The following is a 72,089-nucleotide window of genomic DNA, read 5'->3' on the forward strand; positions in this document are numbered from 1 at the left end:
GATTTCGAGCGTAAACAAATACGCGACTGAAAAGATGTAGGCAAATACAAAATAGAGAGAGGCCGTTTGAGAGCAGTTTACATAACCTATAATTGCGAAAATAATGTAAAAAGTGCATCAAATTCAATTCTGCGGTCCATGCTCTTTTTGGTCTGTCCTTACTCATTCTCTGATTTACTTGGCTGGTGTGCAGTCCTCTTTCCTTTCCCTTAAGCCTCAATTTATCATTCTGTTTCTCTCTTCTCCGCTCCTCTGTTCTGTATCCCCGTTGCTCCCCCAGGCCCCATGCTAGTCACACCCTGACACAAGAATCAAAGAGTTCTTCTAACCTCTTCGCTCCCTTTTCATCATTTTATCATTACATCCCTCTGTCATCCAGCCATGCAGAGTACTTCTGATGGTATTGTTCCCAAAGAAAATGACACTTTTGGTGAAAATCACACATACACACACACTTTGGATCACTACAACATTCGGGGTCAACATGAGGCTCTGATGTTTTCAAAGAGCAGTGTCTGGACAGTGGAAAGGTCACAGAGTCGGTTTCAATTACTAGTATGCTCTCCTGTCCTATAGCTGAGACAGGAAACCTCACAACTCTGTGCCATACAGCAGCTTTTACAGGAGTAATTCCTGTTAAAGGAACCTCTTGTTGTTCCAAACCTGTGTTTTTTTTGTTTGTTTGTTTTTTCAATGGATTTTAAAGAATCTTCATGCTGCTCTTTTTTTTGGAACATGAGATTTTAAATTCCGTTTTAGATTTCCGTTTAAATCTCATTTTCCATTTTCCATTATGTTTTTCAGACAAAGCTATTGTATGGCTTGTGCAATACTTAAATGGTGCTCAGTTAGTTTTGTCTATTTGCATTTTCTCAGTGGCCAGGGAGGCAGTTCCTCTCAATCAATAAATCAATGAATCCATTAATCAATCACCTAAGAATTAAAAAAAAAAACTAAATAATCTATAAAGGTGGTCTCTATTACCTATTTGACTATAATAGGTGACCAACATTTCAGTAGTAAATTATACATCAAAAATGTCTGGTGCCGATTTATTGTAATAAACATTCAAAAACAAATATGATTTTTTTATTTTTAAAAATCAGTCATTTGAGCATGGGATCAGGAAAGTTTTACCTTATTTCGGAAAACCACGTCACTGATTTAGCCCTTTTGGAGGTTGACTCTTGTGAACAATCTCTACTATCAAATTACTAACTGTTATTGCTACATGAAAATTCATAATTTTCCATTTCCACAGAAAATAACATCATACATGTTTGTATCAACATGAGGGAGAGTAAATGTTTACAGATTTTTCATTTCTGGTTGAACCTTTTACAGCCATGCTTTTCATATCAGTCTGCCTCATCTCTGATGTTATTGTTACTGGAAAATACATATTTCTTTAAGAAATTTCCCAAAGCAAGGCCTTATCTGTTTCTTGAAAACAGACTTTAACTTTAACCCATTTTTCCTAGAGGACCCTTTGAATATTCCCTAACTTCTGGATTTTAGGCGTTAGAGTATAGCTAAAGCAATGCTTGTGCATAGCCGGTGTCTATGTGAACTTTGAAGTGCAAAGAGTCACTTCAGGCGTCATGAGAAAGGCAGTTTAATACATTGCTGTGCTGTCATGACCCAAGAATAGCGCAAAATAACAGTAATGAATGACACAGCTGAATATACCACACCGCATCCTCTCCCTCCAACACAAAAGCTCCACCTCCTGTCTTCTCCCTCATATTCTTTCATCTCTTTGCCCTACTCCATTTCCCAAGCCCCTCTCCTCTTATCGGGTTCGATAACGCGCTCTCTCTCCCGCGCACCCAACTCTTGCCCTGAGAAAAGTGAAGCAGCTGTTTTGCTCCAGCTATCCCAGGAATGCCTGTTTGAAACCAAGTGTGGGCTTAGAGACTATTTCCAAAGGGACACACAAATACATTGTCTAAACCGATGGAAGAGCTAGAAACAAGTAGCCTACATGTCAATCACACAAAACCTGTAATCTATAGCCAGCAACACGTTATATATGTTTACCCCCCACGTTTTGTGCAAGAGTAAGTTAGGCTACTACATAGGGCATCAAAACAGCCCTGTGACAAGATTAATCTTATTCTTAAACTTATCTCGCATCATTTTTTATTCAAAGTATTACCTTTTTTTATAATTAGCCGTTGGTATACCGTGTAAAAGTCTTTCTCGTCTCTTGGCTGTATGTGTTCACTCCAGTAGCACTTTACTCGTTTGGGAAGAGAGAGGATAGGGGAGGGGCGCACGGTCACCTTTTGTGCAAATATATCAGCCAAGTCACTGCCATCCGCATCAGATTTCTTGCGCCAAGAAGGACGGGGGAGCGCACTAGACTGCTGCGTGTGAGCGCGAAGGAGCTGTACCGAGACGAGACGCTGCAGAGAAATACAACGACGCGACGCGAAACAAAGCCGCCAAGTTAAGACGCAACTATGGAGAGAACGATGTTGGGACGGTTCGGGGTTTGCTGCACCTTGCTTGCTGTAGCGCTGCAAGGTAAGGAGGCTACAAATGAGAATAGGCTACTTAGAAAATTTGCGATTTTACTATAGGCTAATTAAAAGCATAAATTATTGTTTTGTTTACCCAGTCACAAGCTTTACTTAATAATTTTCAGTGAATAAACGTAAATGGTTTGTTTGAATGTGGAGTAAATTAAGAGCAGGTTACTTTTCTGTTGGTTCTTGGAACAACCTGTTACCGTGAGCGCAAGTTGAAGTGTCGAAAGGAACTTTAGGGGGGACGTATTATACAGGTTATTTTGTGGCTGTCGGCGTCTATGAGGGTATGTTGCTCATGTTTAAGTCAGGGAATGGTTCAAGGGTTAACCTGGACTGGTCTTGGTCTTTGAGGAGGGGAGGGTCGCTCCTGCTCCGCGCGCGCTGTCGCCGGATAGACGCGCTTGCTTTCATCCGAGTTCAAGTGTGCGGCTGCCAGACTCCAATATAACGTCAGTATGATTATTATTACGCGTTATTGATATTTGGATTTACAACCTCATTCTTAGATTTTTTTGAAATCAGATAATATATTCTTAAATAATGGCTTAAATGAAATCTTTGTTAACTCGTCACCTTGCGTTTACAATGCGGTTAACAATTTTCGACATTTAAAACTATAGTTATTTATTGAATTATTGAATTAAACTATTTATTGAATTTATTACATAAATCTTGTGTAGATGTAAAACTACCAGAATTGTGTGCTTCGGTGCCATTATTATGTAGCCTACAATACAAATACAAGAGTTAAAATATGGGTATATGCATGAAAAACAGCAAAATCAGTTTCTGATGAACGCAACTATCAATTTTCCTTTGTTAAATTATCTTTTTTTTTTCTTCAATTATATATGAACGTGCTTTGTGCTACCAAGGTCATTGGGCCGTAACTGTCTGCACCCTGCGGTTCAGTTAGTAGTTTTGTTCTGCTTTGAAGTGTTTGGCAGCCTATGACCAATAATGTTTCAGCACAGGGGCAACGTGGCCCCTCCTCTAGCTCTGCCTCAGACTGACCATCTTTACCACCTCTCTCGCATATGTGTTGATGTATTACCACTTTTAAAATGAAGCCTAAATGCAAAGTAGTACACTGTTTGACTTGTGGATAAGATTTCATTTTGATGCCAAATTTACATTTATGACAGACAATTTGACTTTAGTCAGTATTGAGAATCTATATGTTTTCCACTTTAACATGACTGTGAGTAAAAACACTCATATAAAGATGCTCCCTAAAAACTAAAAAACCCTCCCAGGCATACATTCTTCTTCATCCCAGAGGTACTTGTGTTTTATCTTTCTGTCTGCTCTTAAGGCTCTCTCTCGCTCCCCTCCCTTACTGTGTATCTGGTTCTTCCAGTGTTCTCACCTTCTTTCAGTTCTGCGGCTATCGGAAGTCCTTTTTTTTTTTTTTTTTTTTTACCTATCCTATCCCTCTGCACCATTCCATTGTTTGAGACTCCTCTCATGTCCAGAGTTTGAAAATACGCGTGGAGCAACAGACAGATGAAGTGTTTCTTCTGATGAGCTCAGTCAAGTCTCCAGGCTGCTGCGTTGGTGTTGAATGCACTGATCAGTGATGCTTCTGTTGCTCTGAAAGCAGGTCCTGTGAGATCTTCTCTTCTGTAGCTGTTTTCTCTCTCTCTCTCTTTAACTCAAACGGCATTAGGAATTCACTTTTTTTTTTTGCATGTCCTTTAATTGGGCTGATCATGGGATCCGCAGTTACTTTCTTTTGATGCCAATATCTGTCAGATCTGATGCTCATACCTGTCCCACATGATCCGTGACTTCTCATTGGGTCTGAAAATCGCTACACTTCCACAAACACTGCAGCATCTTCATTCATCCTTTGTGCGTGTCCTCAGAAAAACCTGTTTTGATGACTTTATCCTCTTTCCGGGCATAAATTTCAATTGATCTGTAGCGTTTAACTGCCAAATGACAGCTGCTGGAACTCTGCCCGTTCATTTCAATTTGTTGCCTACCTCTCCCAGAGGTGTGCCAGCCTCTGCTAGAGCTTTCATATAATTTGCCTCATAATGGAAGTCTCAGTGATTAGCATTTAAAATGGTTCCCGTCCAGCCTCATATCGGAGCCACATGACCTTGTTACTGTAACCACCAGCACTGATACCAAAGCAATAACCTCTCAGGTGATATTTCAACAATATAATTTGCGTTTTCAATCCCTAGTTGAGTATCCTGAGGCGGTATCGGTGCAGCACCTTGGTGGCTGCTCATTTGATCGTGGTGGGATGTCAGTAGGTGGCGTAAAAAATTGTTGAGACAGCTTGTCAGCTGAGTTTTAAGGAGCCGCGCAGAAACAACACGGTTCCCTTCTTTGTCTATTTCCCCCAGTCATTTCCTTGCTTACATTTTCTCCTCAGCAGAACCTCCCCAACCGCAGCGGCATCAAACGTGAGCACGCACACACATCACCCCCTGCAGCCGGCAGTAATTATTATGGAATTAGGAGGCTTCAAATTAAAACCTGCTCTTTGTGCTGGGCCAGCAGATAAAAGCCAATCTTATGTCTGAGGTTGCTTCTGCGAGCTCAAAGCTCCTATAGATATCCATCCACACACACCTGGCATAAAGCTAGTCACGCACACCTGTGTGTGCAGTGTCAACCCACACGTTGTGTAACCGTTCAAACCAAGGTGCTAATTTGGCCGGTGATGATGATAGCAGTGGAAAGAGGCGGTAGAGTGTGTGATTTGGCTCTCTGCTGTGGGCCCCAGTCTCTCGGATCAGCTTTGTGATTCATGCCCGTGAGGAGGGGGGAGTCACTGCTTGGAATGAGAAGCATTCAGCAGGGGACAGGTTACATCTCGCCCCCTGACTCTTCAACCCCCCCCAGATTCTCTCTCTTTCTATCCCGTCTCTATTTCTCTGCCTCTCTTTCTTTCGGCACAGATGGACGCGCAGGCTGCCAGTGAAAGCAAGTCACGCAACCACAACACACATGGTTTTGATCCAAGATCACAATATGGCACTTTGGTGTTAGACCATAGATACTTTTTTACACATAGGTCACATTTTAGTGGTTTAACAGCCTCATGACCCTGTAGAATGTGGAAATTAGACTTGATTATCAAAAAATGCCATTTACAGATTGACATAACTATAGCTGCATCTGAAATCACATACTATTTGATGAGGTACAGCATTTGAAGAACTCGCATGAAGAACTCACTTTGTGGTTAAAACAAAAAAAAAGAATATAGAAAATTAAAAGTTTTTTATTTAATGTTTTAAACTGAGGAAATTAAGACATCTCATCACGTGACCTACAGCATCAATTGCGTTGCTTCTCTGATTCACAACTTCTCTCCTGTGGCATCATGGGATAGTAAAGTGTCCACAGTTTGCACAGTTCACAATCTCGGCAGAAGTATAGGGTCATTTTTGCCTATTATTTTATATTGTGAATTCAGATATACTTCTCTTTTTATGTACTGTTTTTCACTTATGTAGTAGGGAAGTTTTTCACTTAGGGAAGTAGGCACATTCGGACACAGGGTGTTACTTCTTAGAAGAAAGTCTAAATGATTCATAACACCTTAAATTATAATCAAGAGTGTTTGGGCTTGTTTTAATTGTTCTAAGACCCATCATGAAAGCTTGTTTTTGGATTGGCAGCAGTTCTTTTGGCAGCTGGTTTGAGGAAAGCTCACTGCTTGCTGGCACAAAGCAGCAGCAACCACATGGTCACTCTGAATGAGAGATACTAAGCAGCCATCTTTCATCTTAATATCATCTAAACCAGTATTTCTTGATCTTTTTTGTCTTGGGTATCCCCACAACTATCTCAGGAAAGCGACACCAAACCATAAATGTGTTACTTTTTTCACTTTTATAATATGTACAGTACATCGGATATAATTTAGCATTATTTTTAATGTTATGAAGGTTGTCACTATTAAAGTATTTCACTTTTAAACTAAAACAATTGATTGTGTAGCTTTCTCTATCTTTAATGAAACATCTGAACTTGCTTGTGTTTGATTTTTAACAATTCTGATGGCAATCGTGGATAAGCTTTATAATCATTTATAATCATTTTGTATAGTATGTTTTATATGTTTAATAATACAAAATAATTTTTTTAGCGTAAGTACCTGGTTTTATGTGTTGGGAATTATTAAAGGGATAGTTGTGGCCCAAAAAATTTAAATTCTGTAATGTACTCCCTCATGTTGTTCCAAACCTGTATGACGTTCTTTCTTCTGTGGAACACAACATATTTTCAGAAATGGCTCCAGTTCTTTTTCCATGCCGTGATAGTCGATGTTGTTTTGGGCCTGATTGTCTTTCATTAAATTAACAAAATTCTCTCAAATATCTTATTTTCTGTTCAACAGAAGAAACAATCATACAGGTTTGGAACAAAAAAGATGAGTAAATGATGACAGAATTGTAATTTTTGGCTGAACTAAATTGTACTTTTGAAGTGAATGTAAACGTATTGACTGATCTGATGCTGCTGCAGATGTTGCACTACCAGACACACAACACACACTGAGAGTTTTAATGCTGTGGATTAGCTCTGTCTGGCTTACTTCTGTGTATGTTAGTCTCTCTCTTTGTTTTCAGTAATGGCGGTGGTGTTTGCGATCAGTGGGTGACCATTGATGTTTTCTGTGATTTACGGTTGGTATTGTGCGTGCTCCGGCATAGATAACTGCCTCGTACACAACACAGAGGTTGAACGAAAGGACAGACAGCATGTCTATATAGAATCTGTAATGCCAGGAAAGAATTTATTCACGCAGACCTGCTGAGCTCTTTCACTCAGAATTTATAACCATTTCTGATTGAGTCATTCTTTCATAAAAAAGCAGCATCTCTCTATCTCCCCTCCCCTCTTCTTCTCTGTCTGCACTCAAGCCCCCGACCGATCCTCCCATCTTTCATGAAATCTGGGTCCTGCCCAGTCCTTCAGCATTCAAACACTCTGCCCACACTACAAAGCATCCTGGCAGGGCAGAAACAGAGATAGAGGAAGTTCGGTAGCCTGATGCCCTTTGATTTCTCCAAGACTGCAGCTTCAAGGCTGTTATTAGTGGCATACAGGAAACAGTGGAAGATATGGTGTGTGTGTGAGTGCGATGGCTGTTTTCTGTGAAGGATGTTGAAGTGGTCTGATACTAAAGTGGGGAGCCGAAGGATATGAGGCACAGTGAAAAGCTGCATCTGTGTGCTGGGGCATAGTGCTTTGAAGAATTGGTGCTTCAGAGGCTCTTTGGGGAGACGAGGTTAAGAGCGGCTGATCCATTTAGCTGTGGAGATTGTAAGGGCGATTGGCCGACGCAAATCCTGAGGCCTCTCACAGGCATTCTTAATGGATTCAGGGCTGATGGGTTTCCTTTTGGGGAAAATATCGTTTTTTAGCGAGGAACTTAGGTCATGCTATACTATCGGCCATCTTGTAGTACATTGCCGCATCTCCCTAAGCTCTATTATACCAGTATCGATTTAGAGATGGACATTAGTTGTTCTGCATTGATTTGTTTCTCCTAGCAGTGTTTTGGGATTTGGTTTACAAGAAATGCTTCATCTTGGCGCACTTCTACAGCTTGTCTTCTGTCATCGGTGACCTGTGGCTTAATTACATATAGGGCTGGGCAATAATAGCTTAAAAAATTATATTTTACATAAACTATTTAATATTTAAATAAATATAAAAATATTTGAAAATACATATATCCATAAATAGAATGCAGTAATATTATATATAAAATATATAATATTTTAAATATGAGGATTAGAACAAAACACTTAACATGGTTAAGGTGTTTATCTGACAAAATAATTTGGCAAAAACAAAATCTCATAGGAAGACCCATACATTAACTGCAACATAATCAGTTATTAATTTTGGTTCTTGTTTCTTGTTTTTATTTATTTGTATGACAGCCTGGCCAAAAATTATGTCTGAAGAATTTGGCATGTTTCATTGCGTTATCACAAATAAAACAACTGACTATACACAATATACTTACAAAATCTTTAACACCTTTTTAATAAGATTTGAATAAAGAGGGAAGATGACAATTTTCCTAGGCCAGACATCATTTTTGTCCAGTACAGTATAATAATAATAAAAAAAATTATTTACACTTTTTTAAAACATATTTAACATATTAAAATTTTCACATGTATTTGGTTCTAGAATCTGATTGGAACAGGGTCATCCCAGCCAGTCCTTTGGGAATTTGCCGCTGGCTCTTATGTAGATAGTGGTTAAACATGAGATATAATTCATTTGGGGTATTTCAATGGGCAATCTTTGGTCTAATTAATCTATAACTTGTTCCAGAAAATTAAGTTTCATAACTTTATATTTAGGCTATATTTCACTTAAAATTCTGCTGCTTATTGTAAATTTGACTGAATTGTTTGCTTGTGTTTATTTCCTATTGTCTTTTATATGGCTATTGTTAATTTAGATATTGTTGTTCAATAAATATTATTTTATAAATAAAATGCCGTATTTGGCATTGAGAAAGGACAGTGACATGGACTTTATTATTACGCCATTAGGGTGGCAAAGACTGTCTTTACGAGTAGCCTAAGTCAGAACACGGAAGTTGTTTTAGCGCTGTTGCTGGAAAGACAAAGATGAACAAATCGCTTTCCTCAGCGGACATTCAAACTGATTTTTTGATATAATATTATGGACATCGACCTGAGGAATGAATGCCAAATCAGATGCAGGTAATACACTCGTTTAGTTGATCACCATAATACTGTAGGCTACTCTAATACAACAAGCTTCAATAAAGCAACTCAATGTTCCTTCGTTTACTCTAAAGTGACGTTTTAGAATTAGTAAAGGAGGCTTGGGCTCAACTGTTTCTGTGCAAAAGAGGGGTTTTAAAGACACTCCGTTGTTGTTTCTTATATATTTACTCATATTGCTCATATATATGTATGTATAATATTTTATATAAAAATTAAAATGTTTTAAAAGCCGTATATTATTAAATGTTAATATCTTTTCTTTAATTTATTTGCTTTTAAATAGTGATTTTGCAGCCATTGTTGCATTTCAAAATGTTAATGTTAAAAAAAGTTCAAAGTTAAATATAATCAAGTCATTATTTTATTAAATGATTCACAGAAATTATTCACACTTATTAACTCTGATGACATTTGAAGTTTGCGAGTCTTAACACTTTCATATTTGCAGGTTGTGAAACTAGGGAAAATGGAGACTATTGGTCCATTGGTCATTTGGTCACATCTCAGTTGGACCTCCATCGCACCTGGTTTAAACTGTACCAGCTTTACCTGATGTGACTGAAAACAAAGTCATGTTGAAACAGTGCTTGTTTAAGAGCTCTTTAAACATCCTTTTCCTCACACAGACTGTGACCATTGTCTTCATACTATCAGCTGGCAAACATTCCCTGGAGAACAGTCTTCTGACGCAAGGGAGAGAAAAGCCTTTATAGCCCTCAGCTTACGGCTGTTTGGTTAGTCGAGCGCACCCCCCAGGCTGAGCTATTCACTGCCCCGCACTCGACAGACCCTTCAAGATGTGGTCTTGCTGAAGATTACACACACACACACAAACACTATTTGTAATCCTAATCTTTTGTTTGCACTCACACCACCTGAAAAATATTCACACAGATCGTTTAGTTACGAGAAATGTAAAATGTTTGGTTCTTGTTTGATGTTCACTTACACGTTACAATTTTGCTTATCACTGTTTAAATATTGAATCATAGTTCAGTGGGTGAAACTAGACATCCATGTTTTGTGTTTCCGACTGTGATTTATCATCAGCAATCTACTTCACAATCATTCTTTCTCCATTTTGCACAGTGTGGGCCTTTAACATGAAGGACACTTTTTTTCCTTGAGACACTATTTTTATTTAAATCTGGTTAATGGTTAGCCGAGCATTGTTAACCTCTTCAACGAAAATGGACACTGTTTGACGAGCCGCATTGTTGATTTAATAGTGCTTGACCCGTGAAGCACCACAAGGCCCTCTGGTGAATTTAAAACAAATGAAGTGCATTTGGGAGTATGTTTATGTCTGAGGTACATTATATTACATGATTGAAAAATGCTGCAAAATAGCAAGGTGGTTTCTGGCCATTCAAATGTGTGAAAAAACATTTATAATATTTGCACATTACGTGGCCTGAGGGATTGTGTGCGAGTCAAACATTTGGGGAGGGTCTGAATGTCTGAGATTGGGGCTTCCCCGTTCACACGCTGAGATTGGGTGACCGATCACATTTCATTCAGGAGACAGATGTTCAGGTGATTACCTGCGGGAGAAGAGTGTATCTCGCTTTACTCAACCTCAACCCCCACAGCCTGCTCTGTCTCTGTAACACACACTTCGCTGTCGTGTATGCTGTAAAACCTGTGTGTACATGTGTTTAAATATGACCAGCACCAGAAGAAGTTATATAGCAAGGAGCTGAAGACTTATATTACCAACGCCTTGCTCTTGCTCTTTAAAAATTCACTTTCTTGATCAGTATTTTTGTCTCGTTTTCCACTGAGAATATGTAAACATCATTAAAACAACATGATAAATGTACTTCATTAGCAAAATTACAAACGACTTCATAAAACTTCAGAGTATATATATATATATATATATATATATATATATATATATATATATATATATATATATATATATATATACATATATACATATATATACTGTATATATCACACAACAGCTTAATATTTTTGTGGAAACCTTTCAGGATTCTTTGATTAACAGAAAGTTCAAAAGAACAGCATCTCTTTGAAATCTTTAACATTAAACTTTATAAATGTCTTAGCTATCACTTTTGATCAATTTAACACACCCTTGCTAATATATAGCCTTTTTTTTTGCAAATAAAGAAAAATAAAATACACTTTAAAATTGTTTATCTTACGCAATCGTATGCAATTTTGCTTCTTAAATATATTTATCTGATTTTAAAGATGTTTATACATTTTCACTGAAAAACATGACTTATGATTTATTTTGGGATTGCTCTTATTCTCTCTCCTTCGAAACCCTTCATCCCTGTAGATTAGCAAGCACTCTGCTTTAGTTTGTGGTTAATGAGTGTCCCTGGCTGATAGCTAATCAGGAAGGTGGTCTGATGGACCCCAAGGACCGCAGTGCCAACTCTAATTCTGTTGCCTTTCTGATTGACACACAGCTTGATAATCATATTCAGGCCTGCGGGGCTCCAGCATTGGTTCCCCCCCTTGCATAATCTCAACCAATCAGTGATTTCCCTGTACGGTATACCAGCATGACTGACAGCTAGCATGGCTACATTTCCAATTGAGTTTCAGGTTTCATACCTTGTCATTTCTTAAAGGTTGTAGCCATCCATTTGCTCTCAATTGAAATCTTATTAATGGACAGTAATTGGTTTTGGATTTAATTTTCATTTGCAGAGAACACAGATGAAATTTGTAAGATTCACATTATGCTTCAACTCTTTTGGGAAGGATATTTCTATACCAGCGCCAGGATCTCAGAAGATAATATACTGGTTTATTGAGTTTTGAGAAATAAAATGTAGCACAAATGAAAATCTTGTTATGTATTATCAAAGGATATGGACTTTGTGCGATCAAATTAAGCTTTCATGAGGGCCAGTAATTCTTTGTTTGCTGTCTATTCCTCACAGAGTCCAGAATCTCTTAAAATACAATTAAACAGACAATGGTGGCATTTGGCTTACGATGGATTAGTTCAGTTCGTTAAAAACACAGAAGCTCATGAAATGGTTCTGCACTAAGACACACAGGGCTTTGACTCTTTAAGACAGACTTAATTAGACTGTTATTTTGGGAAGACGTTGACACGCACTGGAAGATAGAATCTGTTGGGCATATGTTTGAGGGACTTTGTTGGTGTCTTTGGTCCTCCTTGTGTCTCATATGGGGTGTGGAACGCCCGCTGACAGTGGCGGCTGTGACTCCACACCTTGGCTGAACATTTTTGGGACAGCGGTCAGTCTAACCCCTCCGTTCCCTGCCAAGTAATCATGGTGATAGGCACGTGGAATTCCCTAGTCAATTAACAGTTGGAGTGGGAGTAGGAGTGGGCGTGTGGGCGCATATTGACTGGTGCAGTGGGGAGGGCTGATGGAGCGAGAACAGAGGACACATGTTCATTAAAATCATCCATCCTGGATCAGATGGTAGATCTGGAGATTTTTCCCTCCCTCCCCGTCTCTTTGAAATGCTTGTGTTGCCCGTTTGTGAGTGTGATACTGTACCTCATTGGGCTGAAGGCAACTTTCTCACACTGCTCTGCCCTTTCCTTTGTCCTTCATTCATTCTCACTCGCTTTGTTAACGTCTCTCTTTTTTCCTTTGGGGGAAGCCCCTTTCCTTTTCTCTCTTTTTGTTTTTTCTCTTTTTAGCTGCTGTCACTATATTCTGCAAATGGTGACATCATGTAAGTCATACAAGTCGTACATACAAGCCAGTATAATCAGAAGAGAAAATAAAATCCAATACGAGTAATTATCAAAATGCAGCTGATGGCTGTGGAATTCAGTTGCAGTTTTCCTTTGGCATATACATATACCTTGTATATTAAGATATTTTGAAGAATATGGGTAACCAAACAGTTGACGGGCCCCATTGACTTCTATGTAAAAGAAAAATATTATTCAGCTTTGTCATCACAGGAATGCATTACATTTTAAAATATATTAAAATAACAGTTCTTTTAAATTGTAATAATATTTCAAAATATTACTGTTTTACTGTAGCTTTGATTAAAGCAGCCTTGGTGAGCTTTTTTTTTTTTTCAAAGAGACTGCTATCAGAAACTTTTTATTTTATTTTTTAATTGTACCGACCCCAAAAGTTTGAATGGTAGTGTTTTTATTTTATTTTATTTATTTATTGGTCATGTGGGTCCAGGGCATTTAAATCCATTTATGTCTTCTCAATTTCTGTATACATGTGACCACAAACACACACACACACATACACATGCTCTTGTACCTGTGCAGCAGTTAAAGGACAAGGCTACATTGTTAAGACATTCCTGTGGCTGCCGGAATGCAGGTATTAATGCGGAGTGATTAGACACAGCGAGAGAACAAGCGCAGAGAGGGCTGGGAGGGGGTAATGATAGAAAGGAAAAAAGAAGGACAGAGGGGCTGGATTGGGGGAAAACGAGGGGAGAAGGGAGTGATGGAGTTTGAGGTACAGAAACATATTGCAGAACGAGGAGAAGACCTTGTTTTGAAGAGAGGATTCTGTGTTAGTGAAGGTCAAAGGTCACTTTGTTTTCTGAGGTTTGGGACAATTCACCCAAAATTGAACATTGTGTCATGACTGACTGTGTTTTCAATGCTTTTTGGCATGCAGTTACTGTACAATGAACGGGAAATGAAACTTTTAAGCTTCAAAAGGGACCAAAAGCAATTAAAAGTATCAAACAAGTGACCCATGTGACTCGTGCATTTTATTCCAAATCTTCTGAAGCTGTACAATAGCTTTGTATGAGAAATAGACTAAAATTTAAGTTACGCACTAAAAATCTTGACATATGCCCTAGCTCTCCTTTTTACGTTCATGAGAGTTAATGAGAAGTGGTGATTTCCAACTTGTAAATGAATTATTTGACTAGAATGTGTTGATCTGATTCACGAAACCTGTCTCAATGATTTGTTCAGTCTGACTGGCTGAGTTCAAATCACAGACTCAATGATCCAGTTGAGTTGCATTTTGAAATCAGTTTTGGTTTGCTTCTCACATTTTAAAGGACTTATATAGTGCATCAATCGAATTGACCGCTTTTATTATACGTTCATGGTCCTTTTTGGAGCTTAAGGCCCCAGTATCCATAGACTGTAACTGCAGAAAAAAGTCTTCAGAAATTATTTTGGGTTCCCCAGAAGAAGAAAAAAGTCACAGGTTTGGAATGATACGTGGGTGAGTAAATGATGGCAGAATGTTCATTTTGGGGGGAACCATCCCTTTAAGTTTAAGTGTGTTGACAGTGTTTGTGTTTCAGGAATGTGCTTTGACATAAATAATATTACAGTATGTATATGCATGTGTTGATATTAGAGGTGGAAATATGCACGTGTTGATATTAGAGGTGTGTCGGTGGTGCATTGCTATCAAAACATGAGCGTGTGAAAATTGTCTTTTTTCATTCCAGAGAAGAGTTTGGATTTAACTGTATTTAAAAATAGGAAGTGGAATGCCTGGGAGGTCCCAGCATTAACGATAGCAGTACCAGCTGGTGATCGGATCTGCCATGGATCTGTGAGAAAGGGAGGACGAGAGCGGGCAGGGGAAGGCGGGGGTTGCCTGTTGGTGCTTCCATGGTGAGGGCAGCATTGCCAACCAATGTCAGTCGTGCCATCTCTGCTATATGGCCAGGTGGCATCAACCAGCAACATGTCCTGGCATTAACTACTACACAGCCCTTCCAACACGCAAGGTGGTGTAATCAATGTCAAAGTCAACCTCCTCTACCCCATGATCTGCCCTAACCCCTCCTAGAATCCCCCCCACCCATCTCTCCATCTGCTTCCTATATGTGCTGGACAAATGGATTGAGGGTCCGTCTAACATTTGTGGGTGTCCCATATCAAATATTAGAAGCTTGCTGTTCAGAAAACTTTCCTTACCATAGCCCTTAGTCAGAATATATGCCACATTTAACATCAAACCCTTAATTTTAATGGTTGATTTAAAGCTAAAGTTTGTAATTACTTTGCCATTTTCAAATGTAATTGCAAAAATAATAATCTTTTCCCCTCGTCTGTCATTTGTTAAACAGATAATCCAGCCCAACTCACAACTATTATTTTATTTTACTTAAAAATGTTGTCATCTGTATGACATTTTTTGTTTTCATGTATTTAAAATATGTATGTATGTTACATATATGACATCTACTAAGGTCTATGATTGGAACACTAATTAATGAACAGGCAAGATTGTATGCTCTTTTTTCTGTTGCGCTCCCTCTTCTTTTCACTCTCTTTTGATCTTTCCATCTTTCTGTCTCTGGGAATGATAGTTTACAGTGTTGTGTAGAGCTCTAGATGGAGTGACAGAGAGGGAGTGAGACAGCTGGACACTCATGGCTCCAAAGATCAGCTTACACAAACTCACTGGCATATCTGGCGGCAGTCTCCCTCTCTTTCTCTCCCAACGTCTCTTTCGTTCCACTTCTCTTATTTGCTTGGATCATTGCTCTGTTTCAGTCAAACAAACTCCCTACACACAAAGTGCTATGTGTTACGGTAGAGTTGGCATCTTGTGTTGGTTTGTCTGGAGTGGAGCTCAAGCCTGACATCAAACACACAACTAAACAATGAAGTCATGAAAACAGGATGAAACTGCTCTGGGGCAGTAACCGTGAGCCCTCTCAAACACACACATTCATAAAAACACGTTTTAAAGGCATGACTCCTCAAGCCCCTGCCGTGTCATTCATTTATAAAGAATGGAGCGGATCGCACATGGAAAAATCTAGAGGGTGCAGATTGAGTGACAGACAGGCAGAAACTGCCCCAACACCCTGCCCCCTTCTCTCCCTCTGCACCCCCTGTTTTTAAGGCGACAGATGGCTGTTTTCTACTCTTTTCTTCTGTCACTCGGTTCTCTCTTCCTCATACCTGCTTGAACATGGACGCCCCCCTCCAGCCTTGTAAACCCCTACCTTCAGCAAACATCCTAAAATCCACACTTTATCCAAGAGTTAGGACACAGCCTGGGGTGGTGCAATTTTCTCCAGGTGTGTTCCCTGTCGGAAAAGCCTAAGATGGAAGCTTTGTTTTGGAACATGCTACACAGTAGCTAGTTTCTAGTCGAAGTTGTTTCAAGCTAGTTATTTGCTGGTTGACCGGGTACTATGTATAACAAAACGGCCAAACAAAATTGCTAAAACTATAATGAAATCTCAAAATATAAAACTAAATGCTAATTCAAAATATTAATAAATACTATAATATACTATAAATATACTAAAATAACACTAATGACTACAGCTTTGACCACTTCTTTGACTACTTTGACTACTTCTCCAGTAGAGATTTAGTACTGATGTATGAAAGAGATATGCTGTATCCACGTATGCTTACTATAATAGTATATAATATGTGAAAATAGAATGTAGAAATCACAGTGTTAAAAAAAAAAAAAAAAAAAAAAACCCGGATGACATACTACTTCCAGTAAGATTCTGGAGTGCACATTCAATGGACACTTTACTATCTAATGAGGCCACGGGAGTGGAGTTGTGAAAGGCATTGTAGCGACGCAACTGACGCTGGTAGATCACATGACACTGACAACATGGCGGATGTAGTACGTCTAAATTTCATTCATACATCGAAGTATGTTTCACACCAAATGTAGTACCAGACAGAATATGTGACTTCAGACGCAGCTACAGTCTGCCTGTTGAATTGATTAAAAATCATGCTAAATATTTTTATGATGTATGGCCATTATGATCATTAATGTCTTTTAAATTGTTACAATTAATAGTATATAATCAAAGTATTTGCAAGCTTACTGCTCAGCTTACTATCTAGCACACTGCTTAGCCTATTCTGCACACAAATTTTCAGTTATTTTGTGTTCAGGCAATACAAACAGCTACCTCCTGGGGTCCTAGACAAATTGTTCATGACACAGTAGCTCTTTAGGGATTTAGTTACAGGTCTAATAGAGCAGAGAAAGACTAGTTTCCATGACTGACACTTTCCTCTCCTTCTTCCACACACTGTGCACAGCTCCAGTCACCTCGACTGTGTGTTTGTGTGATGTTTAGTGGATAAACTTTGACATGCCTTTTCATGTAAGATGTGTGCGTATTCGCCTACCTCACCAGTCAAACAATGAATCACAGCACAGAAGAAAGACCGAGATTACATCACGCTCCTTTAATGTTTGTTTTTATCATGTTTTTCAAATACTTCTTATATTTGAGCTCTGCGTCACACTTCTTTTACTTGTTATCATGTATGCGTTTGTGGAAGGTTCTCACTTCTTCATACTTTCTCTGGAAATTAATTTCAGTAAGAAGGATTTGCACCCACTGATTGTGTTGTTTATTTGCATGCGCTGTCTTCATCATAGTAGCACTCTTCAGGATTGTGCAAATCAGGTAACATGGCACAAGAATTTGTTTTTGAGTTGAAATACTGATTGTGAAAGTGGCTGTTTAGCGATTTTACTCTTCCGATTTTCCTTGTTTCTGAATTGCAAAAGAAACAATGGGACACAGAGGAGACAGCAGTAGCCTCTGTTCTTATCGCTCTCTTTCACCCAAGGTTCCAGCTCACTGCCCTCCTCTACAGCTCTCTCCGACTATCCTTATCTGCACATGTCCAAGGTTCTGTCCGCCCTGCCAGAACAGTTGAAGCTGAGCAGCCTGTTCAATTTCATTCTTTTTTTTTAATAGATTTTCTCCTCATTGTTTTCCTTCTAGAATCAGATATCACTACCTCTGTTGCTAGAAGCCATAGTTTTAACATGGCTGCATTACACAATGACTTTCAAGGAGGGTTTGCTTTGGGGGTTGGAGGGCTGACGTTTCGGATGGCTGCTCCTAAACATAAAAACAACTTGCTTTCTCTGTTTAAGCTTTTACTCTTCTGAACAGATCTGTATATTTACATTTGTATTATTGTATTTAAGTCTGGTTTGTGGTCTTACATTTGTGGGTTTTTTTCAGCATTATTCAGCATTTCAGCATAGTATTTTTTCAGTGTTTGAAAAATACAAAGCTTCAGTTCAGTAATACTCAAGATAATCTTCATGAGTCAGCTGTGTGGTAAATGTTTTCATGATATTCATAACTTATCTGCTCCTCTGCAGACCATGAACTCCCCGGCCTGTTTCCTCCCCTCCATCCTCTTCATGCCGTGTCTGTCTTTGTCTTTGGTATGGGCAGAAAAGACGTACATTTCATTATTACATGCCACTCTGGAATACTTGATTCTGTTTGAACAATTGTCAAAAAAAGTCGAATGTGAGTGTATTTTGAAATTAAACTGTACATTTGACCATTGTATGTGACAAAACACAATCTTTACACTGTGTCTTTGTATGTAACCTCAATATTAAGTCAAAGACCTTAAGGATACAAGACACCAGCCATGATGAATCTGTATTATTTAAGGGAAGGAAGGTAAATCAAGGAATGTTTTCAATAGGTGGTGGAATGTCGGGAGTCAGATCTCAGGGGCGGATATGGAGATAAAGATGTGTTTACTGGCAACAGCATTAATGGAAGGTGGCGTGAGCAACAAGCAGCGTCCAAGAAATAGATAAACCCTTTTGTATGATCATGAAAAGAGAGAAAGATGCAATAATATGTACATCCGATCCTTATATCCTACCCACAGCCTTAAGGAACCCTTGTCTCCACATCCGACATTGAATGACAGATTTTAAACAGCCATGAGAGAATGTGTGTGTGATTATCTCAATCTGGGATGGTGTCATGGATTCCATGTGTGGTCCTCAGCATGATGTTTTATTCCACCTTCCTCATTTTGTGTGTGTGTGTGTACTGACACTCCATTTTCATCTCCATTTTTGTGTTTACAGACTTTTCTGGCTCTTCTCATTAATTCTAGTGCTCTATCCCTGACGCTCTCCACCCCCCCCCCACCCATTCTATCTCTCATCTCTTTAGTTCCTGGCTCCTGCAGGTTGAGACGTGTTATGTCTAATGCAGATAATGACCATTCTTCAGTTCACACTGCAGATCTCAATCTGTACCGCAGCTCGCACAGGCTGAGCTCTGCTCTGTTGTTAAACTTTTAATGTGCTTTTACTATTATTCACTAAAAAGTGGGTCTTTTAATGCTAGCTTTGGAGGGGAAATCTTTGAAATTCCATAGAATGGATTTTAAACCCTTGCTCTTCATTAAGCTTCCTATGTTGCTAATTTGAACTAGTTTTATTAGACTGTTTTTCTTATCCTAAATATAAGTCAACATGAAACTTTGTTCAGCACCCAGCGTATTTCTGAGTGGGACAGGATATTCTCTAGAACAGTTCAATTTTTCCTGATTCTTGTAGCACTCCGTTGTCTCTGTCGTCTCACGTAATAAAGTAAATTAAACACCCATTTAATTTTTTATTTCAGAGCGAGGCAGAATATTCACAGAGAAAAATTAATTAACTAGAATTAATTGGGACTTGATTACACCATATACCATTTCATATACCAAATTAGAGCCAAGTGGTTGGAGTGGAGAAGTAAAAAATTAAGCAAGACATTTGGCGTTAGGGAAAAGGTGAAGCAAGTTATTATATTTTATATTTTAATCATATTAATGCACACTGCAGAAATGTCTAATAATAAAGTAAATCGGGTCAAATTTGATTTCATGCTGACTTTAATGAGGGTTTTTATGTGGGGTGTTTTGTCTCTTCTGTGATGTCTTAACTCTGATCTCTGCTTTATAACTTTATAATAATGCAATCAATAAAGACAGGCCTGTGCATGACCTGACCTGACCTGACCCCGCCACCCATCTCAGTCCTCCATCCCGCCTCAGTCCATCTTAGGGGACGCACCCTCCCCATCTATCTCTGTCCCCTTAGTGACTGTCCTACAAAGACAATTACCCCCTGCTTGTAAACTTGTTGACAGTCCATTGTTGTCCTCTCCGCCCTTCAAATTTAGGGCTTTTCCCAGTGGATACAAAGCAGGAAGCATTTCTTTTTTTCTGATTTGGTATGTATAGTTATTGCCGACCCCTTTTTGCGACAGGGTGGAAAGGGCAAGTGGACGTGCTGGTTGAGTGTGCGTGTGTTAACAGACTGATATATTCCAGGTGTCTCAACTGTAACTGGACAGATTAGGTTTGAATATCCCATACAGATACACAGTGGAAATGCTTTGGATAGACGAGAGTAGACACATGAGTTGCTCACCAATCTGTTCATCTGTGTCTCAGTGCTATCGTCCTATCCGTTACATCAATATGAATGGAATTCAAACTTCTTTGCATTTATGTATGCGGTGTGTGGAATGTTGCTGCTCACATGACACAGAACTCAGAACTGACGCAGGTACATATTGTCCCAGCGCAGATAATGCAAAAACACACTGTAGAGAAAATGTTTAACATGTGAGTGTGTTATCTCATGTGTGCGTATTACATATGAGGCAAGATGTTAAAACGAAAGGTCTTTCCGGCACACAACACGTACAAAAACACAAAGTAGTTTTTGTGTGTACTTTTTGTGCTTTTTGTTTTTGTGTGTACTTCTCCACTACAAAAACACAAAGTAGTTTTTGTGTTGTGTTGGTAATCAGACTATATTAGTGGAGTGAATCGACAGTTTCCCTTAAAGTCCACTAAAAGCATTCTGTAATCAGTTCACTTCATCATCGCTCCAGGTTTTCCATTTCCTCTTTCTCGCTCACTTTGGGTTTATTCCTCTGTAAAGTTCTTTCAGGATGATTTTTTGTTTGTTTTATCAAATATCATGAGCACCAGACATATTAACTAAAATCATCTTTGTGCAATTTCCGTACATTTTTGAGAGTGATGTGTTAATATGGTTATAAAACTGCTCCATTAACATTATTTAACCTGTAGTGAATTTTTGCTGATGTGCAATTGCATTATAGGCTGTTAACGTGTTAAGCATATGATGGAGAGGTAACAAAATGGTTTTAGAGTGAGATAAAACACAGGCATCTACATTTCATCATTATATGGCACTCTGGAATACTTGATTCTGATTAGTCAGTCGCAGCATCCTGCAGTAAAATATTGTTGTAAATGGCTATTAAACTGTATATTTGAATGTTATATATTTTTTCCAAATATTTTACTAAATAATTACAAATGATAGTTATATAACATTTAATATTGTTTTTAATTTGTATTTTAATATTGCATTTATTTGCTCAGTTTGGTGGTAGCACCCTGTGGTCTCTTCTCGCATAAGCAAATCATATAGTGTAAACTCATACTATTTTGTGTCTATTTATATATTTATTTGGTAAGTTGTCATCTAATTTACAGCATAATGTACTGTCAAACAGTCATTATTACTTCGACTTCGACTAGCACTAGCACAACCCTGCCTTCACTGCTCACATGCTCTGTTGCTAATATTTTGCATAATTAAGTTCAGTTCCCAACAAATTGAATTTCCTGCCAAAATGAATAAAGGTCTGCAAGTGCCCCTCCGTGTCTGTGGTTGTGTGTTTTAGCATCCTCTGTGCTAGGTGACCCTTTGTTTTAATCAATCAAAGTGGCTCACAAGACCTTGACAGCTTGACACGGAGAGGATGAAAAGAAAGGCAAAGAGTACAGTAGAAAGATGAGGAATGCTGTGAATCTGTGCTGTAATTGCACAGGAGAGAAGTGGAATCATTAAAGATAGAGTGAGTTGCGCTAACGGGGATAAGATGGATAAGCTAGCCATGAGCTGCATCGATCCCTCTGTCATACTCTCTGACTTGTTTACACGCTCAATGCCCTGAGTTACAGAGCTAGAGACACAAACCCCAAGCGCCTGTAAGACTGTGACTCGTTACCCTCCACTTACTCACGGTCATTCAAGCATTATAAAGCTAATCCGCCCTAATAGGGAAAAGAGAGAGAGAGTGAAACAGAGGGCTTGGTATAGTAGTGAAGGAGAGCAAGCAAAATGGAGGGATAAAATGGAAGAGTGGTTTTATACTAGAGGCTTAGCTCTGTGTTTTTGCTTCGAGACACTGATAACCGTACAGTCAGTCCCGGGTGGTGATGGCATGTCATGTTTTGTCCCGCCAGTTTAAACCCAGCCATAATCATACATAAATCCCCTCCAAACACTGAAATACACTGATAAAAATGGTTTTTAAAGGAGAATATCAAGGAAATTTGCAAAAAAGTGAAATGGTATGGTATTATCATGTTTTTTGATATAGTGGTACCATAATAATATCATGGATGGTATTCTATGGAATATTAAAATAATGTAATATGATTTAATATATAATATTTATTTTGGCAGACAGTCATGTTACTGAACAATAACCAATATATGGATTATTTTCACAAACTGTAATGACACGGTTGCACAGTTACTAAAATTGTAAAACTAGCAAAGTTTTTAATATTTTCATTAAAAAAATAACTTACATTTATAACACTATACTTTGTTTGTGGTCCATGCTTTAAAAAAGTGACTACCCAACATAGTACCAAACCTGTAATCCGTATTTAAATTAGTTAATCTCATTTGCATGTATAGACATGTCAACTTTTTAAATTGAGGAGATAATACTTATTTTGCAATCCTAAATAACCCTATAGTACCCTAACCCTATAGTAAGTACATGCTGTTAATTATTATTACTCAGTACCTAAATGTATAATTACACTGTAACAATGACACCTTAAAACAAAGACTAATGGCAATAAAAAATGCCAGTGAAAAAAATACAGCCATAGTACCACCACAGTACTTTTTTGCAAAGGGAATAGAAAAACTCTTCAGATCTGCTACTGAACAGTGAGTGAAACAGTGGAGAGGAAAGATGAAATGGTGTGTTGAAAGTTTGTGTATGTGTGAATCTGACCTTTAGCCTTCAGTTTGCTGTTAGCACTGTCAACATTGTAAACAGACTCACTTTATACCGGAGACAGGCTCAGAGAAAAAAAAGAAGCAGAAGCAGCGGGAAGAAAATAAATTCTGGAGGGAGAGACGTGAGGCTGAGAAAACGTGAAGAGAGAGAGATTGGAGGGGAGGGGAGAGGAGAGGAGGCAGGCAGGTGCAGGACTGACTGTAATAGCATTGTGCAGAAAACAGCAGGACACAAGCAAACCCTGACCTGCTCCTCTCCTCTTGCTCTGTCCTTCACCCTCTCATCCCCCTTATCAGCCCTCAGTCCTCCCTTCTTCCACTCAGACTCTTAAAACTCTCTCTCAGATTCCGATTTACTCCATCAGAGCTGAGATTTACACGGCCCAGTGGGTCTCGCTATCTTTTCCTGACACACACACAGACTGCGGTCACTACAGCGGCGGGGCCTCCGGTAAGTGGACCTCATGAGATCTTCCCCGGTGTTCGCTTTCCCTGTTTTCACGGGACCGGTTCGACAAGACTCCACTTATTGTATTTCACCATGGAGACGTGCAATGTTATGATAACAGTCTCCTTTAATCCTATCGGATTAACACCGTATCATTTGATTAAATTTTCGCTCATGGGGGAAGCTGTCAATATACGCATTGCAGATGTAATTATGCATAGTCATTCAGCGTTTATCGCTTGGCCCACAACAGATGCTCATTTTCTTATATCCTGCCCTCATTTCCTTCTCTTCCCATTCTCACCAACCTGGAAACGGGAAAGGAAAACGACACCAGTTTAACTATATGCCGGTTGACAGGAAAGCAGGCCCGGGGATGTACAGTCAAACATCAGCAGCCTCAGGGTTTGGAGTCACTATCCCTCCCTCCCTCTTCTCCTCTCTGCTGCCAAACCGAAGCTCATTAGAGGAAAAGGGATTCCTGACTAAATAGAATGGGGCTCCTGCCAGACTGGGTGAAAGATGAGGGAGAGAGGAAAAAAAGAGAAAAGTGAGTAGAAGTGAGGAAATATATTAATTAAAATGATCATATATATATATATATATATATATTTAAATATATATATATATATATATATACATAGATGGGCAACTATGGCATGCAACAAGCACATAACCCGTTTTAATATCTGCTTCATTTATGGAAATGTCATCACTTCAGTTAATGTGTTGACATTTTTTACAGGTTCCCTCAGACACTGAGCATGAAAGTTTCTGTGCAGAGCTCATGAATATTTAATGAGACAGGCATTGTATTGTTTATGATTGGCTGTCTAACATTCTAGTACCGCATTGTTTCACACTGTACTTTTTTGGCACAGCAGGGCTTCATACCCCAGGGTTAGATATGGTGCCAACCAGGGGCGTGTCTAGGGGAAGGCTGGGGGAAGCAGTGCCTCCCCTAGGATAAGCCCTGCCTCCCCTGAGAAATGACTTGTCCATCTGATGATAAATTAGAAAAGACAGAAAAAAGTGCATCATGTCAGAACAGAACGGCAATTAAATGTTCACCCGGCAAAGCTTTAAAGCACGAGCAAATAATGAACTTTTGTGATTGTGAATAAGTGCAGTGTCCTGTGAGTGTATCTACCGCTATGATGTGAATGTACGTCGAGTTTTACAGTATTGGGACTGAGGCGCTAGAACTGCAGCTGATAGAGTGTGCGCTGTAGCACGATACTACCATATTTTAGTTTCCATGCTTATTGTGTTTCCACAGCAATGTTAGTGTGTAAATCTACTGAAACGGCCACCATAACAGTGGAGTCTGATGTGTAAGCTGAGAAAGGAGAGGTTAACGCCCATTTCACACATACTCCCTGTGCAGTGTGAATGCGGTGCAGGAGCAGCACAAGCTAGTGCTTTACATATGCTGCGTTTGCAGTGCGTATCCGCTGCTGTACCACAAACACATACTCACTATTTGTGTTTCAAATCCAGTAGTTAGCAGCAACTTTTCTTAAAAAAAGGTTTCGTCAGCATTGCGATTCTCTTTGTACACATACACTCTTTAACAGACATTCACGTTTAAACACAATTTAAACAACGTATTATTCAGTGCATTATACAGATTCATATATTAAGTTGCTCAAGCAAGTGGTGAAATATTTAACCATGTACTTATATTAAAATCGCAAACATTTTAAATTAAAACTTAAAATTGACAAAAACAGCCTCATGCCTTTTCTTTTGCATTTAAATTTTAATACAATAAATCTTGCATATCACAAAGAACTTGTTTTTCCACCTCTGCGAATGAGACGAGTGTTGTTCATTATGTCGCCTTGTTGAGGTAAATTGTAGTTTTACTTGCTTTACCCCGGTCTTAAAGTAAAAAAGATGACTGTGAAAAATAGTAGTATTTAATTAAATACATTTATCTAAGTCTATTTTGACTATAGATCTCAAAACTCCTCCGGTAGCCCCTTAAATAAAAAACGAACAGTCCCTATAAGTGTTTCGTCATTCAATGTCTAAAAGGAGGATTCTGGCTGTCATTAAAAATTGTAATCAAATCAATTGATATAGTCAGTAGGGTTGGATATCAATAAACATTCAATTTGATTCAAAATTCACAAGATGTTGATTTGATTTCAGATTTTAATTTAATTATGATATATTTCTGTTACAGTATATTTTTCTTACGTGATATGATATTCTTTCTCAGCTAATGCAGTAAAATGTTATAAAATATTAACTTATTTTTATTATTATTATTATTATAAATTACAATAATTTTACATTATTAAAAGCGCCCAAAATATGCGGTTCAATTGTTCATTATTTGTTATTATAATTCAGAGAAAACTAATTTGAATGCTGACTATTGAGTTTGTGAGTCTTTTCAAACTATTCATTAAACAGACAAGAGTTAGTATACTGTTCCAATTATTGGAAAACATGGATAACATGATTAATTGTGTTAATTGTTTTATTGTTTCAGAGAGTGCAGCAGTCACAGTTCACTTTGCACACAGACGATAAGTAGGCTTTTGGATAAGTAATAATTAGACAAGTACAATCGTTTTTATTAAACATAAAACATGCATAAGTGGCTCATTAAAAAACAGGCAGCTTGCTGCCTCTGTCGAGCTCAGCGCATCTGAAGGAGATGCGATGCGACTCATTCTGGGAGGAGTATTTCCCTCAGTGTGGAAGTAGGCCTACCAACCCACCTAAAAGGAGACGGATTCACAACTTGTCAGTAGTGCTATCTTGTCCACAATAGGGCATGGTGATGACTCTGATGACCAAACTGCTCCTAATCAGACTTTTAAAAGGGTAATGTTCAACAGCCTTGATGGCTATTGTGGAGATGGAGACAAGATTCTCTCAAGAAATGTTGATTTAATGAGGGCAACATCATTTCTCCTACCAAAATCCTGAAGCCACTTCAAGTGCTTGCAGGCACAGAGCAAAATAGTATGACCTTGCAATATGAAATTGCTGTGGCAAAAGCTCCTAACTGGCGCATTTAAGAGAAACTCCTAAAAATAATGGGCGTGTCACTCATAACTTTAGACTCCTGTGTTTTACTAAGAGTAATTCACAAAGCATTTTAGCACTAAAAGTAGCACCTACGTCTGGAACAGCTAAGAAGAAACAAATTAATTTACCTCTTGTCTATACAAACGTGACTTCAGATTCGTTTAAAAAACTCTCTCGTCCTTCTCGGTAGCGTAGCACGTCTTCTCACAAGCAAACACCTGTCACTCATCATCAGGCAATCATCGTGATCTGATATATGTGAATCTGTCAATAATAATAATAATAATAATAATATCAGCATTATATTATTAATGTTGACCTGGTTTAACTAACTTTTATGTGATAGCCCTATAGTCTAATAGGGGTCCTGTGCAGTGGTGTAGTCTAGTTTTTTGTAGTGAGTATACTGTAATATACCCCCCCCCCCCCCCCCCAACTCACCCATCCCAGACCATCACTAATGCATACAGTATGCATCGACATGTAATTGAGAGCATTATGAAATATTAGGTGTTATCAACATGTCAATTTATTATAAGCAACACAAGACTTTAACAGCCATTTACAGCTGGGGAGACTGGACTGATTTTCTACTGTTTAGTGTTAATCACCATCTAACTCAGCCAGTTAAGAGCTACATTTAGCCTTAGATGTTATATGAATATGGTCCCTGAAGCACAGGTTTTATCAGTTGACAATAAAAATAAAAAAAAGAAACATTATAGGCACAAATACAAATTTACTTTTAGAAATGGTGTTTTTGAAAAAAAAAATGGTGTTACTGTTTTGGCAAGTTTAGGCTACTCTTTAAATTAAAACATGTATGAAAACTTGTGTGATATTCCCTTAAAATAACGTTTTAATAGATTTTATTATTATTATTATTTTAAAATTCATTTTTACTTCTTTTTAATTTCTTTGAGTTAGACCGCACTTTTATTTTGGTGGGTTGTAGACATTTGAGTTTCTGTGTGTTTTAATAAACTATTATTATTATTATTAGGCCTACTTGAAGTATACTCTACTGTGCAATAGTAATATATTTCTGTTATAATTTCTTCAAGTTATACCGAACTTTTATTTTGACAGGTTGTCGTAAAGACATTACAGTTTCTATGTGTTTGTATATGAAACGAATGAATGACTTTTATCAAATGAAATGGTGAAATTCTCGTGAAGTGACTCTCATAGCAGCTCTGCGATGAAGTGCACATGTAGTAGCTCATGTCTCAATACAGTGAAACGCTGAAAACACCACGAGCGTGATCACGCGTGCTTCAGTGTGTGTGTGTGTGTGTGTGTGTGTAGTGGAGCACACATTGAGCGCTCATTCATTCCCAGAGACGCGTAGAACAATTGCAGTCTCTTTTAACTTTAATATTCACAGACACTAGTCCATATCGAGATTTGATTCATTGTACAGCCCTACTTTTGATTTATTCATTCAAAAATAGCCAAATTCGGTGACGTTCTGCTTAGCAAGCTCCATTTGTGACTGGATTCCGCGATTCGGTGTCGCTTCGCAAACACAGACGGGGTGAATTTATGAATGAAAGTGAAAGTTCTGACACAAAACGAAGTTGTTACGCATCCTCACGATTTTTTAAGTGGGTATACGGAAATCCTTGGCCTTTTCTAGTGGGTATACGGCGTATACCTGCGTATCACGTAGACTACACCACTGGTCCTGTGCCTATCTCTGGGTTCTTGCTTAGAAAAAGATATGCACTAAAACAGATTGTGTGTGGTATAGCTTAATTTTGCTCCGATTTGTCAATTGTTTATGTTGCCCCCCAAAACAAGCCAAATGCCCCCCCAAACATTACATCCTGGTAACCCCTCTGGTGCCAACCCCCTTTCAAAATGACAAATGTGAAACGTTACTGAACCCAGTGTTAAAACTGGCCTGGTGAAAAACGTAACTGTGAGCTAAAACAAAATGTGGTGTACTGCATAATCATCTCCTTAAATCTTTAAATTTACTGAAAAATTATTCTTGCTCTAATTAGATTCATTTTCAGTTCTTCCTGTTATAAAAGCCAAAGAAAATAGTGAAATGTGGGCTGAAATGTGCAGGATTTTTTTGTTTGTAGGATCCTGTTACTTCCTCAGTTTACAGTAAAGCTACAGTAAAGTTTACTTGACGGTTGCGTATATATATTATGAAGTTTGTGTCCCAGCCACCCGCAAAGTCCCCGCCTCATAGCCCCTCCCTTCAAAAGTCACCCGCACCATTGTCCAACTAATAAAGCACCTGAGTGTGAGAAATGTGGAGCTTAAGGAGGGTGAAAGAAACAGTGAAAGAGCAGACAAAAGGAGAAGTGTTAACTGAAGTCAGGAGACTAGCATTAAAACTGACATGAGCAGCAGAGGGCTGGAGGAGGGAAGCATGTATTTGTGTGTGGCCTGGCTGAAAGCAGACCTTCGTTTGAACTTAAGTTCATAATGACCAGTAAGAAAACATGGAGAGAGGAACTAGTATAACATGAGATCTCAGTTCTCAATTCCAATTTTTCTCTTAGAGATTAAAAAAAGGTCCAGCATTGTGATTGATGTAATTGGTTCGGTTTTCCTACTCTCTCAAACTACTTATATTCAAGTCAAGTCTATACAGATTGTTTCAAGCAGCTTTACAATGATAATGATTTAATTGTGAAAATAGTGTCATTGTTCAGCAATAAACATAAAATATATTGTTACTTTACACTACCATTCAAAAGTTTGGGATCAGTGAGATCTTGTTATTTGAATTTTTTTATTGCAATAACATTTCACATTTTTTATATATAAATGTGAAATGAAAAACATAAAAAAATCTTACCAACCCCAAACTGTTGAACAGTAGTGTGCAATCAACAACTTTAAATCAATAGTTGTGTGTTTTTCATCGGATTATCTCATTTTACAATGCTATATACACAATTGCAGTTTACTCCCTCATTAAGAATGTGAAGTACACTCAGTATTTTTTCTTTCATTAAATTTGATTTTCGGTCAGCTCGAAACACTTTTTTTTTAAATTTCCAATGAAAAAAATGACAATGAATTTCAACAATTTTCTCATCTATTTCTATATGTTTTTAATTTGTGAGCAATTGTATAAAAATACACAATTAACCAAACATCAGTCATTTTAATAAATAAAATAATTAACTATAATTAAATAATTCATGAAGGGATTTCAGGAGAAATTAATGCTTCCATGAGAGATATAATTGACATGGATATCTGGAACCTCAGTGGACAGAGTTTCAGTGTTATGGGTTCATGTTTGTTTTTACTCAGTGGAAACATATTTCCTGATGGAACAAAGCTCTTTTGATTGAGCCAGGATAACCCCTTTTCCTTCTGGTTATCTACACCCTAAACACACCGCTCTGTCTGCTCAATATTTATAAATACAACTTACTATCATTCCTCGAAGAAAACCATGCTGCACAAAGGGAATGTTGGGACGCAGCAAGAGAGAGATGGAGTAGAGAAGTGAAGTGGCTCTGAATGGAGAGAAATAGAGTGAGTGAGTGTGTGTGAGAGAGAGCGAGAGAGAGAGAGAGAGAGAGGGGCAGCGCTCGCTGTCCTAACCCTTTTAGCGAGATTAACTCGAGCCGTAATGTCTCTCTCACATGGCCCTACTATTTATCTTCTGACTCAGCTCTCTCTCTTTCTTTTTTCCTTATCCTTCTATCTCAATAATAAGGTTGGGTGGTACAGCAGAGCCTGCATTGTGGATGCGGCAGCTGTAGGATTAAAACACACCAGCAGCATGGCAGCTCTCATGCAGTAACTGTCAGCACTAATACACCCCACACAACCCCTTCATCCACTCCCACCCCACTGCTGTCAATCAAGTTATTTTTTTACTGCTGCCTGCCTCCATTTTCAGTTTTTATTCCACCTCTTTCTCTCTTAGAGCTCTCCTATTTAATTCACTTCATTTTAGATGTCCATTACTGGCTGTTCCACCATTAACTGCCATCTAGCCCGACTGATTGTTTGCTCTGCCAAACAATGCATATATCTGGCTCCTGCTATAGATGCTCATTTTTTGCTCAAATAAATGGGTGAGTGCAGACATGCACTCAATTGGAGCATTTAGACTCCTTCCATTTAGACATCTCTGTCTCTTTTTATATTTCCCCATTTGCATCCATCCATCTTTGGGGTTTTTGCACTCTCTGCTCTCAAATGTAACCGCCCAACCCCCAAAGAGTACCCCATCTCCCTCCCCAGATTTCATTCTCACATTGGTCTCTGCTCTGGGAGCCGAAGTTAGGAATACGGGGCTGTAATTGCACCGCCTGGGGGCCGGTGAGGTGATCGGGAGAGCGGGAGTTGTCCCTCAGCATTAAATATTAACTATTTTTTTCATATCTGCCTCTTTGCTGACATGCTCTAATAAGAATCCCATCTCTTCAGTTTTGTCAATGTCATGTGAGGTTCATTCCAGTTCCTTAGAGGCGATTTCAAATCGAGTTTCCTGAAACAGGTCATTTGAAACTTTCGAGACGGGCCCTAATATTGCGCTCCGTCCCTTCTTGCTGACCGCATAACGAACTATGATCAGATTAAGTGACATACATCATGTATTCTGATATAATTTGTGTCATTTTGGCAAACAGATATGCTTCTATATTTAGTCTTGCAGTGCAAGCTTACATATCTAAGATTTGGATATTTTCCTCATTTAAATTTTAAGTTACTTAGTAAAAAAAGAATAAAACATCAGCTGTGTTGGCTGCAGAGGATATATTTTGTCTGAATTATTAATTCTGGATTTGCAGCATAACCTTCTTAGACAAAATGCACCAGCCTAACTAACCAGACTATAAATTATAGATGCAGAACAGTGTATTGGATAGCTTTTAATATATCCCCTACATAGATTTAGCATTTGATGAAGTGCATGCTTAATAACACCCATCTTTTATTAATTTATCATACAGATCATCGTAATGTGATCTTCACATTGCTCCATTTTATTTGTGTAAATGTAGTTTCCGATGTTTCTTTCCTCTTTCTCTCATGTTATGTTGTTGTTAGCGCTGGCCCTCAGATTGAACGTGTTTGACTCGTGATGCCATTGTCAGGGCGACAGCAATAGCGGGGTGGAATGCCAGCAGCACAAAAGACCAAGCGTGAACTGACCTTGTAGCCCACTTCCCACTGTTCATCCTCAGACATCAAGATACTGAGACTATTTGCCTATTTATAGAAAAACTAGAGTGTCCTGGGTTTACTTTATCATCGAGAGAGAGAGAGGGCCTGGAAAATAATAATTTTATATAATAACTTAAAGAAAAGTAAATAATAATAACTTTTCTAATGTGCTTCCTTTTATTGTAGTGTAGCAAGTCTAAAGACTGTTTATGTTCTATATCAGGTGTGATCTAGGTGCATGTATTTTCTTTCATGTGTTATGTGTTTTGGTTGTGTGGGGCTTTAAGGTGTGTGCGCAGTTATGTGTGGGCGGGGTCTGGGGGAAAAAGTTTGAGGTTCGCTGAGAAACATTTAGAGAAACATGGTGGGTCACATCGTTTCAACATGGCGATACATTGAGGGGAATGACCCACATCATACATAATTTGAACACTTTTGAAAGGAAACCATTTTAGTACAGTCTTATGTGACTGTACACCGTTCAGATCGCTCTTCACAGCAAACCTAGCAAAGGTGAGAAAGAGGAACAGAGAAGGAAGGAGACTGCTGAGATTTGTGTACCAGAGTCAGTAAAGTGCAGAGAAATGTGTAAGGCTAGTCAATGATGTAAAGTATGGCTGAATGTTTAACAACCAATAGCATGCAATCATAACAGCATGACTGTAAATATATACTATAGCGTCATTTGTCACAGGTCCACGGCCCCAAAAGGAAAACAGAGAGATGCATGAGGCGGAGGAATTTAGCGCTTGGCAGGAGCCAAAAGATTAAATGCTCTTTTGATGTTCTGTTTTAGTAGAAGACTCTGACCACACACACAGACAGTCTTTAAATCTCAGTCAGTAAGCCTTAACGCTTAAAGTAAATATTCAAGCCTTAGTCTTATGTCAGTGGAAGTGTAAGTGCCGTCTAACCGAAAGATGTGCTTCAGATGTGACCACTTTCTGGTTTATGGCAGTCATGTGCTTAACTCAAACAGGAATTATCAAATAAGTTAAGTAAAGTGTATTGATCATAAGGAATGTCTTCGTTTGATGACTGGCTCACACATGCACTTTACAAAACGTACCGAAATGCTAAACAAATGCTCAGAGGTTCTGACTAGGGTGACTCAATTCACATGGTTTCAATTTGTCTCAGTTTGTTGGTGTAATAGGTGACTGTAGGATAAATGTCTGGCTATTCTAAGTGTAGATCAACCTATGGACTAAACAAAGTTTAGTTCTTTAATTGTCTTTTTGCTTTTGGCAATTTCCTGATACATTTATCTTATTATTATTCATCCCGTTTCACTTCTCATTCTTCCTCTCACTTATTTCTCTTTTTCTCTCCTGCTCCAGTCTTTTTCTGCTCACCCTGATCTCTTCTCTCTGCCTTGTGACTGAGGGTTTGTGTGCCAGTGTGTGTGTGTGTGTGTGTGTGTGTCAAAGTCAATGAGAGAGCCAGCAGCTGCTGTTGGTGCTCTTGCACCTGTTCTTGTCTCATCATGGCAGTGATGACGGATGTCAGGCCTTACATGGACCCATCATGCCCCTCTCCACCCTCCACATCCATTAAACACACACATACTCACAGATACTCTTTATCTACAGTTTACTCTTTTTGTATTTGGCAGCTTATTTGAAGATGTCAGGAAGGAAGTTTTCCCACCCACTTCCTGTTCTGAAGCAGCTGTTTTCTTAGTGTTTTGTAATTTTCTTTCACAGGTCTTTTGAGTCTTTAGTCTGCATGCTGATGTTGTTTTAAACCTGCATGGTTTCTTGAATTGTTGAAGAAACTACTGGCCACTGTAGTTAAAGTGTCAAGCTCTAAAGATTCCACCAAAAAGAAAAGTGTTATTTTAGTATTATTTATGTATTGTTATGTTTATTAATATTTTGAATAAGCATTTATTTTATTTTCAATTAAATTTTAGTTTAAGTTTTCAGATTTGCTTGTCATTTTGACTATTTTAACTCTATTTTTATTTCAGTTTTAGTAATTTTAGTACTTAAACTTATTTATTTTAGTTAGTTGCCAAGGCATTTAAAAGTGGAAGTTTTTTTCCATCAAATAGTTATATTTTATTTTAATCAGCTTTATTTCAATTATCAAAAACAATGTCATATTTTAAGTTTAATAAATCTCCCTAAAAGTGGTCCATATGGCTTTTACACTATATTCTAAGTCTAATGAATGCATACAATAACTTTGTGCGTCAAAACGTTTGAAATTTAAGTCTTGACATCTGCTGTCAGCATCGGCAGTAGTGAACGTCATCCAGCTGTAACTACTGACATTGAGGCAGCACTGATACTTTCCCTTCCCACTCACTGCTGTTTCCCCATCGGCAGTTCCGCTACCCTGTTGCCATAGCAATAATGTTCAGCACAACATAATCGCTGAAAATTACAGCTCTCCAGAAAAATCAGCAAGGTTAACACTTTTTCTGTTTGTGTACTGTACACATGTGGGTGGATATTTTCCTCATGAATATTCATGTTGTTTGTGTCTGAATGCATTTCTGTTTATATCATTTAAATATAAGAATCTGTTTGCTTGGGTTAGTATGCAGAATCCATACTTGAGGGTCTAAAAAAAACTTCTTAAAGAAGTTAGTGTTAATTAAAATTCTATATGCGTTAAAGTACACTTCTGCTTTTAGGCCTATAAGCAATTATTACTGCAGTTTTAAGTTAGACCAGAGCTTATTTGAGAATTTAAAAGCATGAATCTCAGTACATTTTAAACAAGAAAAAACAACAGGAAAAACTCTTGTCCAGTGGTCTGAGAAAAATAAAACGCGTTTAAATCATAATAAATTTTTCTATGAAAAGTCTATGATATACGGAGCCCCTAAAGGGACGTGGTGGTTTTTAGGATGGGAGATTATTATTATTTTTTAATCTTTTGCGTTCCCACGCAAAACGTTTGCGTTCCCTCGCAAAGATATTTGCGTTCCCACGCAAAACCTGTTTTGAGCTCGGACAGACACTTCCTGTTGTAATGTCCCGCTGGCAGTGTTTCAGAGCTCCGTACGTTAATGGAGCGTTTCATAGTGTTTGAACTTGGACTCAAATATAAAGAAATGCGGTCAGTGCTTATAAGGAGTTCAGTGAAGTTGGCAATATTCACATAGGCTATTCGAACTTCCCTATTCTTGAGCTAAACGTTGTTAAAACACAAACAACACCTATTTACAATCACAGTAACCTAGACAACGAGCTACAACCCAATTCTCATCAAGACGAGCTTTATAGGCTAATATTAATTTCTCTAACCAGACGAATGAGAGACAAGTCCAAATAAGGGGCCGTCTGTAAAGTGCAAATCTCAAAACCCTTCTGCACATTTTATAGCCTATTATTAAACATATTCAATAGCTTCACTGTGCTTCACTGTGACACACTGTACTGTCAGTACAGTGTGTCACAGTGAAGCTATTGAATATGTTTAATAATATAAAATGTGCAGAATTGTCACCAAATTCAGTTCACACATCACTGCTCTCCTGCTGGTTATACTACATTACTTAGTTTGATAAAAAATTCAGAATTTGTATGATTATTTATTATGAAATAAAAGCAATAACCTCACCCTTTTTAGAAATAAATATTAAATAACTTCACACTGTGTGAAGTGTAGGCTTACATACAGTGTACAGTGTAATGCCATCAAATTCAGTAAGCAAATATAATGCAAAAGCTGCGTAGCCTTCAGTACCAATATCATTTGTGTAAAGAATAGGCCTACTTATTTTTATGTGCAATTACTTCCCAAACTAACTGTTGCAACATTAGAGCAGTGATGTGTCATGTGTGAACTAAATTTGGTGTGTTACAGTGACGTTATTGAATATTTTTCATAATATAAAATGTGCAAAAGCAGTGTAGTATGACCAGTGGGTCACCATTGATGTGTAAGCTGAATTGGGTGGCACTACAGTTTGTAACATTGAAGTTAATGACTATTTGACTGTGAGTTGATGCTGTAGTCGTTTTTGGGTTATATTGCATTTTGCAGACGGTCCCTCTCAGCCGCCTGCTCATAGAGATCAATTTAGCCTATATTATAAAGCTTGTTTTGATGAGAATTGGGTTGTAGCTCGTTGTCTAGGTTACTGTGATTGTAAATAGGTGTTGTTTGTGTTTTAACAACGTTTAGCTCAAGAATAGGGAAGTTCGAATAGCCTATGTGAATATTGCCAACTTCACTGAACTCCTTGAGTTAAGCACTGACCGCATTTCTTTATATTTGAGTCCAAGTTCAAACACTATGAAACGATCCATTAACGTACGGAGCTCTGAAACACTGCCAGCGGGACATTAAACAGGAAGTGTCTGTCCGAGCTCAAAACAGGTTTTGCGTGGGAACGCAAATATCTTTGCGAGGGAACGCAAAAGTTTTGCGTGGGAACGCAAATAACTTTGCGAGGGAACGCAAAAGTTTTGCGTGGGAACGCAAAGTTTCTCGGGGGAACGCAAAAGTTTTGCGAGGGAACGCAAAAGATTTAAAAAAAAAATAATCTCCCAACCTAAAAAAATTTCCACCACCATGTCCCTTTAGGGGCTCCGTAATGATAATCTCTTACGCAGTTTCTCAAGTGAATTTATCCTATGTTATGGTCACCAGAAAAAAAACAAAAAAAAACGAGTTGTCCTCAGTGATTGATTTCAGCTGTGCTCACTGATTGTGTCAGATGCACGGGGAGTTTTCATACAGCACCTTTTGAATAAATGAAACCTTTCAGCTGTGCTCAGCCACTGTCACATGCAGTTAGACAGACATTTTCTATCCATTCAGACTGTTCTGAACAGGATTTGGTTCAGGAGGTTATTTTACGGACTGGGTATAATAAAGGTAGTCAGAATAAAATGAAAAGCGTGAAAGGTCAAGTTTTATTTTAATAATAAAATATAGAAATGCAGAGTGAAGATACTTTCAGAGCACTGTTAGATTATCATCTTATTTTTTATTTTTCACTGCAGTTTGTGGGCAGCGATGGTTAAAATGACTTTTTGCAGTCACTAAGATCAGCCACAGGGCTCCTTAGAAGGCTGTTGGTTTTGTTTCCGACCAAAAACACACATACCACAGCTCAAATAACTCCCATGAGAAACTATCCACAGTTTATAACCTCTGTGTGCAGCATCCAAACACACTAAACTAGTCTATTGATAATTCAGTTTCAGTTTTTCAGTGAACAACAATTAACTATAGCTTTAAGGAGTGAGATGTTTTTTGACCTAAGGCCATTTTGAAATGAAGGAATAAGATTTGCGAGGCAACTGTTGCAAGCCGGACTCAAACATGTGAGCACCAATTGAAACACATGCAGTTAGTGCTGCTCCTGTTGCTTGAGCCCTCAGAGAAGAGACAGGTGATGTACCCGTGACAGGGTGTTAATGGAAAATTGAGTTTACATTTGAAACTGTTGGCCATGAGGGAGCGATCACCTTTCCACATATCAAACCATATGTGCGTGCGGGCCTGCAAAAGTGTACAGTATGTCCGCCCAGTGGAAAAGTACTGTATACACATCATTCATTTGTATTATACATCAGTCCCTCTGTGTGTGCAAGTGTTGGCACCAGCCAGAACATTAAAAAATGAGGTTATAAATTAGAGGGGAGGGCACATTGTTAGATTAAAAATGGCACTGAGTCTGCCCACTGTTACTTCGTACTTTATAGTACTTAAATTGGCTCTTTTTGTGAATGGCATATTGTTATTTGCACTTGGTGTAAACATTTTATATTTGTTGCTTTTGTACACTTGGTAGAAACATCACAATTTACACTGTAAATAGCCTCTGCCTTCAAATATATTATGAAAGAATATTTAAAACATATTACACAAATAATATTATTTTGTCGACATGAAAATCGACATGAAAAAGAAATTGCGATTGAGGGGGGGGGATGGTTATGTTTTATATGAAAGATTAGAGGGCACGTTAATTTAGAAAATAATGATGTGCGTGGATTAATCATTTATAATAAACACTGTAACATTCCATTAAACAAATAAGAACAGTCAATTTCGATTTCATGGTGAATTTAAATAATAAAGATTGACTGAATGATTCAACGATTCACTCATAAGTCAAAATGATTCACAAAATGATTCAGGGATTTTTATAAGCAATGCGTAGTGATGTAACCTGTGGAAACAGTAACTGAAAAATAACCACCACTAATATACAGACTGCAGTCTTGTCTGGAACGTGCAAACACAGACAAGCAGACTGATAGAAGCAGTGAAAAGTCAGTGCTGTTGAACTGTTTGTCAGCTCACTGAGCCAATCAAATTTGAGGACAAGAACTGTTATATAAGAGAGGTATAAGATTAGTAAAAAGAGGAAAAAAATAAAAAGACAGACATTGGAAGTTGAAGTGGTGAGGCAGCTGGCTCTTATCACAGCGGTGTCTGTTCTCCCACTGTGTGTGCGCGTGTGTGAGGGATAGTATTCAGCTAAAACTTTGGGGTAGAACTTCAGGGGTATAACAGAAGTCTTTTACAGTGGCAGCTCTCTGTCTCTCTGAAGTTGACTGGCCCGTTTCTGTCTGTAACTGTCTCGCCAGCAATTGCCAGCCCAGTACTGAAATGATCCATCTGTCTCAAAACTGCCTTGAGTTTTCAGAATGCAGTGTGCCGACCTGATGCGCTTTATAAATACTGAATGTGAGGGGGTGTGTGTGTGTGTGTGTACGTACGGTCTCCTCTCAGTGTGAGTGTCTGTCGATGTGTCTGCTGCTCACAGTCAGAAAGTCTCCTGTCCATCTGCTTCTTTCGCCGCCGATCACGCATGCTGTCTTTCTTTCTTTAAATCCGATTATCTTTACCACTTGCTATGACTCGCACCCACCCGCACGTGCCCTTGACCGCACCCCATCCCGCCCCTGCTGAGGGGGAGATTGAACAGAGGAGGCACTAATTGCCCCTTAATTGCCCCTCTGTCTGTCCAGCTGCTCCCCTAGGCAGAAAAGAAGTGGTATTGATCAGAATGGGGTGAGAATTTTAAACAGACATATTAAAGGGATAGTTCACATAAAAATGAAATTTCTTTCAACATTTATTCGCCTTCATGTCATTCCAAACCTGTATGACTTTCTTTGTTCTGTGTAACTAAAAAAAAGGTAATAAAAAAGTTAGGACAACCAAAAAAATATATGTTTTGAAGAATGAAAACACAGGTTTCCAAAGCATTCCTACCAACCCTTCCATGGGTCGTCTGCTGCTTTAAAGTCCAACTGAAATCAAAATTGACCCTATTTACTTTGTTAGCGCATATTACTAGTCTTGTGGTGAAAAATTAATCCGTGCAAGTTAATACACAGAAAAAATTGTTTGCCGTCGTAATCTTTAATCAAAGTCTGAAAAGTTACTTCCGGTCTGGAATGGCGTTCCTTCTCTGATGATGTAGGTTTGACGGCTTGGGTTGGGAAACGCTTAACCACTACGTCACAACACTGGAGAAAAGTCGTTTGCAACTTCCGGTTCACGCGGACTTTAAATGCTCAACCTCTTTGGATTCTGATTGGCTGTAAGTGTTTTACCGTTCAGCTGGTAAAAATCATTCTGAAAGTGATTCCGATGATATCGTTTCTGTGTTGTAATCGTTATAATGTTGGTGCGAACTTCCATATCCTCAAAGAATAATAACGATTATTAAAAATGTATAGTAGTTATTGTAGTTATCGTCTTTGGTGTGAACAGTTCTTTAATGTGCACTTGTGACCTTGCGATGACCTTTGCGCTCACTCTTGGATCACTATACTCTCAGTGGATATTACAAAACAGTCGGTGATGAACTACATCACCACTGCAAAGGCTGGCATTTGGGACAGGGCCAGACAGTAAGTGATGGAGATGTAGGAGGTAGTCAAATCAAGGGAGACAGTTAATATGAGAAAGGATATGAACAAGGAGTATTGTTTTTGAATGTCACATAGACTACAGAGGAAAACGTATGGGAGACAGAGAGACCTTTGACCCCACTATAGCATACGTTATATAACAAGCGTTCTGTCAATCACAAGAGGAATGTCACACTCACACACACACACACACACACACACACACACACACACACACACACACACACACACACACACACACACACACACACACACACACACACACACACACACACATTGTAAGGCACTCTGAACTTTATTGACGCAAATAGCTACTACAATCTTCTAGCGAATAAACACAAATCATTTGTATTATGACATTAGGTGACTTGTGTTGTCCATGTCAGCCCATTTTAGTGCTAATTGAGTGCTAATGCAGAACTCTTCAACTTCTGGACCTGACTGCTGTGCTTTGGTTCATCTGTTGTGCTGATTTATTTTTAAAGGGAAAGTACAGACTCTCTTTGTTTCACTGTTTCTCTGTAGAGCTCAGTTGCTCTCTTCTGAACTGTTTTTAACCCTTCAGACAGCGCGCACTATATAAGAGTGATCATGAGCTGTTTGTTTGGGTTCTGTGCTCCTGGTGGGAGTCATGAGAATCTGCTGGTGGGTGTGTTTATGTGTTTTGTCTATCAGCCAGAGGGATCTAGGGAAGAGGGAGGATCTTAGAAGAGATTATTGTCTGTCTGGATGCCACACTACTCCTGACATATTTCTAAACAAGGCAACTCCATGGCCATTTTACATATACAAAAAAATTACTCTTAATCTGAGTTTCATTGAGTTTGGGAGTGTTTTGAAAAATCTAGTTATCTATTCTACAGTTTTTTGTTTGTTTGTTTGTTTGTGTGTTCGCTTTTGCTAAATGAACACAAAGAAAAATTATGTTTAATCATTTATATATAAAGGAAAATGATTAAACATAAATATTAAATATAGGTCCAGATATGCACCAATATACTGTTTAAAATGTCAATACAATTGTTTTGTTTTTGTTTTAAAGAAATGTATTAATGCATTAATTTGATCAAAAGTCTTAATGTTAAGCAGCAAAACTATTTTCAACATTGATTATAATAAATGTTTCTTGAGCAGCAAATCAGCATATTAGAATGATTTCTGAAAGATCATGTGACACTGATGACTGGAGTAATGATGCTGAAAATTCACAGCTTTGCCATCACAGGAATAAATTACATTTTAAAATATATTCAAATAAAAACAGTTATTTAAATGTTTTTTTTGTTTGTTTGTTTTTTGTTTACCCAAAAAATTTAGTAATAAATAAAATAAAATAAATTGTACCAATAAATTCAGCCTTGCTGAGATTTTTTTTTTTTTACTTGTAAACAATCTTTTGAACAGCTGTGAAACAATAAACAGCAATTAGAAATGTTATAAGATTAAGATCTTTAAATGGATTTATGGGGTATGTGCTAATATAACAAAAGCAGCTGTCGGATTCATAATTTAAAATGGACAATTAGGAAAGATTCACTAAAATGAATACAATTTCTACACCATTTTTGCTACTGAATTAAAATGGACACATTTAAAATATCTTTCACAGCCATCTCAAGCTGCATAACAAATTTTCTTTTAAGGAAACTTAATGGAGAAATTAAAAATGCATTAAAATATTTAAATATTCATAATGTTGCTTAGTTTTATATTGCCTTCAAAATTGCATATATTATGGATTATAAAATATATCGCCCAGCCCTACTGTGGACTCCTACTACCCGATTTCACGAGAGCAAAGGGTTATCAGCAGTCTTTTTTCTGGCTCTCTCTTGCACCTGGTTCTCTGCAGCTGGGCTTCATGTTTGGAGGCAGCGGGAACACAATGGCTGTTTCAGTCTCACAGCGTGTGGATCGTTTCTCACTGCGTGTGACTCCGAGACTGCTGCAGTGAAAAGCCGTCTGGCAAATTATTATGAGTGTTGTTCACTGCCGCCCATCCAGCCCTCGATCCTTCCCGCCAAACCAATCCCAATTCTCAATTAAAATAGACATCATTGCTATCACACAAGTAATTTTTGGTCTCTTTTTCCTTCTCTTTACAGTATGTTTGGCTTCTGTAAAGGTCACTGTGACCCCAGAGGTGGAAGTGATTAAAGGAGAGACCGCCATACTGCCCTGCAGCTACACCGTCTCTAAGCCCACCAATATTGTGGTCCAGTGGTACATTGTGAGTACATGAATGACTTAGAATATATCACTTTTTATTATGTTATATACGGATCATGTAAAATGCTGGGTCCCACTTTATATTAAGTGTTTTTAACTACTATGTACTAACATTTAAATGAATCATTTGATACAGTGCACTTACTGTGCACATACTGTACATTGTACTTAAAAAACCTGCATGTAATTTCAGCTGTAATTATTTTTTTGTTTCTGTTTTTTTTATTTAAAAAAAAATCATATTTATAAAATAAACCATTTTAAATTTATAAATGTAATCTATAATTACACTGTTGACCCTTTCCTTACCCCTTAACCCACCCTTGAACCTAACCATACCACCAAACCCGTCCTTAACCTTACCCCTTAACCCACCTCAACAACAAAAGTAATTTGCAATACAACATACAAACACTAAGTACATTGTACAATTATTTATTTTTTGATGTAAGTACATAGTAGTTAAAGACTCCTAATGACCAAATTCTGTACTGCATGCATTGATGAATTTGTGTTTGCATCATCCTCAGGAAGTCGCAGGTGCAAGAAAGCAAATCGCTTACAATTCTACGCAAGGTTTTGGTGTTGATGCTGGAACACCGTTGACAGAACGCTTAAACATAGGAAAGGACTTGTCCCTCTCCATCTCCCCAGTCATGGTGGAGGATGAGAGAAGCTTCTTCTGCCAAGTGACCGCAGGGCCTCTTGGGGTGTCTGACGCTGAGACCAAGCTCAAGGTTTTCTGTAAGTCTGACTGAAAATGAATGCATGTCATATTTCTTACGTCTTTATTAGCTTAGCCTGTACTTGGTTTGAGTGCTTGTATCCACTCCTCTCACAATTTCCATAAACTCAATGGGACATATGGCCAGCAATTTTTACCCCTATTCATTAGTCTTGGGTGTTGTTTTGAGTTGGCCCGGGGTCAATTATGGCCGTACAGATTGCATTTGACACTATTGATTAATAGAGTGATTGCACTTGTCATGTTTGATGGATGTCATTTTAAGAATTATGAGAGCCAAAGAGCTCTATGTGCATTGAGCACTGTGTTAATGACCACTGACCTAAGAGCAGAGCTGCTTGTCCTTGCCTCGCTGATCCCAGAAATGCTAGGAGATCTTATACTGAGAAAACACAATTAAGGGAGGACCATTTAATCAGTGATGGGATGAGGTGTGTTTTCTGGAGAGTCTTTATGATTGGCTGACTAACACAAATGTAGAGCTAGATATTATAATCATGTTTCTTGTGTGCCAAATAATAAATAAACTAAAATAGATGTTAGAATAAACAGACTTTTTTGTCAGAACTGCAACTGTCAGAATTTGACAACTGTAAAATTCACAGTAAAAAGATGATCTTGTTTTCCTGTAAAAATATTGAAACGTTCGTAAAACAACAAGATACACTGACTTCACTAAAAATGACGTTTAAGACGCTACTATTCAAAAGTTTTGAATACTTTTATTCAACAAAGATGCATTAAAATGTTAAATTGTAAACACGTTTATAATGTTAAAAAAAAATCAAATGAATGCTGTTATTTTGAACTTTCCATTCTTAAAATACTGTAATTCTGAATGTATTTCACGGTGTCTGAAAAACAAAATATTGACTAATGAATTGTTAATTATATTAAAATTTATGTCAATATTTTAATAGGATTAACTTAATAAATCTTCTCAAATGGTTAAATGAATGATTAGATATTATACTGAAAAAAGACAAAAGTGCGTAAGAAATTGTTACTTTTAAACATCACTGAAATTGCACCCATTTCATAGAATGAACTTTGAGTTTACTGTAAAAGGTGGTGTAACACTGTATGTATATATTATAGACCTCAGTCAGGGTACATGGCATATTTATCACAATTTATGGTATATTTAATTTATCACGGTTTATAGATTTTTTAACTTATTATTATTTTGCGTCTCTAATTGGCCTGCATTAGATGGTATTGAACTTTCAGCCCCCTGCTCAGCAATTCATTATTTCTTTAGAGACCCTCCCCCAGCTGTGTGTGATAGGGTCACTTTATGAAAAACTAGACAATTGTTTGTGTGTAGGAGGGCGTAGGCTGCGTAGTATTGTGTGTGTGTGTGTGTGTGTGTGTGTGTGTGAGACACAGATCAGATAAAACAGCAGAACAGACTCTTTGTTCATTTTCCATCCCAGACTGCATGGAGCGAGAGAGGCAGTAATGGCTGTAATAATTGTGAATGAGAGCAGTGGGACTGGAAAACAATGGCATCTCCTCCCAGGAGACGAATGCTGCTGCCTGCTTCATGGCTAATGGCTACACCAGAGGGACATGTCCTTATGTAGAGAGAGAAAGAGACATCTATCTCCATGCAAACTCACACATGTTCTCTGTGCTGGGTCTTTATTTTAAGTGTCTTTTTAAAATATTTTTGAGAAAGATTAAGACATGAGGGCGATGCTTTGGTGACTGAGAGACCGACCGAAACTAAGTGCTCTGGGAAGAATGGCATGACTGTTAATGTTATTAAAAATGATTCAGTTTATTTTTGAACCAGATGACAGCTGGGAGCAGTGATATGGTGACCTTGCGTGTGAATTGGTGGGCAGGGGAGTGGCTGCAGCGTAATTTGGAAATGGAGCTGGAAGTGTCATAGTGTTAATGCATCTTAATGTTTGCTTTTTAACATATTTAGCTAATTTTTCATGTTTCCATGGGCAAAACTAAGCAGCAAATTCACAAAAGTTTTTGCACAAGGTATTTAAGTGCAAAAACCTTATTATTATTCACCAACTATCTCCAATCCAGTTATACCTGGCAAAACCATTTTAAACTGAGTGAATGTCATTCTTTTCGACACAGTCGCGCCTTTGCATGCAAATTAGGCTCGTTATATTGAGCCATATTCACAAAACTCAGCACAATTTGACTGACACATTTAACTTTACGGTATTACCGCCCATAGAAAGCAGGTGGTAAACTGAATTTTATTTAAAAGAGATGTTTGTGTATATTTCTTTTGATCATGGCATCAGTTATTCATTAAAATAATGATAAAAAAGTTGAAGAAGAAAATTATAAATGGGCATCCTGTATATATGGTTTAGCGCACATTTTAAAGAGCCAGTTATCAGCTGTCGTGATTCTTTCATTGAGTTCCCCCTCGATGTGTTGGTATTTATATGGCCAATTGCAGTGGCCATTTGCATGTAATTGGTTGAGGAAACCATATCTCAGACTTGATTTAAGTTATTAATGAAAATGATCTTCCCTTTTCCTCTCACAGTTGCTCCAGAGAAGCCAGTGATAACAGACAATAATCAGGCCATCACTGTCAGTAATGACACTCCTTTCTCCTCTGAGGTGAATCTTGCGTAGATGTTTTAGCTATATAGCTATGAGTCTTGAAATGTATATTTCATTTGTGCAGCCTTACAATGACTTAATGAAAAGATTGTCAAATTTTTTGAAAATTTCTGTGTGGTATGTTTGTTTAGGTAGGCAAGTGCACCAGCAGGAATGCTCACCCTCAGCCTCGTATTATCTGGTTTAAAGACGACAATCCTCTGCCTGAAGAAAAGAGCCAAAAGGAAAGTAAGTGCAGAATCTGAAAAGTGGTCAGAAAGTGGTCAGCTGCTCTTTAAAGTCCTTTAAATGTTCTTTCCCACCCATTGCAGTATTACTGGAATCATAGTGGGGTCCAAAAATGTAGGATTCAAATGGGGGACTTATATTCACTACCGTTCAAAAGTTTGGGGCCAATTGTTTAAAAAAATATATACTTTTATTCAGCAAAGATGCATTAAATTGATCAAAAGTGACAACAAAAACAATTACGTTGTAACAAAAAATGAATTGAATGAGCTCCAAATCAGCACATTAGAATTATTTTTGAAGGATCATGCAACTCATGACTGGAGTAATGATGCTAAAAATTACATTTTTCAAGTAGAAAAATAGAAAACAGTTATTTTAAATTGTAATATTATTTAACAATTTTACTGTTTATACTGTATTTTTATCAAATAAATGTCAGCCTTGGTGAGCATAAGAGACTTCTTTCCAAAACATAAAAACTTGTGAGCAGTAATATATTATATTAAATACCTTTCAGAATATATACATATATAATGTATCTGTTAAATTAGCATTCTGCAACTCCTCCCACTCCTCCCACACTTAGATCTCTTACTGTAAATTTAATCTTGTTCCTCTCTTTTTCTCAGAAATGTATATGATACCTAGTTCGGTGAAGGAAGCCTCAGGCCTGTACACCATCACCAACACGCTGTACATGCAGCCGGTTAAAGCCGATGCTAAATCAGTCTTCCACTGCACGGTGGTATACGTCATGCCTGAAAACAAAACCCTACACGAGAACTCTGATAAATTCAACCTCTCATTGCTCTGTGAGTCAGACACACACATACTTACAAAGAAACAGTAACCCGTGCCTCATGCGTCAACTATACGTCTCAAACTCCTCACCCTGTGCTCTCCTCCAATCAGATTCGACAGAAAATGTTTACTTCAAAGTGAAGAATCAGGGGCCAATCAAAGAGGGGGATGATGTGGAGATGGTGTGTGAGACCGATGGAAACCCTCAGCCAGAGTTTGAATTTATTAAAATTCCGGTGAGAGGCCATGTAATATGTAAATCACAACCAAATGTTCTAGTATATTATTTTCACTCCTGTATTTACTCTCACTTGTAAGAGCTCACCACTGAAAGGACAGCAAGGCACATTACATATGAAGAGTGTCACTCGAACGGACACTGGAGACTATCAGTGTGAAGCTCAGGACTTTGATGCCTTAGAAGATGCCGAACTTATCAAAACTCTACACTTAAACGTGCACTGTAAGTATTCCAAACTCTATAATAAATACAAATGTGGGCAAGTTATTAAATGACACGCATAACTGATTCTTTGTTAAACATTCATTACCATCGCTAACTCAGACAAGATTTACAGAACAGTAAAAAAGATATTTCCAAGAATAGTGTGATTATCAGTAAAATGTGCTTATGATGTGTCAAAAATTGGCTGGATATTATTCTTACATGGTCTGGAATGAATCGTGACATTTTATATGTTAATTAAAATTACACACTAAGTTCATTTAAAACTGTCATGGCAATCAAGGCAAACGCTTCTCATTATTATTTTTGTTTGTGTTTGTTGTTATTTTTGTATTATTTTATATAGGCTTTTCAATTTGTATATAATTCCATTTAGCTTTAATTTGATTTCAGTTCTAGTTTAAGTAATTTTAGTACTTGAACTTAAACTTATTTCAATTCACTTGCCAAAGTAACATTTCTGTTTCTCTTTTTCATTTGTTATGTTTTCATCTTATATTTATTTTATTTTATTTCAGCTTTATTTCAATTAATGACAATAATTTTTAATAGCTTTAGATACAATAACATCACTGCTTCTCAACATAAACTGAAAAGTGTATCATTTGAAAGCGATTACAAGGGAACACAACTGTTCCTAATGTTTATATAACACATTCATTCTGCTGCTGTGAACACTTTAGTTGCTATCAACACAGATTAAAAAAATGTTTTCATCCATGACAATACAATATCTTTTTACAAAATCTTTGGATAACGAGTGTTTAACTTTCCAAGCACAGATGTTTTGGAGCTGTTCTGATACTTAAACACCCAGATCCTCTCTATGTTAGATACATTAGAAAAGAGCAAAAGCTTGTCTGAGAAAATGGCAAATGGCAGTTGTTAAGGTTTGTCAGTAATGTTTGAGGGTGGGGCTTAAAAAAGGATCAGTTGCTAAGTTCACGTTTAGTTGAATTTTCCATCACCTCATAGCTACATTCATTCTTGTGTCGCTCTGTCAGATATTGACCCTGTGGAAGTGACTCCAGAAGGCCCCTTGATTGTTTCTAAAGGAGATACTGTGGAGCTTCAGTGTAAGACCAAGTCACCTGATGCCTTCACCGTGCATTGGATAAAGGCAAGTATAAACTTCAACAAGCTTCCATCCCCTCTCCAGTTGTTCCTAGAGTGGAACACTTTGATCATTTGCTACCCTTCATATTGGTCCAAACCCTTAAGAGTTTGATAAATCTTTGAAACACAGATTAAAATAGTTTTTGGTCCTCCATTGAAAGTACAGGTAACCTAAACATAAAAGATCCCAAAAGTTAATCAAGGTGTTAATCCAAGTCTTGTGGAGAGAAACTTTTGCTTTATATAATGAACAGATTTATTTTACGCATCACATATGGTAAACATGAAAGGTCATATAGAAAGCAATCGCATATTCAATTTAAGACACCTGGACTTTCAGTGGAGGTACAGAAACCTCTGATTTCATTAAAAATATCTAAATTTTTGTTTCAAAGAAGAATCAAAGTCTGTAACACTTTATTTTGAAGGTCCCCTTTGTACATTCTGTTCACTATAAGTAATGTTGCACATATGTGTCAACTAACTCTCATTAGAGTATTAGTTGAATGTCTGCTTAATATCTGCTAACTCTTTACTGTGATGGTCCTCCAACAGACATTCTATAAGTAACTTTGCAACTACATGTCAACTAACTCTCACTGAAGTATTAGTAGACTGTCTGCTTAGTATCTGCTAACACTTTATTGTGTTGGTCCTCCAACAGACATTCTACTGAATAAGTAACTTTGCAAGTACATGCCAACTTATTCTAACCCTAACCCTACCAGTCTACTGGTAATACTCTACTAACACATAATGAGAGTTAGTAGACATGTGGTGCAATGTCACTTGTAGTCAACAGAATGTGTAAAAGGGACCATCAAAATAAAGTCTTGTGGGTTTGGAATGACATAAGGTTGAGAAAAAAAAAAGTTTTTCTTGTTCATATTATATGGATGTACACTTTTCATGGATGTACACATTTCATCTCACTGTATTTCATAGGACTCAAAGATGTTGTTGAACACGGGTGCGTTGACTATACAGGAAGTGACTCTGGCTCATGCTGGTGTGTATATATGTGTCGGAGCTGTACCTTCAGTGCCAGGTCTCCAAAAACAAGCCAATGTCACCCTTAACGTCAGAGGTACTAAGTGCATACACAGACACATACAGCTTTATTGTGGTTGATCAGTGCAAAGTGTCAATATAAGCTGTCATCAATGACAAAGCAGGTTGTATTGAAGAGATAGAACATGAGTGGTCAACAAACAGTTGATGCTTGTTATACCAGCTGGTTTCCGTTGTGTGAACATTGTTTAGATGCAGGTAGGAGTTCAATGTCAGAAGGAAAGCGTGTTTGTTTGAAAATGCTGTTTAATCTAGAGTAACTTGCAGCGATTGTAAGAACATTAAAATATTGGTCAGGCCAGTGTCATGGCTGACCAGTCGAGCTCAATAGTAAGTAAAACACCATTCAAAATCTCCTTATCAAAAATTAAATGAAAAAACATTATGAAACATTTAGAGACAAAACTACAATGGCTCTTATGTTGTCAATGGGAAATGGGAACAAATGCTGCGTTCACGTCCTCACAAGTTTGTTCTTACATGTTTGTAAATCATGTACAATATGATGTGCGTTTAAGTGATTTGGAGTAATTTTTCGTTATTTCATATTTATCTTAAACCCAAACCCCCCCCCCCCCCCCCCCCCCCCCCCCCCAAACAAAAATGTCAAGAAGCCATTTACCGCTAATGCTCCATAATGAAGAGTAAAGAAAGCACATTAGGTGTGTAATTGATGCTGATCTGTGTGTTTTATCATTCTTGGGCTGCCATGAAGGATGATGGGAAATGTTTGTCTCTTCATAAACCAGCTAAATGATTCGGGTTTTCTGGCAGTAAACAAAATGCTTACAAACTAAATGGCACTGTCAACATTCACATTTACAGCTAATTATGATCCATTACAATTTGCTTCCACTATACAAATTCAATTTTTACACCCCTCAGGGTGTAAAGAAAGTAACAAATTTCCCAGACATTAATAAATTGTAAATACTTTTATTCTGATAAGAATTCCTGAATGTTTAAAGAGTCCAAACTTGCTTAGCTAGATATTATGGCAAGTTGCATTAAAGCAGTAGAGTTGTTTTAGAAGAAAAAAACTCATCCGTTTTCTGATCCTCATAGACCTTTTGCTCGGTGCACTTTAATTTGGTTCAAGGCAACTTCCTGAAATGCCTGTGGTGAAAATGAATGGGAGATATATTTCCACGGCCACTTAACAATGTGAGCAGTTACTGTTGAACTAATTCATATAATTAAAACTCTAACATGAGTTAAACACTTTGTCGTCCTGCAGTGACATTTACAGTAACACTAGGCAGTGTGCCATCTATCTTATCTGTGCAATCAGGAAAACTTTCATTCTACAGTTGATTTCCTGGTTTTGTTCTTTACGCCTTCATGGCATTTATGGTATTCATGGGTGTAGTTCACACCTTCCTGGTTTCCAAGAAAGGATGGTGAGGAATTTACAGTGTGGTCCATAAATTCTCCACTGTTACCTAGCACATGGAATATGATGTCATGGCTATTGTGTAGGATGCAGCCACTGTTTTCAGAGCCATATGGATAGCGTTTGGAAGTCGACTCCAAAAGAGTCGATTCCTTGACTCTTAATAGCCCTAGTGTCAGAGTCGACTCCAGCACAGTAATTGACTCTGGTTGTCGACTTCGTTGCTGTGTCTGGAATCGCTCACTCGTGTGTAAGAGAGCTGAAGCTGTTGCAGAAACAACATCACAGTCACATGGTTTTCTCGTAGTTATATACAATAAAAATAGCAGCCAAACACGTCGTAATTATATACAAACCTCCATGCCAGGTTTTGTGGTTTCATCGGTTTTATATAATTTGGTTTGCCATGGTATCCTAATTTGTCTTCATAATTATAAAAAAAAAAACTGTCAAAAAGTACATTACATGTACATTATTCTATTTATTTAGACTAGATATTATCTTTTAGTTTCTTGATATCTCCTGTCCAAACAGCTTTTTTTTGCGCTATTAAAAGAGATGAAGCGTTTAGCGTCCTCACCCAAACATTTGGATGTATTAGATGAAAAGTAGATTTGTTAGGATGAACATGTGGAAGTTTTAATTGAATGCCTCTTTGAACGGCTGACAAATATGTCAAGGAATTTACAACTCAAAGACAGGCTTAAAGCAAATGAACTCAAAGATTGGCGACTTATAATAAACACATGCTTTTGTTTTGAAGGTGAACCTGAGATTGATGAATCAGGGAATGGTTTGGTTGCTAAGGTGGGAGAGATGGTCACTCTCAACTGCTCTGCTCTTGGCTATCCTTCTCCACAATTCACCTGGACCCCTTCTGGCAAAGAGGTGCATTTGTGTGCTCCAAATAGATTCGGTTTGAACTTGATCTTTACATCAGAGAAAACTCGATTCATTGTATTTTGTAATGTTATCCATCTGTCTGTTTGTCTGTGTGTAGTCAGTGACAGTAGTGGGAAATAGGGTGATCAGCACGGTCACTCTTGAGGCCACAGCTACGGTTCTGGCGAATGGTGTGACGTGTGAAGCATACAATAACTTTGGAAAAAACAGCAGGACCTTCAAGGTCTCCATCAAATCAGGTTAGTGCTTCCTACTCAAAACTGAGGCAATGTTAGGATTGGAATACTACACTCGATGACTGGGTTAAAAATAACCCCACTCGTAATCCAGCAATGGGTAAATATCAGACAGAAACTTCCAGTTTTATCTAGTTTAGTAGTTTATCTAGTTCAGACAGTACTTTGGGACACAGTCACATGACCTTATTGTTGTCTGGTTAATTTAGCCTGTAGCAACCAGATATATCAGCTAAATATGAATACTTACTGTTATTATGAAGTTTTTTTTTAATCAAATTTTGTGTAAGAATGTGAGAATTTTGGAATCTGCTTAAGTCGAGAAGATCTAAAAAATCATGGATGTTGTTTCTAGTTCATTTAATACACTTGTGAAGGACAAGTGCACAGTGGATTGTGGGATATCGTATCTTACCCAGTGTGCTCTGGCTGTATACTGCACTTTTTCGGAAAATGTTATTGGTCATCCTGAACTGATATATAATTTTTAGAGGGTGGGATTATGGGTAAAGAGCAACATCACTATATAAAAAGACCATGTTCGTGAATATTAAACAGCATGCATTAATGTTGCTCTGTCAAATCTCAAGCCATGCACAGATGTGCTTGAGTTGCATGGCCTTGAATACTCTTCAGAATAATTTCTGTTTTATACACTACTGATCAAAAGTTTGGAGACTGTACAATTCTTTTAAAACATTTTCGAAAGAAGACTCTTATGCCCACCAAGGCTGCATTTATAAACAGAAATGTTGTGAAAAATTATTACAATTTAAAATAGCTGTTTTCTGATTAAAAATATTTTAAATGTCAATATTATTTCTGTGATGCCAAAGCATCATTTCTCCAGTCTTCAGTGTCACATGATCCTTCAGAAATCATTATAATATGCTGATTTGATGCTCAAGAGAGATTGCTTATTAAAATCTTGCTTATGGTTTATTATTTTATTTTTGAGAAAATCAGGATTTTTTTTATCAATATATAGGCTATATATATATATTTTTAGAAATGATCCCAAACTTTTGAACAGTATTGTATTTACTCAGATATTTTTTACATCACAAATCCAGATGAATTCTGTAGACCTCTGAAATTTCAACAATTTAAATTTAAAGTGTGATTGGAAATGACATGTCATATCTCTGTTTAAACAATTCAAACTATCAGCCCGCAGTTTAACTGGGCATGAAGCTTCTGCATTAACGCAAATCATTTTAATAAATAGTATTTAGTATACAATTCCGAACATAGCCTACCTTGTGTCTTAACAGACCCAGATTTATGTGTAAAATGTTAGCTGTTCTCCAAACCTCATTCTTTTATTTCATCTGTGCAGATGCAGTAAAAGGTTCAGATTCCAATGCCGCTAACCGAGGTAGACACTTGTCCCAGCTCTTTCTGCTCCTCCTCTCCCTCTCAGGACTCTTTCTTGTACATACTCCATAATCTAACTCTTCAACTCTTTACACTGTATATTATGTATGGTTTCCAAACACTGTGTATATTGTATATGGTATTACGTATGTGATCTTTGTATGATGTCTGTCCTCTATTTTGTTGATGGTGCACCTTTAACTTTTCCCTTATTTGGGACAATAAAGGATTCTGTTCTATTTTACCTTCCTCTCTTTCCTTCCTCTGTGTCTGGGGTGTTTGTCGCTTAATACTGGTGTCCTTTCCTTTCATACTTGAGCGTGCTGTCAAATGTTTAGCTTGTGCAGTCACTTTAGAGTGTGTGTGTGTTCGTCTTCATCTCATTGATGGGCCTCGTTATGTGTGTGTTTGTGGGTTAATTCTGGAGTGGGTTTTTTTTTTTTTTTTTTTACGTGTGCTGTTCAATGGTACTCAACTTTCTCTTTCCCATAATGCTGCTCGAAGGAAACCCCATGTTTAAAACAGGTCTGTATAACCCCTGCTTCTTTTCTGTATGTGTGTGTTTGCATATAATTTCTCAAACTGTGACCTTATCACTGATAACTTTATGGGTCTCGTATTTACCGTCAACAAAAGAACAATTGGTAATTGTTCTGGTTTACTTCCTCCCCACCCTGCTCAACACACACATTCTCCCTCTGTGTGCCCCTTTCTCTTCCTCTCCCACCCATAAGTATTACTTCTTCACACTCACCATTAACCATCAATTTCTTACCAACTCTTTTCTCGGTCGCTCTTCTCAGCGGAGAAACAGCAGGGGGGTTCGAGTGCGGTCGTGATCGCCGTGGTGGTGTGCGTTCTGCTGCTTCTTATCCTGGTGGCTCTGCTCTTCTTCCTCAGTAAGAAGGGCAAGCTGAGCTGTGGGAAAAAGGACAAGAAGGATGTGTAAGTAAACCATTATAACCAATACTTGCAAACCACATGTCCACATATTCATTCTCATCTCTTCTTTATTTGTACTTCCTCCTTGCAGGGCATCTGAGGAGGTGAAAGGTGATATAGTGGTGGAGATGAAGTCCAGTGAGAAAAGCAATGAAGAGGCTGGTCTGTTAAACAAACCTCATGCATAACAGGTGAGGGGTCAAAGACTAGGTTTAGCACAGTGGTTCTGGTTTTGATTCAGCACTCTGGAATAACAATAGCATGCGTTCATTAACAACCTTTCCCTTTTTCACAGTGTTAAAAACGAAGAAGATAAGATCTCCAGAGACATAGAGGATGACGTGGTGGAATTAAGAGTGCTCTGATGGAGGAGAGGAGAGAAGATGGAGGACAAAGAATATGTGGAGGAGAAGAGAGAAGATGGAGGACAAAGAATATGAATTTGTTTTTGCTGTACAGTTTTTTGGGGGGGTGGGGGGGTGGGGGGTGGGGGGGTTGTAGGACGGGCTATGATGTTGAACTGGGCTATGATGTTGAACTGAGGGTGGGTTTCAGTTTAGAAGTGGGAGGGGCAATAAATGTAAATCTGCCACTACTGTGTCCTGATTGCGTAATCAAGGCAATCTTTGTCCAATCAGAAATTTACTGGGCAGTACAATTCTATAGAATAAAGCATGACTTAATGCAGCTCAGTGTTCATCTACCCAAAACAATTCAGAGAAGTCACTGTGGACACTGGATGTTGCTCTTCATACTGTGCTGCACCCTGGTTATGTTGATTAGTTCATGTTGTTGAATAGTGCAGTACAGCCACTTTTTGCATTACACACTGCACTTACTGTGTACATTTTGTGATTGAGAATTGCACACATGCCATTATCCCAAGTCGTAGACCCTACAGACCACTATACGTTTTGGTCATGATCTGCATGAAGCATTTGGATGTGCCATTACATACACTGTCCGGCTGTACATTTAACACTGGTGAAATGTTCAAACTCTGTTATTCATATCGGCCTTTGTATAGTCAAACATTTATGTTTTTGCCCATATTTAAGACCATGTCCTAAATTCCACACTCTATTGTCTTACACCTATGTTTTGAGCTAAAACCAAAAGCAAGAGGTGACACAAAGAATGAAAGTGTGTGTGAATCTCTCTCAGAGCATATACTGTATCTGAATGCACAGACCCATTTAGCTCAAGTCTGAGAGTTGTGGAAGTGGTTCAGAATTACAGAACTAACTCAATCATCTCATTTCCTCTGTACTGCACTGAATTTAACTCGACAAGCTTGAACATGTTCAAAGACTTTAACCCAACTCTTTAATTATTAAACATGGGTTAGTAATGGGACAGGTCAGGCCTATCTTCTGGGTTTTTGTATTTTAAAATGGCTCCTAATGGGATTAAGCGTTCATTAGTTTATATATTCTCACCTGAACTTTTCTTTTTGAATGATTAAAGTGCTAAAAAGTGATTGGAAAATATCTACTTAATGAGCACAAATCTAAATGCACATGCTGTCTCAATATACTTTTCTTCAATTTATTTTACCAACGCTATTAATATCACTAGGTTGGCATTATTTATACATTTAGAGAAACATATCAAATTAAACACCTTCAGCCTTTTTAAAAAAAAAAAAAACTTAAAAGTTGTTGCTCTGTGTTTAGTTGTTAAAGGCATAGTTCACCCAAAAATGAATTCTGTCATCATTTAGTCATCCTCATGTCATTCCAAATCTAAGTGTCTGTCTTCCATGGAACACAGAAGAAGATATTTTGAAGAGTTTCAACTCTCCATAATTAAAGTTAGTGTAGTCCGAACAATGCTGGATCTCACTAATTTTCATTGTATGAATGGATTTTCTTTTTTTTATATATATATATATATCTTCTAATATAGGTTTACAATGACATGAGGGTGAGTACATGACAATTTTCATTTTTGGGTGAACTATAGGCTACCTTTCAATTCTGAGAGTAAGGAACAGTTGAGGGACAGATAATTTTTCCACTGTTGTTACAGAGTAATAATCTTTTTTGTTATTTATCAATATTGATATTCATTGCAGCTTTCATTTTGTTTTGTTTTTTAAACCAAAATATGAACATAAAAAGTGATTTCTTTAAGCTCGTATGTGATGTTCCAGGGTTTTGTGTTTTGCATATATATGTATTTTGTATCTTTCTCAGTAATAATAGCACACTGTTGTTCAGATGGCACAGCTGGAACATTCTAGAATCACTGTGTTGTTGGAACACCCTGTCATTTTTTTCCCAGGCCCTAATGTTTAACAAAGCCATGAGCCTTGTTATTTGCTTCAAATAACAGATTCACAATCTGCTGTTCTTTGAGTCGGGTCTTCTGCATGTCAGAGCAACACCCAGAGACAGTTTTTCAAACACTACGCAATCTATCAATAAGGCCATAGACACATGCACATACATGCAGTGCTTTTCTGTACCAAAAAAACAGTGATTCTAGATTGTCTATGCAGCAGGTTAAGTACAATTAAATGAGGGGACTGAGGAGATATTAGATTGGTAGAGGGTGGGAAAGGGTTTTGTTTGGATATAACATTATTTTTTCTTTACCTACTGAGTCGTTGTATGTAGTTGAGTGTTAATGAATCCGTATGCTTTAATTTTCCACTAGACACATGGAACATGAGCTAATACACCTATGAACATCTCAAACACTGGAAAAAGTATGATGGCCAGTTTGTAAAGGCCTCTGTCTCAGACTCCTCATGGAATTATTGTACTTTTTATCTTAATGCTATTTTTCACATTTATTGATATAATTTTGCAAAATGTACTCATATGTTCTGTCAGTGCGATGTGTGATTTAGAGTTATGGTCAATATTTGCATACCAAGATATTTGAACACCAATTTTTTTTAAATATTATAAAAGGAAAAATACGTTTTTCTTAACGAGGATATAGGCTACATGTCTTAACTACTGAATGTTTTTGCAAATTTAGCTGGTATTGCAAGAAAGAAGATCGCTGTTTTGAAAAAGGTGTCCTACTTTATGGATGTCTGTATGTATGCTTATGCCCTCCAGGTCTACTGTATATTTTGTGGTACACATTTGTGAACTTTGTAGCTTGTCTTCTTCTGATTGGAACTGTGTAGAGTTTATACTGCCAAAAAAACAACAACAAATCCCAAACTGTCTCATGTTTTGTGTCCAAAAAGTTCTAAAATTGCTGTAACCTTGAAGCAACACTTTAAATGGCTGAATCAATTGAGAATGTTAAACGTTGTTTCTCACCTTAACATTCATCTCGAGTTTCCCTTTGGAGTTTCAGTTTTTGTTCTTTACCTGTAATGACAGTTCATATTTAACAGGCTTTTATCTTTGTAACAGTCGTAAGTATATCATGCATGATCTTGTTAATCATTAAATTAACCCCCTCAAGGGATTTCTACATGTGAAGACACCCATGTAAAGATACACGCTTCCGTAATTGAATGACATTTAACTACGATCATTACATTATGTAATCTGATAGGCGTGGGGTTTGGTTATTTCATCTTTGTGAGAATAAACTGTCGTATTTATTGATATGCAGCTATAGGAACCTTGCTGAGGATTGTGTTCACTTGCAATTGATTGTGGAGTGACATGATTAAAATGCTGCTAATCCTTGCTTCGTTTATAGTGCTAAAACAGATATTATCTTGAATTCTCTTTGATTTGAGAATATGAAATTGAAGTTGTAGAACAAATCATGAAAATCTCAAATTGCAGCAATGTCCACCACAGAGATTATTGTAAACCAAAAACCTAAACTAAACTCCCGAGAGAACACAGAGTTTGGAAAGGCCCAAACATTTTCGTCATGATATATCTGGACTCTCTGCGCATTTTTTTAATTTATTTATTAGGCTACATCAAATAATTCAGACTCAAGATAATGTTTTATTTAATCATTCATTTTGTAAGCCACCATGAAATATGTTTGATAATGTACAGTGAGACAGTCATTAGCCTATAGAAAAATATTGAGCAGTAATGACTGGCTGACTGTATTATCACTTAAGATATGATCACATTAATGAAATTTTGCAGGCAAAAAAAAAGTCAATTTCCTGTTGTTAATAGTGCAGTGATATTTAGTGCTGTTCACAGAATTCGGTGACAAACTAAGCAGCAATTTGATGGTCAACGCGTGACCAACTTGTTGAACCCATTGTGAAATCTGTGTTGGGAAATATGTTGCAAAATTCACAATAAAGAGGATTCCTTTTGAAATGACTTGATTTCGCCCACGGAAATGTACAGAACAATGGTAAATGTGACAGCACCTTTACTTGAGCTGCCAGAATGGTGGTGGTCTCATGTCTTTATTTTACAATGTTTGTCCCATTTTGCATATTATGCAATATATGCCATTTTGTAGAAGTGTGAGTAGTTTATTCACACTGTAGTGCACTAAGTCCCTTGATGATGTACTAGATGAATTCTGAATACACACCCTCAAGATAGTTATGTTTTAAAATAGTGAGCTTCTTATACTAGACAGAGTATGGACAGCTGACACAGCCAATATGTGTCAAACCTTCACCTACAGCCTTGTTCATCCTTGTCTTGGCAAGGTACTGAAATTCCTCCTGTGTTGAAATTTGCATATAAGGGGATCATTTCTAAATAGTAGTCCTACATACTAGACAGCCAGACCCTTAGGTGTGATTAACTTTATTTGCCTGTGCTGTCCTGTGCACTTGAGTTTGGGGAATGAGACAGATATACGAAGCATCTACGGATCCCTCATCATTGATTCTGACAGCTCATTCACCCGTCAAACCATCAGCATAAACAAATGCGTGTTAATGCAGTTTGATATTGAGATGAAAATAAGGACGGAAAATGGAAATTAAATGTATAATTGTCTGCAGATAAGAAAAGATGTTTCATAGTAAAAGGAAAAGACATGTTCCAACAGGCTGCAGTTGGAAAAGCTTCTCCAGTCATTTTAGATCGGTAGATATTCTAATGGATAGAATTAGGAAGGATGCTTGGAGAATTATGTGAATCATAAAAGAGAGAGAGGATGTGAGTGAGTCAGCTATATCAGATGCTCTCAAGCACATTGCTGTGCATTTCATTTAGTGAATGAAGACACTGATGTCTGAAACTATTCCATTGATTGAAGGATGATTCTCCCTCATCAAAGCAAGTGCCTCTCCATCTTCTGCCAATACCAATCCACTCTGTACTGCTTGGTAGTATGTGAGTGAGTGAGTAATTAAAGGTGCACTATGTAACTTTTGGCCCTCTTGCGGTTAAAAAAATGAAACCATGCAATGGTTGTGCTTTGACTCTGTGTGACTTTGTGGATAGTTAGGGTTCTTTCTCATAATTAAAAAATCCTACTGCTCATAAAAAAAAATTCTCTACTAGGCTTAAGAGATATAATCAGCTTAGATTAAAAGGATCTAAAGCTGACTAAGACGTTACTATAGCTGTATCATTAATTGATATTGTACCTCCTTGAATAAATTCCAGCCCAGCGCTACAACAACCCTTCACTTTAAAATGAACTATGTTAGAGAGCTAAGCCAATGCTGATTCTCATTTTTTCACAAGCTCTGTCATGTTCTCTTTTTGCCTAAAAAAATGGTGAATTCCCATTATTTAAAAATAAAAAAAGTTACTTAGTGTGCCTAGAGAAAAAGATACAGCCCCTTTTTTGTTGTTTTCTTGGTCCAAAACCGCTGCCTAAAACCAGTATAGTTTTTGTAACATTATAATATTTATTTTTAATTAGCTTTTATATTTATACTGTAACAATCCCTGTTTCAAAGTTAGTCTAGGGGATCGTAACAAGATGAAAAGAAAGGCCACATGGAGCTTCTCATTCCCAGCACTAAAAAACACTGCCAACCACCAAAATCAACTGCAACTTTAACTTATTATGAAACGGAATTGTAACAGGAACACAAAAAGACTTTGGAAGGGGGCATGGCCAAAATAACAAGCAAAATGGAGTCAAATTTAGATCTAACTTACTTACCTGTCACAAAAGAAAAGAAAAAACAAAAAAACATTAGCACTTCCTTGACTCCATAACTTTCCCAAAACCAGGATAAAAAGGATTAGCAAAACAAAATGGCACCCTCCTCCCTACGAGTTACAAATGAAATCTTCAGTTTAACAAAAGAATAAGAAAAACAATCAAGTAGCTCAAAAATATTGAGAGTTGGGATTAACACTCAGCCAGGAGCAAAACAACAATACTGCCTGGAACACTATCACATGTTTCACAATTTAACACTAAGTATCAGTAGTTAACACCAAAACTAGCAACAATAGTGGCTGCAGAGAAGGTCCATGTGGCGAAAGAAATTTCTCTGTCTCTCTCTCTTCCTCTGTGCCTTCTTGATGGTTTTTATAGCAGGTTTCCTCAGAGATGGTCTTATGGGGAGATGAGAGGGTCTGTATCTCTTACCATTGGAGAAAGCGTAAAGGCTAACTTGGATTCCCATGAGGCACCTCAGCAGGGCTGCCAACTTTTGAGTTTAGCTTGGAGTGAGATTTTTTTTTCTTTTTTTTTCGGGGTTATGTAAAAACAAATATTGCATCACAATAAGTGTAATTGTGATTGTCAAAACATTTGGTAACTAAATAGAATTTTATGAAGTTTAGTGACAACATGTTACAATGTTTACATTGTACAATGACTGGTAGGATACAGTTTTTATTATTGCTTGACAAAAATTTCAAGATTTCAATTCCATTCTTGTGATTTGATTCCGATTTTGATTCAATATTGACTAATTTGGATACATGATTATTTTAAATTTTATTTTAAAAAAATAATCTCACCTAATTGGCCCAATCTGCTGGTATTATTAAAGGTTAAAAATAACAAATTAAATTAAATATAATGCAGTTTTTGTTATAATAACAATTATTTAATGACATAAGTAAAAAATATAATAAATATGTAATATAGTGCTCAGCAAAATCTCCTCTCTTGCTATTTTTTCTATTCAATTAACATGGTCATTAAATGGCTTTCCTGAGGTAAATGTAACGTTATGTGACATAATTGTTCTCCTGCTGTTATATTGACCTCTTTCCGTGGTTGAAAAACACTAATTGGTCGATATTATGTATACTTTCGGTAAGTTGTACTGCATCTAAATAAAAAAAGTAACAGATGATCGGTTCACGTGCACTTGAACTGAGGCGCTCAGCGATCTGTCACGTCACATTTACAAGCGCCAAACGTATTTTTTGTCTGAATTTCGAATAAAATTGACGGAATCTAAGAGCTGAGAATTAGTTTAATATTAAAAGTACCTCTTTGCTCCGTAATTTTTCTGTGCGTGAGAAAATGGATGTGTGGTGTGAGAGCGTGTGAAAAGTGTCAATTGCGTGAGTCTCACGCTCAATGCGTGAGAGTTGGCAGCCCTGCCTCAGCCTATCGTGTAATGGCAGTGACGTCAGTGCATGCGGTTAAAATTTTTATGACAGTCAGTTACAGCTTACGTTAATCAGTTTCATGTGGATTAGCGTGTTTGTCTTGTGAATAAATGTTCTATATTTGGTATTATATCGCTAGTAAAGGTACAGTAGGACTGCACTGTTTGTGGAATGTGCTTTACTGCGGAAAAAAACGTGAATATGTCTATTAGCTTCAAAGTACTAGTCACTGCAGGGTGCAAAAAAACTACATTTACCAGTACGCTATGAACTTAATTGTAATTTAATACATATTTAATTCACTAAAATGATATGTATTTTTTTTTACCATCATTCATTAAAAAGTGTATATCATTTGATTTATTTATTTTAAAAGGGACAACGCACATTAATCAACATGAGGACAAAGTCCAAACTGTAAATGTGCCAGATTTAGCCATACAGGCTAATTTTCATCTGCAGTCCCTAGCAGGTTGATGGTTAAGAGAAAACAATAAATACACTACAACAATACAATAAATACATATCAATAAGAAAGCCTTAGATAAAAATAAATAAGAATAACACTACTATTCGCGATCTGGACAACTGGCAGGTTAATAAAAAAAAAACAAAAAAAACAAACAAAAAAAAAACCAAAAAAAAAAAAACAAAGACAAGTATCATACACAGTAGACACAGATCAAAGTGTATAGACACACATTTGAATACATCAACAACATATATGCACACACAGAGACACCACTATAATGATGAATGCAAATATATTATTCTGTATTATGGCAGCATATTTGATTTGACAATAACCAATGTTTTATGGATTTGGAGAATGATTTAATAGATGTGTTGTTCCTTAGTTCTGTGGGTATGGTATTCCATGTATGAGCTGCTCGAAAAGAGAAAGCTGACTGTCCAAAACTACTTTTTCTACATGGTATTTTACAATCCCCTCTTGTAGACGCTCTAGTGGATGCGTTTAGATTTTGTTGGATGAATTTATTGAGCGGAGGGGGGGCCATACCATGAAAAATTTTATATACAAGTAAGATATCAGCAAACTTAATCATGTTTTCCCAATTTAACAGATCATATTTAATGAAAATTTTACAATGGTGATATGAATTTAACTTTTTATCCAACGTTTTCAAGGCTCGTTTATAAAGTTTTTCAACTGGTCGTAATGTGGTTCGACCTGTCTGTGTCCAACTGGTAAGACAGTAATTCATATGTGATAAAATCATAGCATTAATGTATAACTTTGAGGCCTCTATAGTTAAATTATTCCTAATGTGTCTGAAATTTGCCAAATTAAATTTGATTCTATTTATGACCTTTTTCACCTGTGTTTTAAATGAAAGACGTGAATCTATTATTATTCCCAAATATTTGAGCTCTTGGACCACTGGAAGTCTTTTCCCTGCTACTATGACATCTGGGTCTAGATCTCTATTTGCAGAGATCTATTTTGCAATGATCATCATCATTAGACACACAGTAGCTAACACAACACTTCATGTTTAATTTTAATTAAACATCATACAATATAATAAAATATTTATAATTAAATTAATCATTTTGTCTTTATTCATTAAAGTGCATAATATTAGCGTCATATTATATGCATACATGCAGTTATAATAGTCATTGCAATTCAAGTCTTATCATAACTGGTAAAACCTGAAAGCCGAAGAAAGAAAATCAGTGTTTTTTACTTTCTTTAGACAATATCACTCAATATTACTATTAAATAATATGGTGATACCATAAATGAGCCCTGCCTGTCGCGACAAAAAAACGGCCTCTGCTCTCCTTCCCTGTGCACAGGCGTTAGCATTAGCCGTTACGCTTTTTTGGCTAAAGGTTGCAGGCTTGTCATCTAATGGCTTTGGTTTCCTCTCTGGAGGAGCCAATGAGTGAAGTGCTAGTTGGCTGGTAACACTTTAGAATACTGTATCTTACTTACTGCATAACTAATAAGGAATTATTGAAGAACTAATAGGTAATTCTTCATTAACTACTTCTTTACTACTGTTAACTACTAAGGAAGATGTGTTAACTAATCAGTATGTAATAGAATTTTATGATTGTGTTAAGTATCAGTTAGTTAATCAATAACTAATGAATTATGTCATATATCCTGAAGAACTACTATTAATTATCTACTAATTAAGGTTCAAGAAAAATAACTTTGAAGTACGGTAACTACTAATGAACAGTCATAGTTACCAGTACTAATCCAGGTTTTTTTCAGTGGAGTGGTGGATGAAGTACACAAATCAAGAACTTGAGTAAAAGTATGGATACCCCAATAAAATATGACTTCAGTAAAATTATAAGTAGGCCTATTCATTTCAAATTAACCTTAAAAGTACAAATGTAATTCATTTTTAAAGTACTTAAAAAGTAAAAAGCACTGAACAATATTTTTTAGTTTTTTAGACAGTTTTAGTCATTCAGCACTAATAAGAAAGATAAGTGGAGAACAGAGACCGGGTGATTACACTTGGAATAGTTTTTATCTGAGTTCCAAGAGTTTTCAGATAAGCAAAATGAACACACGGATTGATTAACCGTGACAAAAACAAAATAAAATAAGCTGTATTAAGAAATATCCTTATCTGAAATAAAGGAAGATATCATGTACCCTAAACGAGTCATTGTCATGTATTTTACAAAGGTTAAGATGATTACACATGATAGTGTTTTTTTTAACAGTAAGTTTGATTTGAGTGGGAAGTATGTGGTAATTCTTTATTAATTACTAATGGGTTCCCTATATTTTCACTTTAGAATACTGTTTCAGGTTCTAAGTAATTCCTGAAGAATTATCTAATAATTATTTATTAATTACTAATAGGTTCCCTATATTTTCACATTTAGAATCCTGTTTCAGGTTATAAGTAGGCTAATTTCTGGATAATTATTTGGTAATTCTTTGTTAATTACTAATGGGTTCCCTATATTTTCACTTTAGAATACTGTTTCAGGTTCTAAGTAATTCCTGAAGAATTATCTAACAATTATTTATTAATTACTAATAAGTTCCCTACATGTTCAGTTTCCCTCAGTCGTTGCCTCAAATACATGAATTTAGTCAATGGCATTCTATGCTGAGCAATACAGACACACACAGTACTGTATATACAATATAAAAACTAATCTGAGGTTAGTTAAGGCAAGGCACTTGAGTGGGGTTCCTTTCTGAAGTTTATTTCTTACAGAACACACTCACAAAACCACATAGGCCAAAACCTCTTTAACATTTATATGCATTTGTTAAAATTGTATTTTCTTATATTAATAACATTAGTAAATAAGGAAGGTCACAACTCAAGTTTTGTATGACTGTTCAGTAGTTACTTCTTAGTTATTTTTCTTGAACCTTAATTAGTAGATAATTAATAGTAGTTCTTCAGGAGATATGACATAATTCATTAGTTATTGATTAACTAACTGATACTTAACACAATCATAAAATTCTATTACATACTGATTAGTTAACACATCTTCCTTAGTAGTTAACAGTAGTAAAGAAGTAGTTAATGAAGAATTACCTATTAGTTCTTCAATAATTCCTTATTAGTTATGCAGTAAGTAAGATACAGTATTCTAAAGTGTTACCCTATTTAGCTTTAATTTTTATTTTAGTTTTAGTCAAGCAGCAGTAGTCGTCAGCAGTGTGTAAGTGTATTTCTGTCAGGTCCATTAAGTCAAGAACACACATGACAATAAAAATGATTTAGGAAATTTTTATTGAATAAATTGCAATTAAAGTTGATCAATTCTGAATTAAATTTTGGCGGTATGGCTCTGTTCAGGGAGTCCTCTGACCTTTCATGAGCACCATGAAATAGCAGAGAGTCAGAGGACAGCAGCAGCATTAGGGAACGCTCACACAGTTTAGGACTGGGAGAGCTGAAATATTCCCCATATGAACAGAGCAGCAACGATGACAGAAAAGCAAATGCCACGTTATACACGACAAGGAGGAGCTGGGGAGGTGGCGGGCTGCAGAGAAGCAAACATCAAGCAGTTAGGAGCGAACTGAATCTGCTTAAAATAGGGCACCCTGTTTTGAGCGTAGCCATTAGCAGTGAGGGGAGTTGAACAGCTGATGCGCTGATGCAGATCAGCTGATGAGACCATGTTGTTGGCCAATAGCGTTAGCAGCGTCTTGACTACTTGGCCTGCCAGAACTGACGCTGACGCTCAATTTGTATCTTGTCTCACTTTTTCCCACACTCTTCGCCTGACTAGGAGGGGTGGGGGTACTGGTCTGCTCATCTCCAATGACTGGAAATGTAATCCTTTACCATCTTTGTGTGACAATAGCTCCTTTGAATTGCAAGCATTACTACCACCTACCCCATTAAAATGCATTTTGTAGCTGTTTAGGTCAGCTAGGTAACTTCAGTAACACTTTATTTTGATGGTCCCTTTTGAACGTGCTGTTGACTATAAGTAACTTTGCAACTATATGTCAACTAACTTTCACTGGAGTATAAGTAGACTGTCTGCTTAATATCTGCAAACACTTTATTGTGATGCTCCTCCAACAGACACTCTACTGACTATAAGTAAATTTGCAACTACATGTCAACTTAATCTAACCCTAACCCTACCAGTCTATAGACCCGTTTACTGTTTGTACACAACGATGACGTATGCGCGCGCATATTGGCAACGGAAGTATGGCGAGAATCAGCAGCGTGTCAAGCTACGCGAGTGGATTAAACAACAGATGCAAGCATTTTTTATTATGTCCTCGCTCCAATCAACACATTTAATCGCCTGCAGCCACTATTCTGAAACGGCCGTGATCCTGTGGGAATCCTATAAAACTTAAGCCCCTTGGTAGAATTTCGATTAGTGCAACCGTAAACGCAACAACCAGACATTTTGATGCTGGGAAACCGTTTTGATAAACTTTCGGAGGTGCCAACACGTTAGAACCAGTGGGGAAAAACACCACTTCCGTTGCCAAAATGCGCGCGCAACTATTTGATCACGTGGGCTGTAAAAGGGTCTATTAATACTTAACTTACACTCTAATGAGAGTTAGTAGACATGTAGGTGCAGCGTTACTTATAGTCAACAGAATGTGTTAAAGGGACCATCAAAATAAAGTGAAACCGTAACTTCTTGGAGGAGTTGTGTGTTACTCTCTTCCTTCCTTAAGGATGGCACTCCTTTGGTAGTACTTGGAAACTTCAACATCCACCTAGAAAAACCTCAGGCTGCTGACATCCACATTCTGCTTGCCTCGTTTGACCACAAGCAAGTGTTTACTGTGGCTGCTCACAAATCAGGTAACTAACTGGACCTTATTTACTCACGCTACTGCTCCATTGATCATATGCTGGTTACTCCACTGCACACTTCAGATCACTGCCTCCTCACTCTTAACCTCAACCAGGCTACTGACACAACACACACTCCTCAACAGGTTACCCTTTGGCGTAACCTGCGCTCATTCTCAGCCTCCCACCTATCCTTTATGGTCTCATCCTCACTTGCCCTGCTCTCAGTTATCGAAGTTATGAGACTGGAATGATCAGCTTCCAAATCATCAGTACTCATCTTGCTGGATCTGTATGATGCTTTGAAGTTAACCACCAGATCGTCCTGCCAACCCTCATGACAAAGGGCATCACAGGAACCGCACTCCAGTGGTTCAAGTCGTACCTCTCAGGTAGGTCCTTCAGGGTGTCATGAAGGGGTGAGGTGTCCAAGTCACAACATCTAGCTACTGGGGTGCCTCAGGGCTCAGTGCTTGGACCACTTCTCTTCTCCATACATGTCATCACTAGGGTCTGTCATTCAAAAACATGGCTTTTCCTATCAATGCTATGCTAATGATATGCAACTCTACCTCTCAATCCAGCCAGATGATCCAAGGGTAGCTGCTCGCATCTCAGCCTGCCATTTCTGGCTGGATGAAGGACCACCACATTCAACTCAACCTTACAAAGACAGAACTGCTTGTGGTCTCGGCAAACCCAACACTTTATAACAACTTCTCCATTTAGCTAGGTTTGTCAACCATAACTCCACAGGGACAGCCAGTAACCTTGGAGTTGTGACTGATGATCAATTACACTTCACAGACCACATTGCAAGACATGCCCCGTCCCGCAAATTTGACTTATACAACATTAGGAAGATTAGGCCATTCCTATCGGAGCATGCAACACAACTCCTTGTCCAAGCGCTTATCCAGACTGGACTATTGTAATGTTCTTTTGGCAGACCTTCCAGTACTGTCAAACCTCTTTAACTGATCTAGAATACAACAGTGGTCTTTAACACCCTTTCCACACCTCTCTTCATCAATTTGCACTGGTTGCCAATAGCCGCTCGCTTCAAATTCATGTCACTGATGTTTGCCTACAGAACAACCACTGGCTCTGCACCTTTATACCTAAACTTACTACTCCTAGCTTGCATTCTGCAAATGAATAGCGCCTTGTGCTGCCATCCCAAAGAGACACAAATCACTTTCATAGACCTTTACCTTGACTGTTCCAAGCTGGTGGAATGACCCATTCAAGAAATGGCTAAAGACACATATTTTTCGTCAACACATGACCGATTACAGTTTTTCTCAAATGCTAAAACACAAAAGCCAATCCTCTAAACCAAATGACCAGTTTAAACACATTTACTAAATCTAGCCATCATTTTCCAATATCATAAACACATTTCACATGAAGACACAATTCACAAAACACAATCCTCCATTCTCATAAATCTTAACACATTTTTCCTTGCTAAAACACAAGTTGCAAAAGAACTCTGCTCATATTCTCAAATGAAAGCTCATGTGATGCAAAATGCTTGCCACAGTCAGCAATATTTGAACACAATGAACACACCTGGCGTCATTCATTACACACAACGACTCAAAATTGAAGACACTTGTTGCTAATGCTGTGACCACATGTATAAAAGCAAGTTCAGAGTGCACAGTTTGCTGAAGATTCCAAACAAACACAATGGATGAAGGCAGAGTCAGGGGAAGAGGAATTCGAGTCAGAGGAGGAAGAAGAGCTGGCCATGGAAGAAGAGGAGCAGGCCAACGAGGAAGAGGAGTTCAAATCAGAGGAGGAAGAGGAGGAGGCCAACAAGGGAGAGGAGGAGGCCAACAAGGGAGAGGAGAAGGTCCAGGAGGGAGAGCAAGACAACCTCGCACCATCATTACGGACGAGATGCGAGCAACAGTCATTGACCATGTCATTGTCCATGGCATGACAATGGCTGAAGCAGGACTAAGAGTCCATCCAAACCTGAGTAGGTTCACCGTGGCCACCATTATCAGGGCATTCAGACAACACAACAGGTATTGTACTCTATTGCTTTCTTTGTCACAGTACAATTTTACAAGCCTGTGAAAGTAGTCTATTGGTTTCAAATCAGTTGTTACTGTATACAGTATGTTTCTTTCTTTAGAGTTGAAAGAATGCCACATAGGGGTGGGAGGGTTGCCATATTTACAGCGGCACAAGAAACCCTCATTGTGGATATGGTTCGTGAGAACAACCTCATCAGACTCCAGGGCATCAGAGACAAAGTCATTGGCGATAATGTCAACTTTGAGAGCATGTCATTGCCGATAATGTCAACTTTGAGAGCATTGATGATGTCAGCTTGGCCACAATAGACCGAGTTCTCCGGCGCCAAAAGATGCAGATGAAACAGGTCTATAGGGTTCCCTTTGAGCGCAACTCTGCGCGACACAAAGACCTACGTTATGAGTATGTGCAAGTAAGTATACATCCATGTTCACAGTACAGTTAGTGGACATACTGTGTTGCTCAGTGGCCTATATTACTTCTGGACAATACTGTGCTACCTGATTGGCTGTTGTTCTGAACACCTGTGCACTTTCACATTTTCACAGAGGATATTACAGTTGGACGTGATGGCCAGACCTCATGAGTACCTCTTCCTGGATGAGGCTGGCTTCAACCTGCAGAAACGAAGGCAAAGAGGCCGTAACATCATTGACCAAAGAGCCATCACTGAGGTTCCTGGCCAACGGGGGGGTAATATTACTCTTTGTGCGGCCATGGGTTCGGAGGGGCTTGTCCACCGGCATGCTGTCCTTGGGTCTTACAACACCCAACGTCTCCTCACCTTCCTAGAGGAGCTAAAAGACATCCCCCTGGACCGCCAACAACACCATCCTGGGCCCGCACATCACATTTATGTGATCATTTGGGACAATGTACGCTTCCACAGAACAAACCAAATCAGAGAGTGGTTCACCACCAACAGTAACCACTTTTTAAACGTCTGTCTGCCACCCTACTCCCCTTTCCTGAACCCTATAGAGGAGTTCTTCTCATCGTGGAGATGGAAGGTTTATGACAGACAACCATACACTAGAGAGAACCTCCTAAGGGCAATGGAGCTGGCCTGTGTTGACATCCCAGTGGAGGCCTTCCAAGGATGGATTCGCCATTCCAGGGCGTTTTTCCCGCGGTGCCTGGCAAGAGACAATATAGCCTGCGATGTGGATGAGGTGATGTGGCCCAATGCAGCTCAGCGACATGTGGCCCGATGCAGCTCAGCGACATGATGCCGCACAGTGATTGTGGTGTGTGTGTGGTGTGAATAAAGTAAATAAAAAAACTTCACACCCTGATCATGTTTTCAAGAGTACTGTTGTGTGCAATAGATTCTGTTTTTGCATTGAGTTGTGTTACAGTAGTGTACATGCAGAATTTACTATAGATTTATACTCTTCATATGAAACTCACAAATCTAAATGCCTAATCCTCTGCAGAGATCTAAGAAGATCCATTACTGTAAAGTTTCTAAAAATATGCATTGGCAGTTATGAAACAAAGAACCTTCTCACAAATTGAGCATTGTGTTTTCAATTGTTTTGCTGTAGTGTGTAATGATGTGTATAGTGTTTACATTTTTGAAAGCTTCGAGCTGCTCTTTTGGTGTGAAAGTTTGAGTTTTGAAGTGAGAAGGTGTGGTTGTGTTTATGTAGCTTTAGAAAAGGGTGTTGGTCTTCCGGTGTCATGGCGGCAGCATAGTACACCTTGGCGTCCACCTTCCACAAATGTAAGACAATTTATTGTGTGTGCGGTCAGTTCTCCACTATTTATGAATGAACGTTAATTACAAAGCATAGCCAGGAGTAAATGCGAAAAACAAGACAAACCATTGCTGCCCAGAGAAGCGTGATGGATGAACTTCAGGGAGAGCTCGGTGTTCAAAATGCGGCTCTGGTAAAAGTAATGGAGGCGACCATGGCGAAATACTTCAATGAGGCCGACGAGAAATCAGAAGCTCGTTTCAATAGACTCGAGAAACGACTTGATAATATGCACGCAACCCTTTCGCGGCATACGGAAGAGATAAGGTCCATTCGTACTGAATCAGTGAACCTTCGGGAGCGTACTGCCAATGTGGAAAAATCGTGCCTTATGTGTGAAGAATCTACAAACCTTCGAAGCTAAATTAACTGAGATGGAGGACAGAGCACGCCGGGATAACCTGCTTGTATTCAACCTCAAAGAAGGAGCTGAAGGGGCGAATGCCCGCGCTTACCTGATGGAGAAGATTGCGGAATGGTTTCCTGTCCTCGAATCCTCTTTGCCTGAGTTGATGAGGTGCCATCGCCTTGGGAAACCTCCTACGCATGGATCTGTTAAGGCACGTCCTCGTCCGCTTATGATTAAGTGCCTCCGCTTCACAGATCGAGATCGCCTGCTTGGCGAGGCGAGGAAAAGCCCGCCTGAAGTGGATGGCGACCTATTGACGTTTACTGCAGATTACAGCGAGGCTACAACAAGACGTCGGAAGCCGTGCTATAAGATCATGAGGCTCGTACTCATGGATTCAAGACTTTTCTTCTCTACCCAGCTACAATCAAGCTCTCGCGGGGGAAAGATACTTATACTTTCCAGGAGGCGAGTGAGGCTGAAAAGTTCGTTGTTTCCTTGAAGGACTAAAACTACTGGTTAGGTTTGGTGAAAAGCTTCGAAGGGTAAGACTGATGTTAGAAGCTTATTTTGACAAAAGTTCCTAGGAACCGTTCAGGCTGAGCTACATGGTGTTTATTTTTGTGTATTTTCTTTTTTGTATTATATTTTGATATGAGCTGTTCATATGTTGTTATTTTTTATAGTTAGCAGTTAATTTATTAGCACTCTTATGGCATGTTAAGCGAACAGCAAGCTACTCTGTTAAGTGCTGAGGAAGAAATGGCTTGAGGATAACTATTTGCTTGATTTACTAAGTGTGGCGCTCTGATCCGCAGCTTAAAGGCAAACTTTTATATTTTGTTGGAGGATGGGTGGGGGGCTATGACTGTTCTACCAAGATGACTGGTATATTTTTTGGGAGGGCGGGTAGTCTTTCTCCTTTTTTGAGAGGACTTTGGATGGTCAAGGCTGAGCATTTTTTGTTTGTTTATGTGGTTGATGTGTTTTTTTTCTACTTTTTTCCCTGTCTTATTATTATTATTATTATTATTTTTGTGATTCCTTGTGTGTGTGTGTGTGTGTGTATGTATGTGTGGTGGATGGATGTGCCGATTTGGGCATTGACCTTACCAAAACTTTGTTCCTTAGTAAATATTGTCCTTGTTTTGCTTCTTTATATTTACAAAACTACAATATGATTAAATATGAGTAGAATAAATGTCATGTCATGGAATGCACGAGGCCTTAATTCTCCCCAGAAGCGCATAAGCACTCTGAAGTTTCTTTTTAGAAAGAATATCCACTTTGCTTTTATTCAAGAATCTCATTTACTTGAAGCTGATGTACATAGATTTAAGAATAAGTACTATCATGTGGTCGCTTCCTCTTGCTACACCAAGAAGAGCAAAGGTGTTTGTATAGTTGCAAAATGTAATCTAAATTATACTATTCTG

General features: G+C 37.9%; 1 protein-coding gene across 2 annotated transcripts; it reads left to right on the plus strand.

The window, feature by feature from the left end:
- The first annotated feature begins 2,326 nt into the window (after nt 1–2,326).
- On the plus strand, nt 2,327–55,383 carry bcam (basal cell adhesion molecule (Lutheran blood group)). Of its 2 annotated transcripts, XM_084088804.1 has the most exons (17): nt 2,327–2,529; nt 41,736–41,860; nt 42,390–42,603; nt 45,132–45,208; nt 45,343–45,439; nt 46,072–46,254; nt 46,355–46,479; nt 46,562–46,706; nt 47,714–47,829; nt 48,771–48,912; nt 51,053–51,177; nt 51,290–51,431; nt 52,768–52,806; nt 53,310–53,330; nt 53,609–53,750; nt 53,839–53,938; nt 54,043–54,179. In XM_084088804.1, the coding sequence occupies exons 1-16, from the start codon at nt 2,466–2,468 to the stop codon at nt 53,933–53,935; spliced, it is 1,854 nt and encodes a 617-aa protein (XP_083944930.1). In that variant the 5' UTR covers nt 2,327–2,465; the 3' UTR covers nt 53,936–53,938; nt 54,043–54,179. The 2 variants fall into 2 exon arrangements, with proteins under 2 accessions (XP_083944930.1, XP_083944931.1); XM_084088805.1 differs by lacking the exon at nt 53,310–53,330 and having other exon boundaries at nt 54,043–55,383.
- The last annotated feature ends 16,706 nt before the right edge of the window (nt 55,384–72,089 follow it).

Source organism: Abramis brama (genome assembly GCF_963993115.1).
Source record: "Abramis brama genome assembly, chromosome: 17".
NCBI classification, from domain to species: domain Eukaryota; kingdom Metazoa; phylum Chordata; class Actinopteri; order Cypriniformes; family Leuciscidae; genus Abramis; species Abramis brama.

Bases quoted from the DNA above. Each gene is read 5' to 3' on its own strand.
- bcam (XM_084088804.1), top strand. From the start codon at position 2,466: ATGGAGAGAACGATGTTGGGACGGTTCGGGGTTTGCTGCACCTTGCTT. The intron at 41,861-42,389 runs GTGAGTACATGA...CATCATCCTCAG, and splicing joins TTGTGGTCCAGTGGTACATT to GAAGTCGCAGGTGCAAGAAA. The intron at 51,432-52,767 runs GTTAGTGCTTCC...TCATCTGTGCAG, and splicing joins CAAGGTCTCCATCAAATCAG to ATGCAGTAAAAGGTTCAGAT.